This window comes from Rhododendron vialii, chromosome 6a (genome assembly GCF_030253575.1).
Source record: "Rhododendron vialii isolate Sample 1 chromosome 6a, ASM3025357v1".
NCBI classification, from domain to species: domain Eukaryota; kingdom Viridiplantae; phylum Streptophyta; class Magnoliopsida; order Ericales; family Ericaceae; genus Rhododendron; species Rhododendron vialii.
In genome coordinates, this window is record NC_080562.1 from 14,393,211 (window position 1) to 14,465,299 (window position 72,089).

Sequence of the window (72,089 nt, forward strand, 5' to 3'; positions counted from 1 at the left end):
GATGGCCAATGTCCTAAGTCCTAACTATATCTTAGCCAACAAGGTACTATTTCCTTGTTCCAGCAACTAGAATATCCTATTCCAGCAGTTCACCTATATTTGCAGCAAGCGAAACCATTTTTAGCATTTACCATCAAAGTCCTACACTTAATTTATAGTCTCTGCTACTTATTTTACAATTCCAGCAACAAATTTTCAACCATCATGCAATTAACCGTGTTGTCAAGACCAAACAAAGACTATAGACTGAAAAGTGATTTCAATGGATGGACACGTAAAGAGAAACTTGTCATTTACCTTAGTTGATATCCTTCCTTCACTTGGTGTATTAATCTTCTTCTTTTTTTTGCTTCATCGTATCCTTACCTATCCAATATGTATGGAAGAGAAAAATACCTCACAAGTCACAACCATACAAAGTTGATAATTGATAAGGGGCAACCTTTGCAAAAGTTCTGTTTATATTTACCTCTTTCTTGACATCGGCATAACCAAAAAGGGGAAAATAAATATAGCTTCCAATTGATCCTCTTTTTCCTCCAGTAGCCCAACTCTGTAGAATGCTCCTCTTCCACGATAGTCAGGGAGCTTCCGAGTTTGCTTCTCAATGGAGTATGTTACCAACTAGATTATTATAGCAGTAAGCAAATAGTGGGAAGCTAGGAAACTAGTTACAATCATCACAGAGCTAATGATAGCCCTTAAACCAAGATCATTAAGAAAAAAGAGTCCATCCAACTTGAAGATTCCAACTTCAACACAATTATCTTAGCAAAATGAAGGATAACAGTTGGTAAACCATATATGCCAAACCACTCAATGTCAAGAGTCCACGATAAAACTCCGCTCTGGTCAAGGGTATTGGGCATACTACATGATTCAAATGCCAAGCCCTAAAGACATTTCCTTTCTTTCAAAACCAATTACAGTGAAAACAAATAGATCATGAAACAACTGAAATAGTCAAGAAGCGCAAAGATAAATAACATGCTTACTGGGGGAGGAACAAGAGTATAGGTGGTGTTCCTTCATTAGTTGCCCGTTGATTTTGACTCTAGAAAGCTCAACAACAACCAAAAAAAAAAAGGGCTTAATGTCAATATTCAAAATGGTCCAAAATAACTGTCAAGGCATCAATGTAAAAAATTAAAGTGTCTTCTTCCACTAGGTGGCATCCCGTGGCTAAATGTGCAACCAGACCTCTTCCTCAAAGTGTTTGACCAACTAAATTATTATCTTATTGACTGATTTGTTAAATGGGCTTCAGGTTTACAGAGTAAAGAGATGGAGGAATGGCAATTGGGTACGTTGGGCACAGACCACTCTTTTTCAAATGCATCCCAACCCATCCACAACAACAACAATAATAACATAACCCATCTTCCTGCTTTCTAGACTCCACTTAACTAAAAAAAGTTGTTTTGTCCCAAATCCCAATTACCTAAGGACTACTCGAAGATTCAACTCCACGCAAAGAAGAACTAGGCTTCAAATAGCAGAGTACAAGACCATTCTAGAACCAATACCTATGAGGGCCAATCCCAATATAGACAACACCATCATCATTTGGGGTGGGGGCATCAAACAAAAGCTCAAGCATAAAAACCCAATAGCAGAACAAGCCTGTGAACCATTATTTTATCTCACATCCAGAAATTTTAACGAAGAACATTTTCTTCCTAAAGTACAAGAAAATGCTAGAGAAACTCTTTTAGCAGCATGAATGCCAATCACCTAGTGTAGGTACCATCAATACTAGTTCTTTTACGATTAGGCTTTCATCAATTTTCAGCCATTATTTCTCTCCATGTGTGAAAATTTTATAGAGCTTTTTAGTAATGCATAATTAAAATCCAGCAATATTGGCGCCAGCATTAGCAAAAACCAGCACAAAGCAGCTTCCTAGAGATTAGCAGCTTCACTACTGAAATATGATTCCAGATTCTTCAAGAGATTAGCAGCTCAGTAGTAGCCACTGTGGAAAGAGTAGTGCTAATTCCCATAAAATGAAATGAGCAGCTACAGCCTCCTACATAGTAGCAATAAGGGATTTTGAGACAGCAACATGTGCAGACAACATCAACAGCAGTTAGCTGCTACTATTACAGCAGCTTGCAGCAGTAAAACAAAAAACAGCAGTAGCATATAGCAGCAGAAGCAGCAAACAGACCAGCAAAACAGTAGGAAAAGCAGCAAACAGCAGCTGCCTCATAGCAAATCAAAAGCAAACAGCAAACAAACTACTAGGAACAGCCCCCTAGAAAAGCATAAACAGTCCAAGGGACAAGCCCCTAAGGATAGATCAAAACTACCTGAAAATCAGCTAGAACAGCAAAATAAAGAAATGTAAAACTAAAAACAACTGCTTCCAACAGAAAACAGCAGCAGCAATAACAAAACAGCAGAAGCAATTGCCTTCACATCCAAAATTGGATGCTTAGGCAGAGCAGCAGAAACACAGCAGAAGCAGACACAACAGCAGGTTACAAACACTGCAGAAATGCAAATAATAGAAGAGGTGTGCAGAAGAAACCTTCACACCAAGCCACACCCTTTGAACATGCCAAGAAAAAAGCAGCAATCCAAACAAAGAACCAAAAGGCCTAATCCTTTAATTGCTCACCATTCTACTCCCTCGAGGCCTAAATCACCAAAAACTGGGTCCCAACTCCCTCACAATATGACTCCCTCTAGATATTACCCCCTCTCACAAGAAATATAGGTTTCAAGCACACAACTCACAGGTACACACATATGGTGGCACACACAATCCTTTAAGGAGGCACACAGATCACATGACATAGGCCTTGCCATCCAGAACCTCCAACAGCAGGAGCAAAGAAAATTAGCTCTGAGGATAAGATATAAACCTGGTAATAGAAGTACTAGAGGTACTAGCAACCAAGAGATTAGACTCTCTAAATAGAAGCATTCGCACTTTAAGCATCCTGTCAAATCTGAAATCCCAGCAAGTAAACAATTGAAATGCATGATATAATTAAAAGAAAAACAGTCACCAAGCATAATATGTATAATCATCTTAACCAAGCATAGGAAACAGCAAAGCCAGAAAACAATATTGAAAGTCATAGTTTTAGGAAATTTCAGTAACAACTTTTCATTGTCTAGAGAATTCACCACAATTTCTATTTTGGCATTTATATTCTACAACTTAAGAGAATATAACTCATATAATTGGCCGAAACAGAACATGACCAACTACTTCTTTAAACACAAAATTCGGAGAAACAGAACGATATATGGTACAACAATTAGTTGCATTCATTGTTGTTAAGACTTAAGAAGTTAAAAGCCATATGAAGAACCAGACAAAATCTCTAATGGGTCACATAACAACTTCCACTCGATCAAGAAGCATGGGCACGTAGATGAACGTGAATTGACATGTAAGCCGTAGAGAATCAGTGAAAACTTAAACAATTTACATTGTCCAATTCTGCATTATGTTTTAGTTTAACAAAGATGACAGAAAACACAATGGGGAAGCTTTTCCTTCCCTTCCCTTTCCACTTTTAATCTCTAATAATACTTGATTCATAGTTAAGTGAAATCCATAACAAGTTTTGAGTTCATTTTTGAGCAAAAATAGATGTTCTAAAAAAAATTTAAACACAAAAGACAGTTGATGTTATGCAGTCGCTTTCGGGATGGATCATCTTGAATGGAGATCATGTTTGCGGTTAAGGAAAAAGGTCTCCTTGAATCTGACCTCATTTCTTGATTTCAGACACTATTTTTTAATAGTCTTCATTAACAAAACTAACTCATGTTTTTTACATGGTGATTGAAACTTACGTTTGTTATACAATGGTACTACCATTAATCCCACTTTGCAAACAATTTTTAGTGTACTCCGAAAAATAAATGTAATATTACATCTCTAACTGCTACACATACATACATACATAACAACTAAGAACTTGTGGTTTCCTTGTACCTCTTTTGTGCTTTGGCTTCAACTTGGAAATGTAAATAACAGATATATTTGTCAACATTCAAGAAGAACTCTGCTTAAGGCAATGCCAAGAGAGACTAGACTCTTTCGGACATTGAAATAAGTTTTCATCTTTTCTTGAACTCGTGTTCTCCTTAAGATGTTTTAAGTTTCAACTACTTTCCGTTGCTATTTTTTTCTCTTTCTTCTTTTGCTCACCATCCAAGGTTTGTTAGTTTTGTTTAGGTTTATTCGAGAAACGGGAGATTTAATTTAAGGAAAGGCAAAACTGCTAAAACATGTGTCTATTCTCTGCTTCATTGACGCCTAATTTTGACATTAAAATAACAATTGGGAATTCAATTTCTCAGGACTTGTAGAATTATTAATATTTGAGCAGGTGAGCTTTAGTTGGAGGCACTGCTACATGAGAATCCACGATAAGCAAATGAAAATGGAAATTTAACAAGGAAAAACCAATGCCTCCACCAGCTTGTGGGGTGATAGAAGTGGTTTCCGAAGAAGGCCTAAGACAGTGGGGCATGGGGCGGGCTGGCGACGTGCCCGGATTGTGCCGAAAATAGTATTTTTCAGCTAATTGGACAATTCCAATTCTAATCTTTATCCTATAGTGATATCAATCAATGATACGTGATTTTGAACAAGTACTTCAGTTAATGCTTCAATATCAAAGAACCTCAAACAAAACGGAATACGGTTTTTATTTTTGTTAAGTTTGAGAAGTCCCCTCGTTCCCTATTTTCAGAAGCAAAAAAAATCTTTATTCTTGCACAAATTCAGTTTTCGAAGGAAAATTGTTTTGCAAGTGTGTCTTAAATTGTGTAGGTGCAGTCTGTGGCAATCCACCAAAACGATACTCCATTATTTCTGAGGAAATAGTCTATTTTCCTCCAGACCGCAGGCAAAAATTCCAAAAATGAAAAAATAAATCAGACGCAACAGATCGAAGAAAGAAAAAGAGATTCACCTGGAAATTTGTAGAGCTTGACGGAATGGTTGATAGATCTGGAAGCGAGACAAAAACGATGAAATCGAGTCAATATAGCTTTGATTCTTTGCCTCAACTAGTGCAATAGTTCTGAATATAGCTTTGATTCTTCTCCAACTACGGAATGAGGGAGAAGAAAATGATGAAATCGAGTTATTAGTAGAGAAAAATAGATTAATTGAACAGATTTAAAGACAACCAGAGAGCGAGGACCTACCTACTCACGATTGGAACCCTAGAGATCGATCCATTAGCAGGCAACACTAATTCGCCCAACTTGAGAAATCTACCACCATTTCGCACGAAACGATTGGGAGCTATGCCGCCACTGATCGAGTTATCCATTGGAATTTTCAGATAGGGCTGTGCGATTTTGGGCGCCATGATTGAACTTTCAGAAAGGGCTTTGCGATTTTGGGCGCTGAGGATCCGCGCCTATAAAATTTTGGAGGAACGCTGTTAAAGTCATTAATGAAACGCTATTGAAATTTGGGAGCGAGCGTTTGCTTTCTGAACGCTATATCTACTCGTCTATTATAGCATAAGTAAAAAAACGCTATAAAATTATGCTATAAAAAGTCATATTTGTTGTAGTGCCTCTTTCATTTGCACTTATCAACATATCTGCATAAAGGGTTGGTAAAGATTTTCCTACTGGGCTAGTGTAGCTCAACAAAATCCTTCTTTTTAGGTTCTAATGCTGGGCAATAGACTGCATGCAATGGTGTGCTTGGACATGAAGATTTTTGGAAGCTAACCTCTTTTAGTTACTTATTCATCTCTGTAAAAGACTTACTTTTGGTTAAAGATGGCTTTGTAACTAATTTGCTCTTGAATTATCTTTTGACTAAAGTTTGTAATATTCTAAACATGTTGTACTTGTATCTAAGCTAATTTGGGCCGTGGTGCCAAGATTGTATTTCACTAAACTTGGGAACTTATTTGTAAATGAAACAAGTGGGGAAACTCTTTTGGATTACGCGTGTGACACATGAGGTTCTTTTATTAAAAATGTATTATTTACTTATGTTGAAAATCAGGGATGTGACACATACAAAACAGAAGAAGATAGCTTTGACGAAATGGAAGGAGAATATGACAATCTGCATGATGGGATCTCTTTGGCATCGCTATTTGATCAAATGGAAGTAGCTAATGACTACGCAACCAATAGAGAAGTAACCCGGGTAGACATTTCCATCTGGGGACTGCTCATGTCTCAAAGAGGTAACCACCATGCAAACTCCAAAGAAAGATCCAATACAAAGGCTCTGTTTGGCAAAGAAGAGGGTGGAAAAGAGTATAAAGTTGCAAAAGGCAAAGGAAATGGCCCCGAAATGCTACAGTAGCTGAGAAGTCATAACATGGCAAAGAACATTAAACATTGCTTTTTGTTTTCTAAGTCAAACTAGGACATGTTTTGGGCCTCTGTTTGGGCATTTTATTTCTGCCAAGCGAATTCCTATTTCATCTTCTAAACTATGCTTATTCAATAATCTAATTGCAATTGCCATGCGCTACGGCCTCTTTGCCAAATAAGGGAACCTCCAAGGAATCAAGTTCTTTATGTCACCGACATAAGGAAAGAAAGGATGAACTTTAGTTGCTTAAGAAACTAAGTTTTTGTCAAAACTTAGAAAGAATGCGCTATCTCCGTGAGAACACTTAGGGTTAGCTTACCCATCATGAAAAGCTGCCCTAGCCTGTCCCTGCATTGTCAAAACACTCAATCATTTTATTATATATATTGTGCATATTGTATAAATTCAAATGTTGAAAACAGGAATCAAGAGCAGGTCTATCAAGCATATGGTGTATCGAAAAGCAAGCCTATCTAGTATTGAATGCAGGAATGGAACAAGTTACTGTGGTCATACCTGAGGCCTCTTGTAGACAACCCAATTTGGGTCTCCCAATTGATTTTACTTCATTTTTCGGTTTCTTGTTTCTCTGATGATGAATTGGATCAAAAACAGTTTTGAGTATGAAAAAGGGTTTAAGCTTTGGATGTTTTGGAACCCCTTTTGAACCTTAAAACCCTAAACCCTAGCCGAGGTTTGAGTCAAGTGTGTTGGTCTGGAACCAGCGCGCGCTGGTCAACTTGCCAGGTGTTGGTGAAAGGTCAAAGTTTGACCGTTGACCAGTGCAGTGGTAGGTTTGACACGCGCGCGCCGGTCAGATACCCACGCGTGCTGGTCAACACCTGTCCCTTTCACCTTTTTGCCAGCCAGATTTTGTGATGATTAGGGGTCTATTACACCCTTAGTGCCCTGATTTCATCGCCTAAATAGTATTTCAGCAGGCTTGGGGTGCACCACCCACACAACCACTCCCATCACCTTTTGGGAAGCCTCCTCCACCAAGCAACTACAACCAGCCTTGTTGGCTGGTTGTATGACTTTGTTTACCACCTCCTCACCTCCAATAAATACCCTCATTCCTCTTCCATTCAAACGGTTACAAAAATTATAATTTCTCAAGTTCTAAGTAAATAATTTCCAAGCAAAAGTCATCACATACAAGCCCTAGCTCTCTTATTTCCAAATTCACATTCCTCATTACCATTCAAATTCCCATTACATCCATTTTCTAGCCACTAAGCACTTAGTTCAATTTTCAAACACTCAAACAAAGGTATAAATCTTACTGCCTTACTGTTTTGATCCCTGAGGGGGGCTGGCAGGGCCAAGGCTGATAATCTATACTAGTCCTGTCCAAAAGCTGGCAGAGTTACAAGAATCGTATGGCTTTCACGCCTGCGCGTGCTGGTTGCCTATACGCGCGCGCCAATCCTTGGCTGCATGCGTAGACCTGCGTAGGGACAGGGGTGTTGGTTATTTTTGGTTTTATTGTTATTTTAAATCACTTTTGATGCATGATAAAACTTGTTTCATACTTTACATGTTAAAATTGCTTTTTCTTGCTCAATATGCATGTTTGCTACTTTGGAATACCCCTGGGTGGCTTCTAATCATGTCTCAAAGCCCAGGCATGCAACACCAAATACTGGACGTCCAGTCAGAACAGGCACGCGCCTGTCTTGGATCTGCGCGTGCAAGTCTACTTATTTCTAGTGCATGGCTTTGCAAGGGTAACTTGGCCTTTGACCTCTATTTATTTCCCACACTGTTTATGAGATGTACTTCAATTGATTTTTCATTATGTTTGTAATTTTACAGTTCTTCTGTACATATAAACTGCTTGGTTTGTCCTGGGTGAGCACTGGTCCTTCCTGAGCCCAGGAAGAGATAAAAATCAAAGCTGTTAAGACAAGCTAACAGGCGCACGTGGGTCTAGTATTGGCATGCGTAGATCTGCTTGCTTGCATGTAGATCATTGCATGCAAGGTGGTCGTTATGCGAGCCAATTTCCGATTTGTGCACTATTTTGGTTATTTTAACAATCTCTTGACTTTTATCTCATTTATTGTTTACTAATCATCCATCCATGCTATATTATCACATCCTACAAATAGTTATAGCTTTAATCCCTATTAAACTATTCCCTCGCCCTAATTGGCTAAAAGCGCTCCCTCAATTCGGGCCCTGCTTTAGAAAATGGAATTGTAGACACTCTATTTTGGACTGTCTAGATTAGTTTACTAATGGTCTTTGATTCCTCGATGATGAGTAAGATCAAGAACAACCCGAGGATGTTAGTGTGTTTGAGTTTTGAGTGTTTCGGAACTCTTTCAAACCCTTTCAAAAAAATCTTCAAGCCGGAACCAAAAAGCCTCAGCAATACCCTACCTGAGTACGCCGGTCCCACACCATTGTGCACTGGTCTTTTGCCTTGTGTTAGTCATCGGTCAACTTTGACCATTGACCCGACTTGGACCCGGGCATGCAAGTCAGAAATGAGCGTATGCCGGTCAAAGGTAGTCCCATCACCTTTATTCAGCCACGTGCATGAGACTTTTGGGCCACCCCAGGATACTGTGCAGCCGTCTGATGAGTGGCTTCAGACAGGGGGATGTTCCCCTCTGTCACACAACCACCCCATCACCTTCTCCCATGCATTTAATGCATGAGAGACTTCCACTCCATCTCAACCAACCCACCTTCAGCTGGTTATCTCTCCCCCTTTTCTCAATAAATTCCCCCTTGCATTCATGTGCAAGGGGTTACCAACTTCAAGAGCCTTAGTTACTAGATCAACCGTTTAACCTTTTGTTCATCATTTTTCTTTGTTAAAGGAAGTGATAAACAAGTCTCATACACCTGCTACCTGCATACATTCTTCATCCATCCATCAAAACCACAAGTTCAAAGCTCAATCACTCCAACAAACTCAAAACCAAAGGTATACCACCTTTGGCAGTACTTTGTTCAGATCCCTGACGGGGGTTGGTAGGGTCAAGGCTGATAATCAATACCAGTCCTGGCCCTAAAGCTAGCAAAGTTTCAAAACCGTTCATGGCTAGAACTGGCGCATTCCAATCACAAGTATGCGTATGCTAGTCATGGTTGTATGTGCAGTATTGGCGTGGGGATCAGTGTTTAGCTGTTTTATCTTTTTCTTTTCATTTCTATCACCTTTAAGCATGTTAAAACCAGTTTACTGCTTTCCATAATTAGAACTGCTAGTTTTTCTTTTTTATATTTATATCTGCTACTTTGGAATGCCTCTGAGGTCCTTTTGGTCATGTTCTAAAGCCCAGAAAATGCAAAGCCAAGCACTGGATGAGAGACTTCAACTAGCATACGGCTATATCTACTAGTGTGTGCCAATTTCTCCCAGTCTAGTGGCTGGCTCTCGCATGGCAACTAGGCCTTGGCCTCTGCTTTTGTCCCCTCACTATTTAAGGGGTGTTCTGCTCATTTTGTGGCTCTAAAGCCCTTTTAAACTACCTATAACTGTGTAATAACTGCTATATAAACTGCTTGGTTTATCCTGGGTGTGCACTGGTCATTTCCAAAGCCTAGAGGTTAAAAATAAGAGCTGTGGGCTTAGGCTTACTGGCGCATGCAAGTGATGGAATAGCGTGAGCAGGTGTAGTCAGCATGCAGTGACTTAATCAATGCATGGTGGTTTCTTCCTGCGCACGACACTTCAGAACTGCTCTCTCCAGTCTGTATCAAATCCCCATAGGAGTCTCTTTTCAATCTATACTAATTGTTTCAATAAAGTAAGCATGCCATTTTGTCATATTCTGCCAACATGTTACAGTTTTAAATCCCCTTTTAACTGTTCCCCCGCCCTAATTGGCTAAAATCGATTAATGAGAGAATCAAACATTTTACAAAATGCCTGATTAAAGACCGATCTCCGGATTGGGCGAGAAGGGTGCCTTAAAACCCTTCCCCTCTCGTAACTTGGCTCCCGAACCACATATATCAACATAACAATGGACCAGTCTACGCCTTTTCAAAATCAAACAACGTAACAAATGTTTCAAGTTCGGTTCCTTGGGTGGTTTACTACAAAACCTGAGTGGCGACTCTGAATCGAAGCGTTTCGTCGCGCTTTTCCAAAAAGGGCACACTCAAATTTTCAAGGGCGTGTGCCCACAGTGGCGACTCTGCTGGGGACTTATTGCATTGGTCTATATATCGAAATTAATACTCTCGAGAACAATCTTTCAAAAGTCTGTCAAAATAGTACGCTCCGCGCTGCTGAAGAACGGAATGGTGACTTAACAGGATCTCCGCATCCGACCAATCTGAACTGGGACTTTTTCGTTTGTTCACTTAAATAGTTTTCTCCAAGTATCGATTAACAAAAGTGAGCCACATTTTAAAAGGCATTTTTGCAAACATTGCGATTCTCTCTCATTAATCAATCTTTTAGCATTCTTCATGTGCATTAATGATGGCTAGCCCCGTTGAGGTGTTTTGGGTAACTGGCACAGTTTACTGGAGTCCGGGGTCCTAGAACGCCCAACAACCTTGGACGATGATGAGTTATTTTGCCATTCGACCGTTGCACTACAATATTCGGGCAGCGGGGGGTATATCTTGGCTCTAGTCAGAGGAACTCCTTTCAACCAAAACCGGCCTCTTCATGTACAAAGCACTAGAACTTTCAAAACTAGGACAGGTACCTACAGGGTAAGATTTATTTGCATCTAACCCCCATATACTGTCTATGTGTTACTGCTTTCCCTATCGCATGCACTGTACATTCATACTATTTTGTGTATGAGCATGATAGAGTGGCTTTTAGGTTGTCTCGTGTCGAGTTTGTCTTATGCCTATTAGGTCACTGTCATGGCCCGATGATGAGTCGTGCATCTCGATGGTGCACGTTATCAATTTTCAAAAGTCCTTTGATCAACGAGACTTTGGAAAATCAACACTTTCTAAGTCCTTGTCTAAACCTAGTCGAGGTTTCAAACAAAAAATTAGGAACAACGGAGAGAATGCCGTGATATTTATTCCATCCAGGTTAAAAGTACTAATCACTTGCACCACTCAGGCTCCGGCACAGTGTTGCTTACGCCGCCCCGGTTCCAATATCACGTCATCTACACCGAGTTGTTCCGACTCCAAAAGTTGAAACTTCGAGAACGGAATAGTCAATGGCTTAGTCTATTTTGACATCTCTTAGTGTTAGTCGATTCAAACAAGGATAAATCATCGAAAAGAATACCTTAGGATTTTTGGCAATGTTCAAATGTCTTGAGTCAGACTCCCTTTAGTTATAGAGTTTAAGAGGACACTGACGATGTTGACATGCACATTTTCCATTCTTTCAAATAAATTGCTGCAGGAGTACCACTGAGTTCTTATTTGCTTTACTGTCTAGCCATGAACCATTGCACCATCAAAGAGAATTCTGAGAACAAAAGCCAAACCTACTTGGGAACGTCCACCAAGTCCGTACAGAAGAAGACTTGCAAGGCTCGATTCTCAGTCAGTTACAACGGAAGCTCAAGTTGGTTCACCATCAATGGGAGATTCACCGTCGACCACGCCACACGAGACCTCTCCATCTTCTCCTTCTCCAACGTCGTCACCGAAATTCACTAAGGCACTCATCATGGCAGAGGCTCCTCAAGATTAAGCTGTTATTCTGACAGGTCTCATGCATAACATGGCCATCGTGCAACAAAAGGCCGAGGCTTCTATGGCCAATTTGCGCGCAATGATCAATGAGCGACTCCCGGCAAGAAGGGAAAGAGTCAAAGAAGAAAAACCTAATCTCGATCCTGAAGATGAAATTCCTCACCCCGAAGTGGCTGTACCTAACCCAGAAATAGCAGCTATAATTGCTAAGATGGCTAAGCTCGAAGCAGCTATTTCTAAATCTGAAAAGGTTGGCACTGGAGGACTGGACATGGACCGACTTTGCCTTTTCCCAAATGCCAGGCTGCTCGAAAGATTCAAAATGTTGGACTTCACTAAGTTTGACAGAACTGGCAATCCCAAGACTCACCTTTTGGGTTATCATGGTGCCATGAAGCTCCTTGCAGTCGAAGATGACGCAATGGCACAAATGTTTCTGCAAACTCTCTCTGGTCTAGCCTTGCAATGGTTTTTGTCTCTCGACATCGCCAAAAGAAGAACTTGGGAGGACATTGGGGCAACTTTTATCACCCAGTACAGTTACAACTCTCAGCTCAAGATGACCACCAGAGAATTGGAATCCACCAAAATGAATGCAAAGGAGTCCTTTGCAAATTTTATCAAGAGGTGGAGGTGCAAGGCCGCTCTTATGACTGATCGACCGAGTGAAAAGGATCAAATCCTCATCATCCCCCGCACCTTGCAGCCTGACTATGCTAAGAACCTTGTATTGGTTCAGGGGGCCAACTTTGAGACGTTCTTCGAGTCCGGCCTAGCTATCAAAGAAGCACTGCAAATTGGGGTTCCACCAAGAAGCGAGCTTGCCTTTTCTACCTCAGTTCAAAAAGCTAAGCCTCGTGCCTACACAGGAAGCAGTACTGCCTTGTTTGGTAGTAATAACTATGCCAATACGGCCTCCAGTGGAAACAATGCCCCCGCTCAGAATTCCAACCGTGCTGTCAATGTCAATCAGGCCGAAATTGAAACCAACAACCCCGAAACTTTGCTATCTTTGAGGCACCTCTGTCTTCGATGATGGAAAAGTTAGTCAAGTTCGGCCATTTCAGGCCCTTGACTCCAACCCCTCTACCTCAAAATCCACCTCCAAGCCATAATCCTAATGCCTATTGTGCCTTCCACCAAATGCCCAGCCATCTTACTGATTCTTGTTATCGCCTTCGTCAGGCGATTCAAGATTTGATCGATACCGGCACTGTTCAAACCCCACCTCCATTAAAGCCAAATGTCATCTCCAACTTCATGCCTAATCACAACTCTAACCCACAGACCAACTAGATATCTCTCAGCTCCATTCAAATCAACCTAAGCTCCACTCAAAAGAACCCAAGCTCCACTAAATTCAACCCAACCCACTACATTGTCCCAGAAAGCCACCCTAAACCGATCGTGCCCGTTCCCTCCGAACCAAGCATTAATATGATGGCAGCCGGTTGGGCCATGGAAGATAAAGCCGAAGAATGGAAAGAGCTCTCCGAGGATTGGATCGAGCAATACAATATGGGTATCTCTGCATACCCTCATGTCAATCAAATATGGTTAGACTAGTGGGAAGGCGAATGGAATGCAGCGCAAGTTGATCCTTTGGTTGGTCTATCATTGTTCATGCTCTACCATCAACCTGAACTGGACCAACCCAGGGAAGAAGTCGAAGAGTATGTGTCGGACTCATAGCCCGATGAGGGGCAAATAGAGTTGGGTCTTAAAGCTGATTTAGACCAGAGCGATGTCAATGAATAGTAATGGAGTTATTATCAGTCAGGGGAAGTTATTCCTGATATACATCGTCCACTCGGTGCCATGCTACCTCTAGTAAACTCAATCTCAAACACAGTCGATCGTCGTATCCATGAATTCGACCCTACCCTCGACATCATCTTTGTGGAGTAACCTTGCCCTATCGTTTCTACTCCCGGAGGTGATTGCAGTAACATGGTCCTACAAGGAGCCCCGCCCAATGATCTTTGGGAGGTGGATGAAATTGTCAATGTAGGTAAAGTCTCACCACCAGCTAATCTTTGGGATGTCGATACGGTGGTGGATGTAACTGTTGGTGATGAAGTCTGGACTGTCAACTCGGCTTTGGTGGATGGAAGTCTTTGGGACGTGCCATTTGTTACCAACCCAGGAATACCTTTCAAGGATGCTGCTGCTCAAGACCCTACTTTTTGGGAGGGATTGGTTATGGAGGATTTGGCTACAGATTTAGCTTTAGGGCAAGATGCGTCATCAATGGTAGATTCAGTCGACAAGGGAAAGTGCAAGCTGGAAGAAGTTCCTGTTGATCTATGGGATTTCGATAGTATGTCTTCTCTGTGGGACATTGCCAATGTCACAAGGAGCGGCCGAGTTTTCCAACCTCCTAATCTTCAGGCCGGAAGCTTGTCTAACCTATCTGCTCAAAGGTCCAATGTTCTTGCTGCTCAAAGGAACATTCCCCTTGTCGTTCCTGTAGTTCCAAGTGGTGCTCCGGAGGACAATATCATTAAAAAGCAACTCGAGTGAATACCCGCTGTAATCTCTGTCTGGGGATTGATATGTTCTTCTAAAGAGCATCGTGAGAAGTTGTCTTTAGCTCTTGCTCATCTCACAGTGCCTACCGACATTACTCCAGAGGCTATGATCACCCTCATATTGCCACTCATTTCAAAGCACTCTATCACTTTCACTGAGAAGGATCTCCCTGTTGATAAAGCTACTCATAATCGCCAGTTGCACATAACGGTCAAGTGTAGAGGAAATTGGGTGCCAACCGTCCTCATTGATAATGGCTCCGCAATCAATGTTTGCCCTCTGAGGGTCGCTTATAGCCTGGGTCTCACCAAAAAGGATCTTACATCGTCTAACTTGGTAGTCAAAACCTATGATAGCACTCGCCGTGTGGTGGAGGGGACGCTAATGCTCAAACTCGACACTGAGGGTTTTGAGAAGGATGTCGAGTTTCATGTTGTTGACATTCTTGCAACTTTTAACCTGCTACTAGGCAAGCCATGGCTTCATAGGGCAGACATCATGGCCGTACCCTCTACTCTTCACCAGAAAGTGATGTTAGGACTCACTTCTGGGTCTTTGACAATCTGCGGGGACTCTGGAATCCGTCCGCATACTGAAGATGGAGTACCGATTGTGGGGATTCAACATGGGGAGGAGGATGCTGATTTTGGAGGTTTTTCTTTCGACACGTCTGGTTCAGTCCTTGCCATCACCATGGATGATTATTTCATCATAAGTTTAGGTGCCCTCGAGATAATGAGGAGGATGTCTTATATGCCTTGCTTAGGACTTGGGATCAACCAGCAAAGGATCGCTGAATTCCCTATCTTTCTTTTCACTGAAGGCCACTTTGGTTTGGGATATGTTCCCCCTGCCAAAGATGCCAAGAAGAGGAAAGGTACAGGAAAGCCTCAAACCCTTCAAGGTAACTCGGACAGTTACTTTGTACGTGAAGGAAGAGGCACTGCTTACATGGGGCAAGTCAAGCCGTTTTAGGATCTCAAAACTTGTACTTGGCTATCGGGTTTCGAGGTCTTCGCTGTTGACACCTGGTCTGATAGTGAGGATGAGGAGCTGGCTAAAGAGGAGTTCAAGAAGCAGTTGGCTCATGTCAAAATAAAGACCGACTGCCTGAAGACTTTCGATAAAGGAAGCTTGGAGCAGCTGTTCTCCCAAGTAGGTTTGGTTGGCGATGCTGAGGAGGCTGAAGTGCTGATGCTTGGGCTCGACACTTTCGAAGAACCTACCTCTCTCATCGTGGAGGCCAAGGGTAGTATCAAAAATTGCATCTTCACGCCACGTCTAACTTGCATTGATGACATGTCTGAATATGATACGGAGTCGGTCGAGTCTAAGTCTAGCTTAGAGTTGGAGTTTGTGCCTCTTGGCCCTCCACGTTGTAGCTTTTACTTCGAGTTTGAACCGATTGTACTTGGCAACCCTGAAGGGTTTTATGAAATGCATGATCCTACTTCCGATTACTTTGCTAATTTCTATATAAACTGTGTCGACCCCTACGATGAAGGAACAGATTTTGATGGGAACATCCCAACTGAATTGCGTTCCTTCATCGAAAGCGACGATGAAAGGCATGCTCAGCCTCTACAAGAAGAAGTAATTTCTGTAAATTTGAAAGACGAGGATGACCCTCATATGATGCAAATTGGTTCAACCCTATCCTCGGAGGATCGCACCGCATTGATCGAACTGCTCAAAGAATTCTTTGAAGTCTTTGCATGGTCTCACAAGGATATGCCTGGCATTGATCCCGAAATAGTGCAACATCGAATTCCATTGATGCCTGGAGCTTCACCCGTCAAGCAAAAGCTCCGCAGAATGAGGCCAGACTGGGTCCAGAAGATCAAGGAAGAATTCACCAAGTAGATTGATACAGGTTTCTTGAGGGTTGCAAAGTATCCTAAATGGGTTGCCAACATTGTGCCTGTGCCTAAGAAGGATGGAAGAATCCGAGTTTGTGTCGATTTCAGGGACTTGAACAAAGCAAGCCCCAAAGACAGTTTTCCCTTGCCACACATCGATGTGCTGGTGGACAATACGGCGGGGCATGCTTTGCTTTCGTCCGTAGATGGATTCTTTGGATACAACCAGATCTTCTTAGCGCCGAAGGATCAGGAAAAGTCAACGTTCGTCACTGAATGGGGCACCTATTGCTACGTGATGATGTCGTTCGGACTGAAGAATATTGGCTGCACCTTTCAAAGGGCTCAAACAACCTTGTTACATGACTTTATCCACAAGACATGTCACGCACTTGATTTTCAACATAAATAAATAATCCATTTTAATAAAAGATCCTTGCTTAACATAAATATTACCCACAAGAGTTCCCAATAGTTTAACTTTACAAACGAGTCCCCAAGTTTAAGCAATTACAACTTTGGCACTACGGCCCAAATCAACTTAAATACAAATACGAACCTATTTTAGATATTACATACTTTATAATCAAGAGGAATTTAAGTACAGTTAGTTACAAACCCATCTTTGTCAAAAGAAAGCCAATACAAGATGTTTATGTAACTAAAACAGAATTGGCTTCCAAAAGTCTTCATGCCCAAGCGCACGAATGCATATAGTCTATTGTCCAGCATTTTGTCCTGAAAGAAAGATTAGGTTGAGCTACACTAGCCCAGTAGGAAAATCTTTACCAATTCTATATGTAAACATGATGAAATGTGCAGGTGAAATGAAGACAATAAGTACGGCTCAATCGATGGATAACAATTGATTTAAGGGCATTCCAACCTTCAATATGATCATCCTAACGCATACCTATAGCTCAATGTACCACCAAGTTCACACGATATTAAACAACTCAAGTGATCTCGACACGACTCACTATCGCCAATCACCTCCATTAGTATTTCCACCCCTTGCATTACCGTATAACACCACGAGGATTACCGTGTTACCACCCCTTGCGTCATAGTGATCCCTACCAACTCGGGTCACCGTATTACCACCTCTTGCGTTACGAGACTTTCTAAATCAACTTTCGACACAAACAACTATTTCTTTACTCGATATACAAGCTATGATCTTTCCAAGACCACTATCATACATGAAATATGTAACAACATGCCAACTATATCACAAATATGCCACAAACGTTCATAAATAATCAATCAATCACAAATTGCATCTTATTGACATTTTAACCAAGTAAACTATTGTTCAATCCTTACTAACGGAAGGCCAACGGGTCAAGAATAACATCCACTAATCATAGGAAGTCATAATGATAGGACACGATTCTTAGGAGTAGCCGACAGATGTTGGTAGACCGACACACCCCCACTCTAACAGTCATAACTTTTTGTGTACTCAGATTCTTAAAGTGATTTTGGTGGCAATGATACGCTAACTTCAAGACCTTCGAATCAATATAAAGTTTGCATGAATCGGACATCGGACGAGGAAGTTATGGCCGTTTGAAGTTGGGCTGAAACCTAGAAGACAAGCAGAATTTCCAAAGAGGGAAGGGGTATCGATACCGTAGTTGTCAATTCCGTACAGTACCGGCCAGTACGTACCCAATTTGAGGAAAATTGGTACCCTAACCCCCCAATTCCATTCCGGACCCAATACCGGTTCTTACCGCTCAGTACCAGCCATATCGGGAAATATCGGTCGAGACTTATCCCCGAGCGTGCGAGACCTCTCCTTGGGTCCTCATTCACAAGCCCACTAGTGTGCAAAGTCATTTAAGATGGAAAAGAGTTTTGTAACTAGGCAATGTGGGACAAGAGGCAAACACATCGGTATTTTATGATGAATTACATGGTATGGGGGATTTTTTTGAATTTTAATTATATATAATTATTATATATATATTATAGTTGCGGTAAATCCGAAATGGTACCCGATATTTGACCGGTACCTATACATACCGTATCAGTAGAAAAACCGGTACGGTATTCAAAACATTGGTGGGAAAAGCAATTTGCAATACCCTTCTACGAACTTTTAAGTATACAAATATTGCCGGCCACTCATTTCTCTCTCTCCAATCCTCCATTGCCACCCATCGCCACCTCCCCAAATTTCAATCTACCCAGTTAATTTATAGACACACCATTAATCATGTATACACATTATTGAGAGAGAGAGAGAGAGCAAACACACCAATTACTAACCAAAAAAATCACAGTCATGCTTCTTACCCACCACCTTCCAAGTTCCAACTAGATTCCTGAAAATCTTAATATCATTCTATCCATCAAGTTTGCTGGAGTACCATTTTGAAATTTGTAAACTGTTTGGGGTTGGTTAAAAAACGTACTTAAATATTCATCCTTTTTTGTATGGTGCCGTTAGTATTCATCTTAGTCATTTTGGAAGGTTATATTTTTATTCATAAATTTAAATAAATCCAAAAATGCCCTTGATTAACTAAATTCCTTTATTTTTTTGGTACTATATAAGACAAAGAATTATGGAATGTAAAACTAAAGTTTGAGGTCCCAATTGTGATTGTTATCATTAGTGAAACTAATTGCCTTTAATCCAAACTTAAAAAAAGGAGAATTGCACGTTTCCAGCCTTTAAAGAAGGAAAAGGGGTCTCCCAAGTTTGAACTCAACGCCTCCCAAATCATTTCCATTTCCATTTCTCCCCGTTCAATGTCCGGCTCACCAGACTTCATCCCCGTCAACCCCACCGCCCGTCGCCACCTTGTTGAAAATAAGTCCCCCGTAGACATCCTCAACCCCACTGGCCACCGACGTGGTCGCCTTCGCTACAACCGCCGGCGCAAAGGATCACTGCCACTCCATCAGTCACGATGCAGTCGTCCGGAGATTAAGTGACGCGATTCAACTCAAAAAGACCCTTAAAGTCGAATTTGAAGCCGTCACGATACCATGATATTTTGAATAGTGTATTTTTTGTATTCATGTATGCATGGTGTGTTTTAAGATCACGATTCATTTTCTATCTCCGATTTGTATTATTTTATGATCATGGTGAAGTTCGAATAATACGATTCATGTATTTATGGTGAATTTTATATTCATGGTGTATTTCAAATAGTGTGATTCATGTATTTAATGGTGTATTTTAAGATTATGGTGTATGTTCCAACTTAGATTTGTGTTGTCAAATGTAGTGTTACCAAATCAATCATAAATCATGCTTGGGTTACCAAATCAATCATAAATCATGCTTGGGTTAACAAATCAATCATCAATCATGATTGTCTTGGTTTCATTCAATTTGAGAAATAAAAGTAATTAATCATATTCAAATTTATCAAAAATATGTGAAAATACCATAATTGCAGTAAGGTACATCCGGTTTTTTGGAAGTCTGGCTTTTTTTCTTTTTCTTTTGAAGTACACCTCTTTTTTTTCAAAATCATCCATTTTTTTTAATTTCCTAATATTGTGCATTCCTTCCATTTTGAAATCACATACCTAAATAGAAGAAATTAAATAGTCATCATGTTTGGCAAACTTATTTATGTCACCATCAAATCCCACTAAGATAGGAAACAAATACTCCCTCCGTTCCACTTTAAATGTTTCCTAAGAGAAATCGTGCATTTTCAAACCCAAAAAATATATTTCTAAATATTAATTTTATTTATTTTCTTACACTAAATTAAAGTGCTGAATAATATGTAGAAAAAAATTAAATGCTCCAATTTTCAATCCGTTTTAACGGCTGCAAAGATATTGTTCTTTTGATCGTATTATTTTAAATGGTCATAATTAATGTTTGTCTCTAGGGCTCTCATAATTAAGTTTTTGCTCTTTATTTGGGACCCTATGGAGCAGAGACTTAATTATGAGATTCCTAAAGAAAAAAATTAATTATGACCCTTCATAATAAAATGATCAATAAAATAAGACGTTCGCACTGGTTCAAACAGATTAAAAATTGAAACACTTAATTTTTTAATCATATTTTTTAATATATAAATAGTCTAAAAAATTAAGTGCTTCAATTTTAAATCCATTTAAATGGGTGCGAATATCTTATTTTTTCTAATCATTTTATTGTAAAGGGTCGATCATAATTAAATTTTTTCTCTAAGACTCTCATAATTAAGTTTTTGCTCCATATAGTCCCAAATAAAGAGCAAAAACTTAATTATGAAAGCTCTGGAGACAAAATTGAATTATGACAATTTACAATAATATGATCAGCAAAACAATACCTTTGCACAGCAAAACAATACCTTTGCACAAGTTCAAACAGATTAAAAATTATAGCACTTAATTTTTAACCATATTTTTTTTAATGAACAAATCAGTGCACTTCTCATCTTTATGGAAAAAGATGATGGGCATATTGGTAAACCTGCAAGGGGGTCTCAAGATAGGATTGATAAATACCATGTGCAAGCCAGGATTCCCAATCCCTGTAAATGACCGGACTGCTAGTCCCTTGCGCTTCCCAATCCAAACCTCAAATATGCAAACAAACAAGGTATTATGAGACCCATGAGATTCGTATTACCATCCCACGCCTTAAACTGGTTATCAAACGGGGAATACCTCTATATACTACCGTACAATAAACAAGGCTGTGTATACATGTCCAATGGCGGAGCTAGGATTCAGACGCGGGGTAAACGGAATTCATCAAAAAGTGGGTGGTAAGAGTGCACTGGGAATTAGGTTCGGTTAAATGAAATTAATCCGCCATTTTCTTGTGGCAATCCTTCTCCCTGTCTAGGTGTTTTAGCTAATTCTGCAATGGCAGTTTGTAATTCATCAAAAAGTGGGTGGTTAGAGAAAGAAATGAGGGATTAGAGGAAAATAATAACATTGGTAAATTAAAAGATTTTATTAGGATGCTGTTTCTGTCTTCAAAAATCTTCTACTCTCCACATATGTTCATTTTCTGTTACTTTTGATGAAAAACTCAAAGCTGCACATATTTCATGAAGCACAGAGAGGAGTTATGTTCAAATAGTTGAAGGTGAAGAGTGTCTATCCTCACATCGAGCAAACCAAGAGGTGTAAGTAAGGTTTGCCTAAACAAAAATTCCTGGTATATTATCGTGAAACAAATGGGAACGAATGCAATTTGGAATGGATAATGTTGGCAGATGCTAGAATAGTGAGGAGCTTGTTCGTCGCAGCTGGAATCTGGGCTTGGAAGTTGAATGTGAAGACAATAACTTGTTGATTTCCTGCGTACAACAAGATGAAACAAAGAGGAATCAGTGATTTAGTTAGCATTAGTTGTTTCAAACTCCACAATTTTCCTGTGATCTTGTAACATGCCACTCTCTCTCTCTCTCTCTCCCTTTGCTGGTTTATTTTTGTATTTGACTGCTTTAATCTTTACATGTCACTACTGAAACCATGCAAAGGGTTTCTATGAAAGTGGTACCTTCTTCTTTTTGAGCCAATTGTTTGTTCTCCTCAAGAGAGACACCATGTGCTCCAATTGATTGGTGTGAGCCTACACAATCATATAAGAATACAGAGAAGAAAAAACACAGAGAATGCTATTAATGCTTCTATCATCAGATGGAGAGATTGGTATAACTACCAAGCATCATAGACAACACCATTCTTTCTGAATTCTTAAATAGAATTCCTAGCTAACCAGAATGACATGACATTGATATATTGAAAATTTTAGGCCCATCTCGATCGTTTTGTTTTTTCACTTTCTATTCTGTTTCAAGTGATGAATCAAGACTTGTCATATCAATTCGGAAGGAGTTTTATTCCAAATGGGGGAAAAAAAGTCGGATTGTTAACCTGCTTCCTTGCCCTTGATCTAGCAGCCGACTCGCGATTCTTCATCATCCTTTCCTGCCTCCTCTCAATGGTCTTCTCCATCTTCTCATCTTTAAATGAGCATTTGTTTAGAAAACCCACCTGAGAATCCAACGAAAATCGTGGCACAATTGGCATTGGTGATTCCAGAGGTCGATTCTCAATTCCCACCTGGAAATTCAAATCCACTGATTGCATTGGTAACTTAAACCAGTCTTCCTGTTGTGCAGCCACCACAACCGTTGGAGCAACTGCCCTCAACAGCTGAGGATTTAAGACACTTTCGTCGTGAATAATTTCCCCCCAGACCTCATCCCCGGTTTTTCTACTATGTGTCCCATTCAAATTGAAGTTCCCCCGAAAGACTAATGATGATGACGACGATGTCGAAGAATAAGAAAAAGATGATGCTAGGTTTTTGATGGATTGATATTCTTCATCAGGAGAGAGAAAATTTTTGACCAATTCATCTAAGTTCATACAATTCAATGGCTTGTTTGAATTTCCCAGTTGACTGTGAACTTCATCAAATGTAAGGTTAGCCAAAACAGGAATATTGGACCCCTGGCCCATTAACTCGGTAAAATACACACTGGAATGCTTTTTTTAATATAATAATATTTACCCTGATAAAATGAACGAAGTAAATTTAATTGATCTCAAAGAATAAGCTGAGAAGAAAAATAATGGTTGAAGAGAGAACTTGGATTTTGAGAATAGAGAGGTAGAATAGGTGTAAATAAAAAGTTTTGAGAACAGGTTACTGACAACAATGTCACAATGGGATCTGCAGAGGACATGGGTGTATGTGTATATATATAGACGAGAGAGAGAGAAAGAGAGAGTTGAGCGTGTGTTCTCATCTCAACAGCAACCACGGATTTCGCTGCTACATTGGTGGGATTTAGAGATGGACACTCAAAGACTCAACGACTATTGAACGGCCTCTATAGCTATCTCAACTCTTTTGTTTTCCAAAATATTGCAAGGGGTGTTCGTTTTAATTTCTCATGTCGGCTTAAACTTTTCTCTTTTTTGTTTGGAATTTGTGTCTTTGGTATAGATTATTTGTAGGTTACAAAATAGAAATATATATGTCAAAAAATATCCAACTTATAAGCTCCATTTAGATGCTTTTGATTTTAGATTTTAACAAAATTAAGATTTGTCGTGATTTAAGCTATAATAAACGCTCACAATATCTGTATATAAATTCGGTGAAATGCGCCAATTTGAAATTAAAAGAGCCAATGGGAGAGTAACATGAGTTGAGTAAAAGAATACTACATCAATCTTGTGAGGTACGTACTTATTGTGAATGTAGACTCACCACCTCCTCCTTCCGATGTTGCGGTGCTTATTCATGATTGTCTTGATTTAAAGAATCTGTTTGGTTATTGTGTTTTTAGTTTTATTAAATACTAGTGTTTGTCCGTGCCTACGGCACTACGCACTCCGGTTGAAATTGTTCGTGCCTACGGCACTTGCTAGCTAATGGCTTAAACATTAGTGTGTAGTATGTGATCCTCTTCTTAGTGACACGAAAATTTAAGAGTGACAACATATGCAGAAATCAGTTCAATCTCAATCTGAAGAATTTATTCAGCCCTTGCATTGTTGAATACTCCACAATCAATCTCAATAATTTTTGTATCATTCAGCCAAAAATAAATAAACTAAGTCGAACTCATGTGTGCTAAAATCTGATTGCAAAATCACATGTCTTAGGCCATCTAACATAACTACTTTCTTAAGATAGGAAATCTATGTAAATCAATATGGTGTACTTTAAGGAAATGAGAAACTGAAGTTTGTATTCTTTGTAATTTAATCCCAATAATTTACCCATCTTTACCATAAAAATCAAATTAGGTTTCCTTCATTTTGAAAAAAAAAAAAGGTTTTCCTTTATCTCCACCATTCATGCCTCAGTCAAAAGGCTCAGAATAGTTGTTTTCCATTATTGAATAGTTAGCCCCAGGATTTTAAGCCCCAGGATTGCACACTATTTACAAAACATGCCATTAGCTTGTATGTGAAGGATAAAAAAATCTGGACCGTTGGATTTGTTTGTATGAGTAGATAAAATGAGAAATCTGAACCGTTGAAAGAGAATATTCTTTAGGAATATTCCCAAAGACCTTCCTGTTTTATAAGATAGATGATGATTGTAATCGGACTGTACATAATTGTGCTCAGAGAGCCCTTCTAATAGTTTGTTCGGTTTGTGAACGTCTATTTTGTTCCCATGGGGTTCTCTCCTATCTGATGTTTAGGTTGGTGCCTACCAGATGAATAAAACTTCTCTCCATTGACAAAAAAGGAAAAAAAAAATCATGTGAGGTACAAGTCAAATACTAAACAATCCAAGGCATAGCACTAAATGGGAAAGAAATAAACTAACAATTTCGACAAAATTTAATCCCTTGACCTTTGAGTGGAGAGTGTACAAGGATGGCCAATTAGCACTTATTACAGTCCTGACAGAATTTCAAAATTAATACACTATAATGTATGGATTGGTGCTTGTTTGCTATACAACCTTTAAAAGATAAAGAAAAAACTAAATAAGAGAGATGAGTATGTACAAGTTTTGTAACGACCCTGATTTTTGATAAATAAAAATTTCGTTAAATATTTAAATTTTATTTTAATTCCTTGGATTTGCTACTAAAAATTTCTTTTTAATTTTAATAATCCGTCATAATTAGATTTGAGACTTATAAAATTATATCTTTCACGCTGAGCAATCTAGTCATTTTCTAAAGACAAGTATGCTTATAAAAGCACTTGTATATTTTCCTAACGAGTTAGATAAAATCTTTAAATCATATTTCTTGGCTAGAAATCCTACTTGGCAAGTAGAGTTAGTTTCCAACCGATTAGTTGGAGGACCCGAACCACCGATTGACCTAGTTACAATACCCTAACCCTAATTAGACCTTTTAGACCATCTTTGAGCCTTATTAACCCTCCAAACCCTATAGGACCATTAGACCATAGGAGTAATCATTTTTACTCCCATGACAAGTCATTTCAAACCCTAATTATTACCAATATTCCTTTACCCCTTGGTCCATAATTGTTAGGAGAATTTTTGTCCCTTGGTTAATAGACCTTTGACTTGCTAATAAGCATGACAAGACAAGTCATACTTGGAATCTCATCATTTTGCTTCCTTTGGAGGCAAGGCTAGCTTTGCATGCATGCACACCTATGTCCTAGCCTTAAGCCTAATTATCTTAGGTTTTACTTTCCTAGATGAATATATACATGTACTTATATACCTATATATGTCTATACATAGAACAAGAGAGAGAGAGAGAGAGAGAGAGAGAGAGAGAGAGAGAGAGAGAGAGAGGGCTGGATGGAGAGAGAGAGAGAGAGAGAGAGAGAGAGAGAGAGAGAAAGGCCGAATGGGAGAGGGAGGTGGAGTGTGTGATTGTGTTTTGGACACTTACACAAGCAACCTTAATAGCCCTAAGCCTATTTACTACATGCCAACCCATTCTAGTCTTCCAAAGTACAAAGCTAGCCCATGATTATATTCTTTCTTGCAAGCAACCTCCCCATAGACTTGACAAGTCAAAAACCCTTCATGATGGCCTAAGATTTGGCCTAAATTGGAAAAGACAAGTCATGGAAGACATGGCATGATTGAAAGGCATGAAATGACAACTCAATGGAGCAAAATCCATGGGAAAAGGGAGAGGGAGGGGGGCCGGCCATATGGAGGGAGAAGGAGCTCAAGTGTTGGCTATAAATAGCACCCCATGCCTTCCATTCAACTCACACCTTCACTCATTGGCCATTTCCATTTTCCAGACAGCTTACTGCCCTTCACAAATCTTTATTTTTCTCCTACTTAAAGTAGTTTTTAGAACCAACTCCCTTCGGGAAAGTTGTAGAGCACTTCGAAACCTTCAAGTTAGATCCAAGAACCACCCCAATCGGTGAAGAAATGACAAAGATATTGGCATCCAAAGTTCAGTAAAAATCTCGGATTTTCATTTCCAGACAGCATACTGTCTCCTCATTTATCACCATTTTTCTCCTACCTAAAGTAGTTTCTAGGATCAACTTCCTTCACGAAAGTTGTAGAGCACTTCGAGAGCTTCAATTCGACCCAAGAACGATCATATTCGACCAAATATTGACCGAGTTACTGCCATCCAAAGTTTGGTCTAGATTTGTGAGTTTCACCGCGCGTAGAAAACTTCCAACTAGCTTATTCAGCCCCGACTAGTTTCGGATCAAGGTAGATTTTCTCTACTCACTTCCCTAAGTATAAGTAGAGTCCCTCGTCCACTAACTCAACGTATAGCATAGAACCGTATGTGAAAAAGTATATAAGGTTATCTGTTGTCTGCTAAAGTTATCTGTCATAAGTATATAAGGTTATCTGTTGCCTGAAATGTTAGAATTTCATGAAATACTTGAATGGAGTTTTCTTTAGAAAGATGAAAAGGAAGGGGAATATGTTGAATTAATCAATTTGTTACTCGAAATAAACATATGTTGCTTAGAATTTCTCAAAAGAAAGAAAGAATGGTTTTCGAAAGATAGAATTTGACACTTGAATAGGAGTATTCGTATTTTGATCTTTAGGATGGTTATGAGCATGATTATTAATATAGAATTGGATGATCTTGCTAGTTTAGTTTCAAGATTACAATGAATGATTTATGTTTGTAAAAAGTTCTACCGCGGAGTCTTTGCATGTAATGAGACACGAGAATCGAGAAAGTAGAAACATGACACCTAGGGTGTGATTAATGAAAGGAAATGTTTTTCGAGTAAGGAAATATTTTGAAACTACATAATAACCGGTTTTGGGTGGCATTATGTGAGTTGTGTGCGAGTGCAAAAGTAAGATTTGTGAAAAACCCAATGAGAACCCGGAGCGGCGGAATCATTGTGGGGATACTCGGGAACCCGGAGAGGTGGAACCGAGGGTTTAGATTTCGAAAACCCCAAATGGGAACCCGGAGCGGCGGAACCATTGTGGGATACTCGGGAACCCGGAGCGGCGGAACCGAGGGTTTTGAATTGTGTGCGTTCCCATGGGAACCCGGAGCAGCGGAACCATGGTGAGGTGTGGCTTGGTTATCCGCGGTACGGAGCCAATGCAATCGTGTGCCAATGGGAACCCAGTGCAGCGGAACCATTGTGAGGATACTCGGGAACCCGGAACGGCGGAACCGAGGTTGGGTGTGTTAAAAACGGATTTTGAAAATGTTGATTTGGTGATGAAAAGTGAAAATGGAGACACAGTCTACGATGAGTCGCGTAGGAGAAACACAGAAAAATATGGACACCAACGATACTTGAATAGTGAATATGGAGGTGCTATCGTTAATCGTTTTTGTTAAACCTGCTTGTACTCTGTTGATTTTATGACCTATTGTTTGTAAGTTAAGGGTTAGTGGGTTTGGATATTCTATTGAGCTTTTGTAAGCTCACGGTATTACCTTTGGTGACCCTGACATATTATATCGGTGGCGACGCTGGTATAATGTGTCAGACCTTGTAGATTATCAAGATGAACAGTACACCTTGGAGGCTTTTGGAGCTGAGGAGCTGGCTAGGATGGAGGAGCAGGTGGAGTTGTAGATAGAAACCCTAGTCTACCCTCCTTTTGTTGAATAAGATTACTCTTTTGAGAATATTCTGTAATATTGAGCCAGACTCCATTTAGTTTTTCAATGAAATCGCCTTCTTTAACGTACCCAAAATTCGGGGCGTTACAAGTTTATTTGGTATAGCTTTTACTTATAGCTTGCATGATGACATCAGCTCATAATTTAGAAAAAAAAATTGTTGTTAGGAATATAAATGATAGTTGAAAACGCAATATAAATGATTGTAAGAATAAACAGTTCCCTATTTGCAAGACAAATGTCGTTTTATCGCGTGGTGGTCTATGTCCAATCAATTTTATTTTTGTGAGATTGATACACTCATCGAATCATAAAAAAACATAAATGATTCAAATTAGCCTGATGCACCCCGAAGTGAATCCATTGGATCTCATAGTACTAATTAATGTGAAGTCATTCCCAAATTCTGAATGAAAACGGGGTCGGATGGTAAGTGAACTCATGCGCAAACATAGATCCCCGCTAAACTTTTTTCACATCATGATTCATGAGGCGTAGGTGAGCCCAAACTCTCCTTTTACACCAAGGCAACACACCACATCAAAATCTACATCTTTATTTTTTACAAATGAAAAAAGGAGGGGTATTACACCATACATACACCTGTGAAACCCATGTGAGGTGGCTCCGGAAACTGGGGCTCGGACCGTTCCCCGAGCCCCAGTGCACCAAGCGATACCAAGAAGACCCCCGCCCCTCGCTCTGCATAGGGCCCTGGGACCCTCGGTGTTCCCTCGAAAGATCTTTTGGTAAAAGGAGTTCGACTGAACTTTGTCGCTATCTAAGGGTACAGAGTGTTCCCGACCCCGACATCACGAGGCCGCTTGAAGGAAGATGGTTACTATAGGAGGGCCCCAAACGGTTACACCAAGAGGATAATCAATGAGGGCTGACCTGGTCACGTGCTCCGCAACCACCTTATCCCATTTGTCACATATGATGTCACCCGAGGCGGTTACCCGAGCGTACCCTCCACGCTCTAACTTGGAGGCCAAGCAAAGCAAGGCCTATAAATAGAAAGGGACTCTAACCTAGAGAGGTATGTCATTCTACCCTAACCCTAGACCTATACACTTCTCCCTACATCTAACTCGATCGTTGGAGGATCACTGGGCTACCACAGCCCTAGTGACTTGCTGCAGGTCAGGCGACGGGCACGCGAACTGGCGGAGGAAAGAACCAGAACCGACCTACGGCCAAGATCCCGATAAATCGAACCCCTACAATTGGCGGCTCTGCTGGGGATCTAGCCGCCTTCTCAATGTCCCATTCCTTCTTTTTCCCAAACTCCATTCAAAAAGTTCCTAAACCAAGATGGTGGAAGTTGAAGATCCACATCCCAGCGATAAGACTCTCGGACTCGGCCCCCTTGGAGACCTTCACCTGGGCTGCGGTGGAGCCAACGTCCTAAGAAAAACCACATGTCCATTGGCGTCGAAGCCGGCACCTTGACGCCAGACGGAGGGACGTCCTCCGAACTCCATACTTACATCTGTGACCTGGAGCGAAAAATCAACGACCTCACAACGATCGTGGAGCAGGATAGGCACGTTAGGGACGAGCTGGCAGAGATCAAGCACTTCCTCCAGATCTCCCCATCCCACTCCATTGGAAGCTGTTATGGGCGAAGGAGCCAGCGCAGCCCTCCTCGCAGCTGTGGAGGGGCCCCCTGGTGGAGCACCGACCTCGGCTTTCAGCAAAAGATCGCCTCGAATCACCGGAGGAGGCAGGCCATACTGAAAAGGTTGCGCGGCATAGTGAGCGCTCCCGTTCCCCTAACCCCAACCCCAAAGGACATCCTGGGAAGCAATCCGCCTTCGAGAGGCTCGGAGCCAAGAGCGTCTCCACCTCCTCCACCCATTCTGTCAGAATCGGCGAGGGGCACGTTAAGCCCACCCTTAGTTTTACAAAAATCACAAGGGATGATAACAGCCTCGTGGAAATCCAAACCAAGGGGTACCGCGAACGCCTAAAAAATGGACGCGAAAAAGGCCCGATCATCAAGCACCCTAAAAATGGTCATGACAGAAGCCCAGTCACCGAGCGCCTCGAGCACCACCCTCAAGATAGCTCTAGATCCGATAGGTGAAAGGACCAGTACGAACACTCCCCCCAAAAGTCGGGGAGTGTTCTGCCGAAGAGAAAAGATTACGAAAGATTAGACGATCTCATCCCAAAGAAGCGTTCCGCGATCGAGCGTCCAGACGGTCCCGACCGTTCAATCCGACCTCATCGCGACACCCGACTCGAGAGACTCACGACCTTTCCATTTACAAGAGAGATCGATTCAATCAACAACCTCCCCACCCGAGGCGGTTACCCGAGCGTACCCTCCACGCTCTAACTTGGAGGCCAAGCAAAGCAAGGCCTATAAATAGAAAGGGACTCTAACCTAGAGAGGTATGTCATTCTACCCTAACCCTAGACCTATACACTTCTCCCTACATCTAACTCGATCGTTGGAGGATCACTGGGCTACCACAGCCCTAGTGACTTGCTGCAGGTCAGGCGGCGGGCATGCGAACTGGCGGAGGAAAGAGCCAGAACCGACCTACGGCCAAGATCCCGATAAATCGAACCCCTACAATTGGCGACTCTGCTGGGGATCTAGCCGCCTTCTCAATGTCCCATTCCTTCTTTTTCCCAAACTCCATTCAAAAAGTTCCTAAACCAAGATGGTGGAAGTTGAAGATCCACATCCCAGCGATAAGACTCTCGGACTCGGCCCCCTTGGAGACCTTCACCTGGGCTGCGGTGGAGCCAACGTCCTAAGAAAAACCACATGTCCATTGGCGTCGAAGCCGGCACCTTGACGCCAGACGGAGGGACGTCCTCCGAACTCCATACTTACATCTGTGACCTGGAGCGAAAAATCAACGACCTCACAATGATCGTGGAGCAAGATAGGCACGTTAGGGACGAGCTGGCAGAGATCAAGCACTTCCTCCAGATCTCCCCATCCCACTCCATTGGAAGCTGTGATGGGCGAAGGAGCCAGCGCAGCCCTCCTCACAGCTGTGGAGGGGCCCCCTGGTGGAGCACCGACCTCGGCTTTCAGCAAAAGATCGCCTCGAACCACCGGAGGAGGCAGGCCATACTTAAAAGGTTGCGCGGCATAGTGAGCGCTCCCGTTCCCCTAACCCCAACCCCAAAGGACATCCTGGGAAGCAATCTGCCTTCGAGAGGCTCGGAGCCAAGAGCGTCTCCACCTCCTCCACCCATTCTGTCAGAATCGGCGAGGGGCACGTTAAGCCCACCCTTAGTTTTACAAAAATCACAAGGGATGATAACAGCCTCGTGGAAATCCAAACCAAGGGGTACCGCGAACGCCTAAAAAATGGACGCGAAAAAGGCCCGATCATCAAGCACCCTAAAAATGGTCATGACAGAAGCCCAGTCACCGAGCGCCTCGAGCACCACCCTCAAGATAGCTCTAGATCCGATAGGTGAAAGGACCGGTACGAACACTCCCCCCAAAAGTCGGGGAGTGTTCTGCCGAAGAGAAAAGATTACGAAAGATTAGACGATCTCATCCCAAAGAAGCGTTCCGCGATCGAGCGTCCAGACGGTCCCGACCGTTCAATCCGACCTCATCGCGACACCCGACTCGAGAGACTCACGACCTTTCCATTTACAAGAGAGATCGATTCAATCAACAACCTCCCCCCCCCCCCCCAAAAAAAAAAAAAAGGATTCACCCAACCCAAGTTTGCCAAGTACGATGACAAGTCCGAAGCATACACTCACCTGATACAGTACAAGCACGTTATGTCTCTACTCCTCCGAAATGAGCCCTCAGACGACGCATTCATGTGCAAAGTATTTCTCGCAAGCCTCAAGAACCTGGGCCTCACATGGTTTAACCAACTGCCCGCCCGGTCCATTTCCTCGTTCGATTCCCTTTGCAACGCCTTCATGGCTCGGTTCGTCACCAGCAACAAGCATGAAAAGGAAATCAACTCTCGCCTCGCATTGCTCAAATGAAGCGACGAAACGCTCTGCCAATACGCCAGTCATTACTGGGAGCTTTTTAACGAAATCGAGGGAAGCGACAGAGTTATTTCGGCCCAAGAATTTAAGCTCGGTCTCACCTCACAAGACGAGCAGGTATAGGACGATCGACCTGGCTTAGCTCAAACCTGAATCCATGAAAGAGCTCATGACCCGCATTGAAGGATGGTGCCAACTAATCGAGTCTAAGGCCGAGCCAGGAATCAGGAAGCCAGCAAGTCTGAAGGTCTCTGTCGTTTCAGCAGCTGTCTCAGCCGTCGCGCCCGTCCCGACCCCTAAAAAGTAGGTTAATGGCATTAAGCAATCTTCGAAGAAGGGACTGAAGCCGAGCGATTTCAACGCCGAAAAAACCATTTTCACCGTCCCCATCTATCGAATTATTGATCAGGTTAAGGACCAGCCCTACTTCTCCTTCCCGAACCAGAAGCTTGGCACTGAGAATGGGAAGATTAAGAATCCAATCGTCCGATGCAGCTACCATAACGAGCAAGGCCACTTCACCACCGCTTGTAAACCCGTCAAGGCCTACTTGGAGCAGCTTGTCGCAAGTGGCCACCTTGGTAATCTCATCAACCATGAAAAAACCAGGGCTCAGGCATAGTGAGCTGAGACCCAAAATGAAGACGAGGTCCAAACAAGCCACGTTATCCACAGTCAACTGAATACCGAGGCTGCGCACACCATCCGTTTCGAGCTCAATGATGCTTCTTCATCCAAACAAGTCATGTTAGTGGGTCCCAAGCCAAAGTGCGCCCAAACCGACGATGGCTCCAAATGGACTATCTCGTTCACCAAGAAAGATCTAGACCAGGTCCAGCTCCCGCACAATGTCGCCCTCGTGGTCACGCTTCGCATCAGAACCTTTAACGTTCGACACATCCTTGTTGACCAGGGTAGTTTGGCAGAGGTTATGTATTATTCTCTGTTCAAATACCTGAAGCTCCCAGAGTCTGACCTCCGTCCCTCCGAGGTTCCTCTAATTGGTTTCAACGGGGCTCCGATATGGCCCCTTGGCATGATTACCCTTCCTGTTCGAGCCAGGTCGGTGACACATGATATGGAGTTTGTCGTGGTGGATGTACCTAGCCTTTACAATGCCATCGTCAGGCGCACTTGGCTTCACAAGATGAAGGCTATTGCCTCTACTTATCACCAGGTAGTTCGGTTCATTGGCGCTTATGGACATCGAGAAGACCTTTACAGAGACCATACCGTTGCTAAAAGGTGCTATGTCAACGTTGTCCGAAGCAACAACCAAATGTCTCGGGTCAACCTCATCGAGGTCACCGACGCCCCAGTTCTTGAAGACGTCGGTAGAAGGGCTGACGAAAAGGCAATCAAAGACCTAATCACCGTCCCCATCAACAAGGACAACTCCCGTTTCTTCCTTCTTGGGTCCTCCCTCAGCGATGCCGAATGGGACCAAATGGTTGATTTCCTAAAGTGTAACGTCGAGGTATTTGCCTGGACCCCATACGCGATGCCCGGGATCAACCCCTTGTTCATTTGCCATGAGCTCAACATCGACAAAAGCAGACATTCGATTGTGCAGCGGGCAAGGCAGTCCTCCCCGGTCCATTCTGAGGTCGTTATCGAAGAAGTCGGCCAACTCCTCAACGCTCGGGTCATCCGTGAAGTTCAGTACCCCAGGTGGTTAGCCAACACCGTGGTTGTTAAGAAAAAGAACGGCAAGTGGTGCGTGTGCGTCGACTATTCAAATCTCAACGATGCCTACCCAAAGGACGTCTTCCCACTTTTGCGAATCGATCAGTTAAATGACGCCACTGCCGGTCATGACCGACTCAGTTTCATGAATGCCTACCGAGGCGATCATCAGATAGCAATGAGCAAAGGCAATGTTGAAAATACAGCCTTCATCACCCCACACGGTATTTTTGGTTATCTCGTCATGCCCTTCGATCTCAAAAATGCCAAGGCTACATTTCAGCAAATGATAACTAAAATGTTCGAATATTTGTTGGGCGACACTATGATGGCCTACATTGATGACATGATTGTGAAAAGCATGTTGGCCAGTGATCACCCAGCCCATCTCACTAAGGCCTTCAAGATCCTCATGGATCACAAGCTTCGTATAAATGCGGAAAAATCCGCCAAGTCAGCTCAGGAAAATTCCTCGGTCACCTCGTCTCCCGACGCTGCAACAAAGTAGACCCTGTGCAACTCCTTACAATCAAAAAGCTCTCTGCCCCATACAACAAAAGGAATGTTCAGCGTCTCACTGGCATGGCCGCTGCTCTTAACCAGTTCATTAGCCAGTCCTCCGACAAGTGCCAACCTTTTTTCACTCTTTTGAAAGGTAGCCAGCGTAGTTTCAACTGGACCGAGGAGTGTGACCGCGCGTTGCAACAGCTAAAGGCTTATCTTTTCGAGCCTCCGCTCCTCGTCATACCTTGGGAATAGGAAGACTTGTTTTTATACCTCACCGTCTCCCCCAATGCCATCAGCTCGGTGCTCGTCCACCATGAGGGTCGTGACCACCAGCCCATTTACTATTCAAGCAAGACAATGACCCCGGCCAAGACGCGTTTTCCACCTTTGGGGAAGCTCGTCCTCGCCCTTGTTTCGGCCTCTCAGAAGCTCACTCTGTACTTTCAAGCACACCGGATCATAGTTCTCACCGAGTTCCTGCTCAAATTCCTCCTCCGGAAGGTGGACCTTTCCAACCGAATCACTCAGTGGGCTGTGGAACTCGCGAACTTCGAAATTCACTATCAACCCCGAACAGCTATAAAGGCTCAGGCACTTGCTGATTTTCTCACCGAGCTTACACCGAACAATTCCCCCACCCTGGGCCCGACCCTCAATCCCGAAGGAGCACTCCAAGCTAACCCCAGCACCGCCTGGAAGTTGTTCCACGGTGATGTCTGGAAAATCTACGTCGTTGGAGCCTCTAATAGCCGACGTGCCGGGGCTGGGATCGTACTCCTTTCTCCAACCGGCATTCTGCATGAAAGCTCCTTCTCCATCAGCTTCCTAGCCTCAAATAACGAGGCTGAATACGAAGCCCTAATCTTAAGTCTCAAGACCACCGAGGCACTTGGCATTGAAGAACTTGTCGTCTACAGTGACTCCCAACCGGTTGTCAATCAACTCACTAAATAATATGAAGCTTGAAACGAATGCATGCGTACATACCTCAGTTCAGCTATCTGACTCACTAAAAGTTCCAAGGCCATCCGGACCAAACACATTTCTAGAGAGCAAAACGCACACGCTGACGCCCTCACTGGACTTGCCTTGGCATGTTCAGCCTCAGGACCTCGCTCTATTTCCTTCGGCACTATTGACAAACCCAGCTTTGAGCTCGATGTTCTAGATCATGACATCCTCAATATCGAGCTCGGACCAAAATGGATGGATGAGATCCTCAGCTACCTACGGGACGATAACCTCCCCTCCGACAAAAAGGAAGCTCACTGACTCCGCAACAAGGCTACCCTCTTCTAGTTGAATCCCAATGGCAAGCTCTACCGACAGTCCTTTACCGGCCTATACTTATTGGTGGCACACCCACACCAGGTGCTAAACATCATTGAAGAACTTCACGTTGGCGATAGTGGTTGTCACTCGGGAGGTCATTCCCTCACTCACCAAGCCATCACTCAGGGTTATTGGTGGCCCACAATGAAGGATGACTCCGAGGAGTATGTTAAACGGTGCCAGATGTTTTCTCCCATTATCCACCAGCCCGCCCGAGACCTCAGTCCTCTCACCAATCCATGGTCATTCTCACATAGGGGCATGGACGTCGTGGGCAAGCTCCAAGTTGCTCCCCGCAGATTCAAATTTCTACTAACTGTAGGGGGATGAAAACAATTGATGTTTCGAATCACCTTGGATTGCAACGGCTTATTCGTGCCTCTTCACCGGAACCCTAATTCATCATCGGAACCCTAATATGCAAAATAGACAGGGGGTGAGTGCACCTTTGCCTCGCGTGGCAAAGGCCCTCCAATGCCAAAGTTAGTATCACGTACTAGCAATTATACCCTAATTATCAGTAGGAAAGCAATCAGAAAGCAATGTATTGCGTACCTTTTTTCTCTAGGTTTACCTCATATTTATAGATTTGTGTATGCTTGTTGCCCAAGCATCCCTGTTTCCATAGGATTCCCAACTCGTATAGGAAACCCAGGATCTCAAGGATTCTCGTTTCCTTTATCAGTTTATTGGAAAAGAGTCCTTTCAGGATTCTTTTCCATTACTGGCCGAACATCCCATTCTCGTTGGGTATCTTTTGCAGATCCTTAAAACTCGGGATCTCATTCCTTTACTAAATATCACCGTCTCCGAAACCTTCTAGAGCGTTCCTGCCGCCTCATGAATTCAAGGCAACCTCTTTCTCTGTTCGGCTATCTCATTGCCGAACAGTCCACATGGACCAATGACTTACATGTATCTGGTCCTCATTATTTATATTTAGACAAATGACTTCTCATGTCTTTTGTCCTTATCAGCCGAACAAACTGCATGGATTAATGATTTCCATATCATTGGTCCTTATCGACGTTCACCACACTGCCCGGCGATAACTCCTGTCATTCTTACCACGTGCTCCCTAAATATCACGTGTTCGGCAACTAAATGTATGTGCTCGGGAATACCTCCCTACAATTGCTCCCCAGCTTCATCTATTTACCACTGTTCGGGGGCAATATATGAAGCTTTAGAAACAAAATTTTATTTAGACCAGACTCTTCTGATCCCATGCAGTCATAATTTCAATATTTCATTGATGCCTTTTGGCGCCTCCGTCATTATACCATTTCGGGGTAATGACTCCACGTGGCACGTTTCGTATGCCAATCATTAATTTCGAACTGACGTTCTTTGAAACAGCGTCAGTACGGTCTTTGCTTTCCGTTACTTTAACCTGTAACGGCGTAAGAGGAGACGTTTCGTCTCCGTCTCTTGCCCTTAACCCCTGAAAGGGCTCCTTTTGGTTTTTCACGCAAAACTTAAACTCTCTCTAGAAACCAGGTGAAAATATCCCGCCATCCGCCATCGCTGCCATCTGCAAATTCGATTGCATTCCAGGAAATCGTCACAGTATCTTTGTAAGATCCTCGTTCTTACTCCATTTCTTCTGCTTAGGTTTCCATCTGAGATCTTTATTCTTGGATATGCGGGTCATTTCTAGGGTTTCAGTCGCACCCATTTCCAGTTTTTACTTTCTCTTCGAATATATCCATGGCGGATGATAATGATAACCCTCCTAGACCCAGTAAGTTTAGGAAACTCTGTGAAACCCCAACTGCCATGGCGGCGTTTAGGACTGAGTATAACGTCCCTAGGAACGTGGGGCTCGAACTCGCCCCTTTAGGTGCAGACAAAGATGGCGGTTCTTGGGATAGGATGTGTATCCCAATTGTAGCCATTGTCGAAGGCGGAGTTTGTTTTCCCCTACACCCATTACTCCGTCAAATCCTAAACTGGTATCGAATCACGCCAATGCAGGTTTCGACCAATTTCTTTAGTTTAGTGATGGGAGTAATAGCCCTGAATAGGATCTTGGGGACCCAACTGGGAATTTGGGACATCCAATGGTGGTATAGCATTGTGCTAAACCCCGAATACAACAAGTATTATTTCAAAGTTAGGAAAGCAGACCAGCGTCTCGTGCTCAATCTGCCAGACTCTGCTCGTGACCACGAGATTGATTTCCTCTACGTAACGGGAGCGTTCGAGCCAATAGGGGAGGACGGCCAGGTGGTGGGTTTGCATTGCCCCCACATATGGGGTTACCCACGTACGCCCCTAATTTTGCTTTGTAATTCTTGTTTACTTTCTTCTCATAGCTTTTCTATATGTCTAATTGTACCTTTGAATTTTGCTCTTGCAGCTGAAAACGCTAACAGGCGTCCTATACGAGAGTCGAGCTACGTCCGAACAGAGGACATCAATAAAATCTTAAAATACACAGGCGTTACTGGTACCCGAACAGCAGGTCGGGGTCGTGACACTGATATACTGCTGGGGTACGACCCTTCGTATAGAGGGGTCATTGACAGAAGACTTGCCCATCCCAGCACTAGTACTGCTTCTACCTCCACATCAACTGCTCCCCAACCACGTATTTCAAGACTTCAAGCTGGTGTTACCGTTGCTGGTCAACCTGGTGAAGTTCCCATTTCAGAAGGCGTGCCGCTTCCTCGTTTAAGACTTAGAAGATCTACGCGTGGACCAGTTTCTGAACAGCAACAGCCCGAACAGCTGGTTTTAGTTCATGATACCTGCCAGTCTTCCTCTTCTGGTTATTCTCCATCACCTCGTGATCCAGGTAGAATGACCCGTCAACCCCTTAACCTAAGCTCTTTACTTACTGTGTCCGCACGAGGTCGAGGTCGGGGGAGGTCAACCGGCCATGCTCCCCCACCACCTCGCCGAACTAGGGGATCTTTGACACGATCCTCCACCTTTCCTCGGGAACTCGATAGTTCCCAGGAGGCTACAGATGCCAATCGAAACAAACGTCCTAGGACTGAGGACTAGAGTACTTCAGCCGGACATGCTGACATAACTAGCAACCAGCCCCCATCTCGAAACTCCCAAACGCTTCCTCAAATATGGGCCCCTCAACTCATAAGGGGAGATTGACCCGTCCATATTGGGGACAGTGCTAGTTCTTCCGAGACTGCACTAGCACTTGCACAAGGCTTGCTACTACCTGTGGATGTTCAGAAGGAGGCTACATCCTCTCCAGATCGATTGGTGTCCACTGGTCTCGTCAGTGGAATCAAGGTAATAGGTCTTTTCTGTACAAGTTACACTCATAGTTGTGTTTCTGGTAGGCTCTTGATTTCTAATAACTACTAGTTGTTTGCCAGTTTATTCAAAAAATGATGACGCTGGGTCAAAAACTACAAGAGATTGAATCAGAATGCAATAGGCTTTTAAGAGACAACTGCAAACAATTTCCATGCTTGAGAGGGAAAGGGATAAAGCTAAAGCTGAATTTGAAGCGGCAAAAAGCAAACTCGAAACTGCCGAGGGCAACCTCAGCCAGGCTCTATCTGAAATTGATGGTACAAAGAAGATAGCTTTTGAAGAAGGCTATCAAAAAGGTTTTGACACAGCAACGGCAAGTTATGTGGAACAGATGCCGGGAATTCAGGATCAAATTTGGGCATCCGACTGGGAGGCATGTCTTACTAAATTAGGGGTTGCCGAGGACTTTCCCTTCTTGGTTGACAATGATCTGCCGAGCACTCGTGCCCAGAGCATTCAAGATCAAGCGGAGCATCCTGAAGATGACATTGAGCAACAGATTGAAGAATTCGCCAACACTGAAGGAGAGACCCCAACAGATACTCGTGAAGCTACGACGGAATGTTCACCTGTCCAGGACCCAGCTAATGAACCCATAATTTTGGAGGAGAATCCAATCGAAGATGGTGCCGATACTAAGATCAACACTGACGTTCCAGAGGTCCAGAATGTGGACTGAGTTGGTAAGTATTTGAACTGTTTTGAGTTTGGTTGCTGGTCCTGCGTGACCATAAGCATAGTTTGGCCCTGTGTGGCACCAGTACTATCAATACTTTGTTAACACAGGTATTCGGCCCTTCATGGCATAACCTTTATGTTTTGTTCGGCTACTTTTGTCTTTGCATCTATTCGGATGCAAATATGTTAATCCTTTAAGTATTTCGTACTTTGACCACATGCCTGTTTGTGTATAAGAGTGCAATACTTTAGCAAATCTCGTGAAGCATCTGTGCTTGAACTCTTTCACGTAGTTAGAAACAATCGTTATATGTTTCTAAATTCCTCATACGTTGGAAACCATATAAGTATTTCATACTTGTATTGTGGAAAATCATACAAGTGTTTGTAGACACCCCATTCTGGACTGTCCAGATAACGTTATTTGTCGATCTTTTATTTCCCCGATGATGATTTTGGTCGAGAACAGTCTGAGGATAATGGTGTGTTTGAGCTTTGAGCGTCCCAAACCCATTTCAAACCTTTCAAACCAGAGCCAAACAACCCCAGCAAAACCCAACTGGCACACGCCAGTGTATTGGACGCGTACGCCAGTTAGCTGCCACGTGTCAGTCATCGACCGTTGACCCAGTTATAATCGGCGCACGCAGGTTCATATGTGGCGCACGCCAGTCAATTCCAGTCAAATCAACTTTATTCAGCCACTTGGGCGGGACTTTTGTGCCACCCTGACGTCGGTCACAGTAGCCCTTGATGATTATATCGTCCAGGCCCGTTCCCTCTCTCTCCTACAACCCCCATCAAGGCAAGTCCCATGCATTTAATGCATGAGAGGCTCCCTTCCTCCTCCAACCAGCCAAACAAGGCCCTAGACCAAACTGATCTCAGTCACTCCCCCTCTATATAAACTCCCCTCTCACACTCTTGCAAAGGGTTACCAAGTTCACAAAAGGGTTGGCCTCATTAAGAAGAAGAAGCTCTCTCCTTCCTCCTTTCTTGCTCTCCATCTCTTTGTCTTCCATTGAAAGAGAAAGAAAAACAGTCCACTTCCACACACCCTGCTGACATCCAGTCACCATCTAAGCTTCCATCTCCAAGCTTTAAAGTTCAATACCACCTTCAATCCTCAAACAAAAAGGTATACCACCTTTGTGTCCCTTTCTGTTCTTGGCCCCTGAGGGGAACCAGTGAGGCCCAGGCTAGTAAGTAATACTAGTCCTGGCCTCAAACTGGTAAAATTCGACAATCGTATCAGATCGAACATGGCGCACGCCAGTAACACTATGCCGTACGCCAGTTTTGGCAGTACGAGCACAACTGGCGTGGGGATCATGGATCGTCATTCCTTTTGTTCTATCTTTATGTCGATCACCCTTGCATGCTAAATAACCAGTTTATTGCTTTCTGTATGTTTAGAACTGTTGAGATACAAAGGTTATTGCCTATTCTTTTTCTGTTTGGAAGGCCTCTGGGATCCTTCTGGTCATGTTCCAGAGCCCAGATGATGTAAAAGCCAAGCACTGGATTAGGGTCAAACGTGCGTACGGCAGTCAATGACTGGCGTACGGCAGTTAAAGCTAGGATCCAGTGGCTGGCCCTTGCATCTTAGTTTAGTCTTGGCCTCTTTTCTGTCCCCACTCTGTTTAGGGGGTTTCTTGTCTATGTTCATGGCTTCAAGCCATCCCAGCTGTCTGTAAATATATATATCCTGCTTATTTAACTGCATGGTTTGTCCTGGGTGTGCGCTGGTCCTTTTCCAGAGCCCAGAGGGTTGCAAACAAGGACTGTGAAACCAGATGAGTGGAGTACGCCGGTCTCCTTGTGGCGTGCGCAAGTCATATCAACATGCAGTGGCTCGGCCAGTGCATGCTGGTAGAACTTGCTCACGCCCCTGCGGGGCAGCGTACTGCATTTTGTCCAATTTGCTCAGTGCTTGTTCTCAATCTATATTGTAGCATTGCGATCAAGCCATTCATGAGCATTGTTGTCATAAATCACAACTTGTTACAATGCTTTAATCCCCATTAACTGTTCCCCCGCCCTAACTGGCTAAAAAAATGATCAAATGAGAGAGAAATGCAAATGTTTTATAAAATGCCCGAGTAGAGACCGATCTCCGGATTGGGCGAGAGGGGTGCCATAAAACCCTTCCCCTCTCGTAACATGGCTCCCAAACCTCAGATATCGAAGGTGACGACGGACCGGTCTATGCCTTTTCAAAATCAAACAAACGTGGCAAACGTTTTTTCGAGTTCGGTTCCTTGGGTGCTCTCACCGCTAAAACCCGAGTGGCGACTCTGAATCGAAGCGTTTCGCCGCGCTCCTCCAAACAAAAAGGGCCGCACCCCATTTTCACAAGCAAAATTTTCGGGGGCGCGTGCCCACAGTGGCGACTCTGCTGGGGAACATTGCGTTGATTGATATTTGGCGATTAATACATAATTGAACAATTTTCAAAAGCTTGTCAAAACAGTACGCTTCGCGCTACTGAAGAACGGAATGGTAACGTAACAGGATCTCAGCATCCGACCAATCCGAACTGGGGCTTTTACTATTGTTCTCTTGTGTAGTTTTCTACAAGTATCAATTAACAAAAGTGAGCCAAGCTTCAAAAGGCATTTGTTTTCAAAAGCGTTGCATTTCTCTCTCATTTGATCATTCTTCGGCATTCTCCGTTCGTATCGATGGTTGGTCAGCCCCGTTGAGGTGTTTTGGGTAGCCGACACAGTTTACTGGAGCCCGGGGTCCTCGAACGCCCAACAACCTTGGACGATGATGAGTCGTACTACCGTTCGACCATTGCTTTGCTCTACGCGTTGCAATGGGAGGTATATCGCGGCTCTAGTCAGAGGAACCCCTTTAAGCCAAAACCGGCCTCTACAGCGTGTACAAAGCATTAGAACCTTTCAACATAAGACAGGAACCCGCAGGGTAGGATTACTTGTTTCTAACCCCATATCCTGTTTATGTGTTACTGCTTTTCCTATCGCATGCTTGTACATACATTCATGACCGTTTTTGCGTAGGAGCATGCTAGGGCGGCTTTTAGGATGTCTTTTGTCGAGTCTGTCTTGCACCCGTTCGGCATTGCCTTGGACCGATGACGAGTCGTGCATCTTGATGTTGCACGTTATCAAAAATTTTCAAGTCCTTAATCAATGAGACTTCGGGAAATCAATACTTTCTAAGTCTTTATCTTATGCCCGATCGAGGTTTCAAACTGAAAAGCTAGGAACAATGGAGAGGATGTCGTGATGCTTACACCGCTCAAGCTCCAGCACAGTGCTGTTTATGCCACTTTGGTTACAGTATCACGCCATCTACACTGAGTCATTCCGAGCTCAAAACTTTGAAACTTCGAGAAGGGAAAAGTCAAAGGCTCAGGCTGTTTTGGCATCTCTTAGTAACATTCGATTCAATCAAGGATACACCGTCGAAAAGAAAATCCGAGGAAATTAGGCAACTGTCCGAGTATCGTAGGGCAGACTCTCTCTAGCTCTAGAGTCTAGGAGGACACCGACGACGATGACATGCGCGTTGCATTCCTTCAAAATTCTTTCAAAAGCTTGCTGCAGGAACACCACTGAGTTCTCATTTACTTTGCTGTCAGAAGCTCTAGGCCATTTCACCGAAAGAAAGAGCCAAGCCTACTCGGGAGGGTCTGCCAGGGCCATTTCACTATCACTTCCAAAGCCATATCACCCTCCTCAACCATTAATCCAAAATGGCAGCACAAACAGAGCTGGCTGAGCTAAAGAGGGTTGTTCAAGAAATGAACCAGAAAATGGACAAACAAATGGCTATGGTCCAGGGACTGGTTGACCTTTTTGCCTCTGTCATTTCAAAGACAGATCTGGGGCTAGTCAAAGAACCTCTTCAGGCCCGCCACACTCCTGCGGTTGGAACCAAGCTGTGCTCGAAAGACGTGTTCAAAGACCTGGTTGAGTTTCATAAAGCCAGGACTCACCCGGAGGAGAATGTTGAATCCTTGTTCAAAGCCAACGCCGAAAGGGAGGATATGTGCGACAAAGAAATCAATCCCAAAGGCAAAAGAGTGCACCCTGTTGATGGTGCAATGTTGTGCAACTACAAAGCAAGCAAAGGCTCCACCTTGAACCCCCAATCCAATCGCCGAAACCCACCAAGGACCTTCTCCCGTTTCTCCACGCCTTTGTCCTCGGTTTATGAGAAGCTCCTCGAAGCTGGCTTCCTCAAGCCACTCCTTCCAACTCCTTCGCCTCGAACATTCCCGGCATCCTACAACCCAAACGCCTATTGTGCTTTCCATCAAATGCCAGGCCATCTCACCGATGCTTGCTTCCGCCTTCGACATGAAATTCAAAATCTCATTGATAGTGGCACCATTCAAGCTCCACTCCCATCAAAGCCCAGCGTCATATCCAACTTCATGCTCCAACACGGTTCAAACCCATGTGTTAACCAGATATCCATCAACTCTACTCAAATCAACTCAAGCTCCACTCAAATCAAACCTAGCTCCACCATATTCAACCGAACCCTTTTAATTAGCCCAGAAAATCAAACCAAGCCAATTTTGTCTCTCCCATCCGAACCCGAGGTTAACCTGATGGCCATAGGTGCAATCGAGGTCCTTACCGCCGATACCTGGGTTGATAGTGATGAGCAGTCTACAAAGGAGGAACTCAAGAGGAAGCTTAATCAATCAAAGGAGAAAACGGACTGGCTTGGATCCTTCAATCATGAGAATTTGGGGCTGTTGTTCAAGGAGTTCTCTCAAGTGGGTTTGGACGAAGAAGCTGAAGAAGCCGAAGTGCTATTGTTTGAGCCTGTTGTCCTCTAGCTCCCACCTCTCTGCGAGGAAGTCAAGGGTAACTATAAAAGTTGCATTTTCAAATCGCGTCTCTTTTGCATTGACATTTTCGAGTCTGAGTCTGACGCAGTGTCTGTTAAGTCGTCTAAGTCTAGCTCTGAGTCGGAGCTCGTGCCTCTTGGCCCTCCATGTCGTCGCTTCTATTCTCAATTTGAGTCTTTTTGCTGTACTTGGCAACCCCGAGGGTTCTTATGATATGCATTATCCTGCTTTTAAGTAGTTTGCTGGCTTTTGAATAAACCGTGTCGACCCCGACAACGAAGGGATAGATTTCGATGGGATCATCCCCAAGGAAATGTGTTCCCTCGCCGAAAGGGAAGACGAAAGGCATGCTTAGCCTCTAAAAAGAAGAAGTAATTTCAAATAAACTTGAAAGATGGGGCAGACCCCCGGATGGTTCAAATTGGTTCAACGCTATCCCCATAAGAGTATTGCGCCCGTTCAGACTTGTTCAAAGAATTCAACAATACCTTGGCATGGTCTCACAAAGACATGCCTGGCGTTGATCATGGGATAAAGAAATATCAAATTCCCGGCTACCGGATGCCAAGCCAGAAAGCAGCAGCTCAGAAGGCTCCAGGCCTCGTACCATACGCAAAACAGTAACAGCAGCGTTCCATCAAGCGCACATTATAAGGGTGCAAAAATGGCCTGGAGCGAGGCATTTCCAATTATAGCAGTCAGGACCCTTTCACTATCAAAGCCGTTCTATCTGGGGCTACAATCAAAGATCATCGACCTCGACGGTAGCACATCAATACCTCGGTCAACATGGATCAACACAAGTGTTGCTTTTTCCTGAGAGAAGCTCGTTGGACTGAAAACCCCAAGGGTGGGCAGTTCCAAGCAAAAGTTAGAGCAGCCTGCTAGACCGAAAACCTATGAAGGCGGTCTAGGCAAAAGTTGGCAAAAAGTCGAAAGCTCGCTAGACCGAAAACCTGAAAAGGCGGTACTAGGCAAAAGTTAGAGCATAAAAGGAGAGGTAGAACACACGAGTGAACCTTTGCCTGAACTACGTTTTGACCTGATTCCCAGAAAGGGATACGTAGGCAGTCTCTCTTCGACGCTCGGTCATACTTTATCAATTGGATCCAAGGTTGACGTTTTGGTGCACATCAAGGGTCAAGAAAGGTTGAGAACAAGACAAGCCGAAGTACTGACTGGTAGGCTGAAGTCTATTGATTCATTGGAGAATCAGAAGGGGGAAGCCATTCGTCTTTCAAGTTTAATGCAAACTGCTATTTCAATTTTAAAGCTGAGCAAAAGCCTTAAAATATTTTGAAGCATCAAAAACAGAACGAAATGCTTATGAGGCCTAACGGCTCACGGTTTATTCTAGGTTCAGCAACGTTTATTTTAAGCGGCTGCAGCAGCTTTGCAATTTCGCGCGCTAGTTTGAGGTTCACACGCACTCGTACAAAAGTGATGCGCGTTGGTCTTAAGCCTGCGCGCGCTTCTTCAATCCCTGTATCAGACAGCGGTAGGCAACCACCACGCCTAAAAGAGATTTTTAGACCCATGGGGGTACATTTCAAATTCAAAGCACCTCAAATCTCGTTCAAGGGGCTTTTGCCAAGTTTTGTCATGCTGTGCAGGTCATATGGTCCTAACGTGGCTGCACAGGGGTGCCGGTTTCAGTCTGGGCCTATATGAGTCATCATTTGCGTCTTTTGTCCATCTTTGCGACACGTTTCTAGTTCTTCAATCCATTGTCATGTCGGGATGCTTTTCCTAGTTTTACCAATTTGTACAGGTCAATGTACATTTATTGGACCTTATGCAAGTGTCAGTTTCACCTGTCTAAGGGATACTGTGAATTTTGGCACATTAATGCCCAAAATTTCATTGTTTTCCATATGTTTAGGAGTCCGTGACATATCCGGGGCTCTTCTTCCTTTCTCATTTGAGCTAGGCGAGTCTGTACATATGTGTATGTTTGTCGATTCAGTTCACTTGTCAATGCAAATTAGATATTAGCGGTTGGTTTCTGCATTCTTTTAGACATTCTCAAAAGAGAGTCAAATAAACTGAAAAATGCAATTTACATTTCTACTCTACCATTTGTAATCCGCAAGTAGTGGAATCTTGTGAGCAGCGGGGGCATGTCGGCTCAGGGCCAATCAAAGCTTATCTATGGGGCTCATTCGCCCAAGCATCAAAGGAAAAGGGCACGTCGACCCAATGCCACTCCTAAAAGTCAACTGGGGCAGGCCAGTCCGCCCAACGTCTATCTATCTAAGGACACATCTCAGAAGCAAAGGACAGTAAAGTAAAGAGGCTCAATGGTAGTCCTCAGTGGTAGAGCTCAGCCTCGTTGTCGTCACTCTTGATCTCCTTGAGTACCTGGGGCTCCTATCCCATCCGCCTCTTCTGAGGAGGCTTTCGCTGATGGACTCTTTCTCTCTCACTCTCTCTTAATCTCTTAGACTACTCTCTCTGAACCTCTGAAAACTCTTTGGCGCGAGCCACCCTTTCTATGGGCCTTTCTTTCAACTGCACACCTCTAGCCGCTGGTTATCTATTGCTCGCGTATCTCTGAGCTGTGGCTAAGGTGAAAATATCGCTTTGTGAAACTCTTGTTTATGTGGCCATCCTAGGCTATCATCCTCTAGAAGCCGCCCTAGTCTGCCCTTGCATTTTCAATTTATGCATTCAATTTAGTACATATCATTGCATACTGTATATCAACTATTGAAAACAGGAAAAGCCAATCAAGTGCCAAAACATGCCCGTCCAATATCGAAAGCAGCAAGTAATCAGGATTTCGGGGGTTTATACCTGGGATCTAGTCACTACTGGAACTGGAGCCGGAGCAGCTGCTCTGGGAAAGTGCAATTGTAAGGGGGGTGCCACATGTTGTTCTCCTTATCCATTTCTCCATGACAAATGTCAAGCATACAGCCCACTCTGCTAGCACTTGGAGCACATTTTGGGAATCAGAATACAATTCAAAGCAGCAATGGCATGTGCAACTCAAATCCAAGTTCATCGACGGCACGTTCATCCTGAAGAATGATCCTCTGGTTCTGTCCAAATCAACGACGATCAGCCATGTCGTCCTTCTCAAATCAAATCAACGACGATCAGCCATGTCGTCCTTCAAATCAAATCAAATCAACGACGATCAGCCATGTCGTCCTTCAAATCAAATCAAATCAACGACGATTAGCCATGTCGTCCTTCTCAAATCAAATCAACGACGATCAGCCATGTCGTCCTCCTCAAATCAAATCAACGACGATCAGCCATGTCGTCCCTTCTCAAATCAAATCAAAGACGATCAGCCATGTCGTCCTTCTCAAATCAAATCAACGACGATCAGCCATGTCGTCCTTCAAATCAAATCAAATCAACGACGATCAGCCATGTCGTCCTTCAAATCAAATCAAATCAACGACGATTAGCCATGTCGTCCTTCTCAAATCAAATCAACGACGATCAGCCATGTCGTCCTCCTCAAATCAAATCAACGACGATCAGCCATGTCGTCCCTTCTCAAATCAAATCAACGACGATCAGCCATGTCGTCCTTCTCAAATCAAATCAACGACGATCAGCCATGTCGTCCTTCAAATCAAATCAAATCAACGACGATCAGCCATGTCGTCCTTCAAATCAAATCAAATCAACGACGATCAGCCATGTCGTCCTTCTCAAATCAAATCAACGACGATCAGCCATGTCGTCCTCCTCAAATCAAATCAACGATGATCAGCCATGTCGTCCCTTCTCATATCAAATCAACGACGATCAGCCATGTCGTCCTACTCAAATCAAATCAACGACGATCAGCCATGTCGTCCTTCTCAATCAGATCAATGACGATCATAATGTTGTCCCACGGTCTATCCGTCTGCAACTAATTGTTCCCCACGAGAGTCCACCTCGGCTTGCCCCGAATGAATACCTCTCCTTCAATCTAGCTTCAAACACTTCTTCCAGCAGCCTTATTGCTCTGTCTCGGATGGTCTTTGATAAGGAGATTGGCTCTGATTCCCAACAGATGGAATTTAACCTACCTGGCACGACCTACCCGTGTTTGTTGGAAATTATGTGTGCCAAGGATAGCTTGATCCCCTCAACGACGGTTCGCCCGTCCAATTTCAAATCAACGACGATCTATCCGTCCAATTTCAAATCAACGACGATCTATCCGTCCAATCTCAAATCAACGACGATCCACTCGTACAAATTCAAATCAACGACGATCCACTCGTCCAAATTCAGATCAACGACGGTCCACCCGTCCAATTTCAAATCAACGACGATCTATCCGTCTAATTTCAAATCAACGATGGTTCAACGAGTCGTCCTTCAGTGATGACCCACCGTCTCAAATCAACGATGGTTCCCGAGTCATCCTCAACGATGACCCACTATCTCGAATCAACGATGGTTCAACGAGTCGTCCTTCAGTGATGACCCACCGTCTCAAATCAATGATGGTTCAACGAGTCGTCCTTCAACGACGACCCACCGTCTCAAATCAACGATGGTTCAACGAGTCATCCTTCAGTGATGACCCACTGTCTCAAATCAACGATGGTTCAACGAGTCGTCCTTCAGCGATGACCCACTGTCTCAAATCAACGATGGTTCAACGAGTCGTCCTTCAGGGATGACCCACCGTCTCAAATCAACGATGGTTCAACGAGTCGTCCTTCAGCGATGACCCACCGTCTCCAATCAACGATGGTTCAACGAGTCATCCTTCAGGGACGACCTACCGTCTCAAATCAACGATGGTTCAACGAGTCGTCCTTCAGCGATGACCCACCGTCTCAAATCAACGATGGTTCAACGAGTCGTCCTTCAGCGATGACCCACCGTCTCAAATCAACGATGGTTCAACGAGTCGTCCTTCAGCGATGACCCACCGTCTCAAATCAACGATGGTTCAACGAGTCGTCCTTCAGGGATGACCCACCGTCTCAAATCAACGATGGTTCAACGAGTCGTCCTTCAACGATGACCCACCGTCTCAAATCAACGATGGTTCAACGAGTCGTCCTTCAGTGATGACCCACCGTCTCAAATCAACGATGGTTCCCGAGTCATATTCAACGATGATCCATCATCCATGTTCAACGATGGTCCGTCCATTCTGAATGACTACCTCTACTTCAGTCCCGCTTAGAGCACATTTTCCAGCAGTCCTATTGCTCTGTCTCGGATGGTCCTTGATAAGGAGATTGGCTTTGATTCCCAACAGATGGAATTTAACCTCCCTGACGCGACCTACCCGTGATTGTTGGAGTTCTTTGTGTGCCGGATAAGGTTTGGTCCCCAACAACGTTCATCGTTCCGCGATTAAACCATTTCCCCAAGCAGAGTCAAATCAACGATGGTCTGCCCGTCCAACTCTCAACTCAACGACGGTTCGCCCGTCCACTTTCAAATCAAACGAGCGACGGTTTGCCCGTCCAACTTCAAATCAACGACGGTCCACCCGTCCAAATTCAAATCAACGACGATCCACTCGTCCAAATCCAAATCAACGACGGTCCATCCGTCCAAATTCAAATCAACGACGATCCACCCGTCCAAATTCAAATCAACGACGATCCACTCGTCCAAATTCAGATCAACGACGGTCCACCCGTCCAATTTCAAATCAACGACGATCTATCCGTCCCACAGTCTTTTTCCCCAACAGAGTCGATGCTGTTGCAAAAAAAGATTGTTCCCCAAGAGAGTCCACATTGTGTGATCTATCCGTCAAAGACAACAAAGCAGCGGTCTGTCCGCCCCAACTTCAAATCAAACAGGTCCTTTAAAGTTCACGTATTCTGAATAGCCTCGAAGAGGGTGTCTAGAAAACCTTTGACGTTACTTGTCTCCAGTCAATGGTGCTTCAAGTGCCGTCAAAGGGGGGCTTTTGTAGACACCCCATTCTGGACTGTCCAGATAACGTTATTTGTCGATCTTTTATTTCCCCGATGATGATTTTGGTCGAGAACAGTCTGAGGATAATGGTGTGTTTGAGCTTTGAGCGTCCCAAACCCATTTCAAACCTTTCAAACCAGAGCCAAACAGCCCCAGCAAAACCCAACTGGCACACGCCAGTGTATTGGACGCGTACGCCAGTTAGCTGCCACGTGTCAGTCATCGACCGTTGACCCAGTTATAATCGGCGCACGCAGGTTCATATGTGGCGCACGCCAGTCAATTCCAGTCAAATCAACTTTATTCAGCCACTTGGGCGGGACTTTTGTGCCACCCTGACGTCGGCCACAGTAGCCCTTGATGATTATATCGTCCAGGCCCGTTCCCTCTCTCTCCTACAACCCCCATCAAGGCAAGTCCCATGCATTTAATGCATGAGAGGCTCCCTTCCTCCTCCAACCAGCCAAACAAGGCCCTAGACCAAACTGATCTCAGTCACTCCCCCTCTATATATACTCCCCTCTCACACTCTTGCAAAGGGTTACCAAGTTCACAAAAGGGTTGGCCTCATTAAGAAGAAGAAGCTCTCTCCTTCCTCCTTTCTTGCTCTCCATCTCTTTGTCTTCCATTGAAAGAGAAAGAAAAACAGTCCACTTCCACACACCCTGCTGACATCCAGTCACCATCTCTGTTCTTGGCCCCTGAGGGGAACCAGTGAGGCCCAGGCTAGTAAGTAATACTAGTCCTGGCCTCAAACTGGTAAAATTCGACGATCGTATCAGATCGAACATGGTGCACGCCAGTAACACTATGCCGTACGCCAGTTTTGGCAGTACGAGCACAACTGGCGTGGAGATCATGGATCGTCATTCCTTTTGTTCTATCTTTATGTCGATCACCCTTGCATGCTAAATAACCAGTTTATTGCTTTCTGTATGTTTAGAACTGTTGAGATACAAAGGTTATTGCCTATTCTTTTTCTGTTTGGAAGGCCTCTGGGATCCTTCTGGTCATGTTCCAGAGCCCAGATGATGTAAAAGCCAAGCACTGGATTAGGGTCAAACGTGCGTACGGCAGTCAATGACTGGCGTACGGCAGTTAAAGCTAGGATCCAGTGGCTGGCCCTTGCATCTTAGTTTAGTCTTGGCCTCTTTTCTGTCCCCACTCTGTTTAGGGGGTTTCTTGTCTATGTTCATGGCTTCAAGCCATCCCAGCTGTCTGTAAATATATATATCCTGCTTATTTAACTGCATGGTTTGTCCTGGGTGTGCGCTGGTCCTTTTCCAGAGCCCAGAGGGTTGCAAACAAGGACTGTGAAACCAGATGAGTGGAGTACGCCGGTCTCCTTGTGGCGTGCGCAAGTCATATCAACATGCAGTGGCTCGGCCAGTGCATGCTGGTAGAACTTGCTCACGCCCCTGCGGGGCAGCGTACTGCATTTTGTCCAGTTTGCTCAGTGCTTGTTCTCAATCTATATTGTAGCATTGCGATCAAGCCATTCATGAGCATTATTGTCATAAATCACAACTTGTTACAATGCTTTAATCCCCATTAACTGTTCCCCCGCCCTAACTGGCTAAAAAAATGATCAAATGAGAGAGAAATGCAAATGTTTTATAAAATGCCCGAGTAGAGACCGATCTCCGTATTGGGCGAGAGGGGTGCCATAAAACCCTTCCCCTCTCGTAACATGGCTCCCCAACCTCAGATATCGAAGGTGACGACGGACCGGTCTATGCCTTTTCAAAATCAAACAAACGTGGCAAACGTTTTTTCGAGTTCGGTTCCTTGGGTGCTCTCACCGCTAAAACCCGAGTGGCGACTCTGAATCGAAGCGTTTCGCCGCGCTCCTCCAAACAAAAAGGGCCGCACCCCATTTTCACAAGCAAAATTTCCGGGGGCGCGTGCCCACAGTGTTTCATACTTGTATTTCAAAAAATCATACAAGTGTTTCATACTTGTAGTTGAAAAATCATACAAGTGTTTCATACTTGTATTTGAAAAATCATACAAGTGTTTCATACTTGTATTTGCTAAGTTTCACGTACCCAACTGTTTTAAGTTTCTCGTACTTTGAATAATTGTGGCTAACAAGGCCTCGAAATTGGATTACCATCCAAATCTTCCAATTTATAGGCCCCTATGCCTAAAATCTCGGTTACTCGATACGGGCCTTACCAATTGGCCCCCAGCTTGCCCTCCTTGGCCACCTTGGTGTTGCCGAGCACTTTTCGTAGTACGAGGTCCTCAACACCAAATTCTCGAGGATGAACATGTTTGTTATAACTTTTCATCAGCTGTTCCTGGTAAGAAGTCAGATGCACCAGGGCCCTTTCCCTTCGTTCTTCGGCGAGATCAAGCTCAATCTCAAGGGCTCTGTCATTGCCTCCACTTTCAACCAAAACGGTCCTGTTGGTTGGCAGACCTAGTTCCAGAGGTATGACAGCCTCTGTTCCATATGCCAATGAATAGGGGGTCTCTCCCGTAGACCTCCTAGGTGTTGTTCGGTGAGCCCACAGCACTAATGGTAGTTCATCAGGCCACTTCCCCTTAGCTTTGTCCAACCTTTTCTTGATCCCATCAAGGATAGTTTTATTAGACGCCTCTGCTTGCCCATTACTCTGAGGGTAGGCTGGGCTGGAATAATAATTTCGTATTCCATACTGGGCACAAAAAGCCTTGAATTTCTTTTGAAATTGGGATCCATTGTCTGTGATCAATGAGTAAGGGACCCCAAAGCGAGTGATAATGCTTTTCCACACGAACCTTTCTATCATGGGTTCAGTGATTTTAGCCAGTGGTTCTGCCTCAATCCACTTAGTAAAATAGTCAGTTGCTACCAGAAGGAATTTTGGATTCCCAGTTGCTTTGTGTAGTGGACCTACGATGTCCATCCCCCATTGAGCAAACGGCCAGGGACTTGTCAAAGGCACCAGATCCTCGGTAGGTGTTCGAATCATTGGTGAGAATTTTTGACACTTCTCACAAATCTTCACATACACCTTTGCATCTTCCTGCATGTGTGGCCACCAGTAGCCTTGGGTAATTGCTCGGTGGGCAATGGACCTACCTCCAGCATGGCTCCCACATGTTCCCTCGTGGATTTCATGAAGAAACTTCTGCACCATCTCAGGCTGCACGCATAGTAAATATGGGCCTGTAAAGGATTTCCTGTATAACTTACCTTCTGGGGACAGCCAAAACCTAGCAGATTTGATCCTTATCTTGTGAGCCTCCTTTTTGTCAGAAGGGAGTATCTCGTCTCGTAAGAACTCCATGATTGGGTCCATCCAACTTGGTCCTTGGTTCACGTCCAAGACCAAGTCTACACTCCTCCTAATGCTCGGCTCATTTAGATATTCTACTGCCACCTTCCTCTTGAACTCAGTTGGTACTGCTGCAGCCAACCAGGCTAATGAATCCGCATGAGCATTCTGTCCAGAACTTATCTGTTCAATATATACCCTTTCGAAGGTATCAAGCAAGTCTTTGGCTGCCTATACATAGGCCACCATCTTTTCACTTCGGGTTTCATATTCGCCGGACGGTTGATTGACCACAAGCTGTGAATCACAATACACCCTAACCCTTTCTGCTTTTAGGGTTTTTGCACTCCTCAATCCAGCCAAGAGTGCCTCATACTCAGCTACATTATTCGATGCATTGAATCCGAGCCGAACAGACAGTTCAATCAGCACTCCTTCAGGAGGAAAAAGGACAATCCCAATTCCTGCACCAGTATTGCATGCTGATCCATCGACGAATAGCTTCCATTCCATAGGATCCTGTTCAGCTGGGGGTTGATTCTTCATGGGTGATGTCTCTGTTGCCTGCTCCTTTCTCGTAGGAGGCAAGGGAGCCACAGTGGGAGAAAACTCTGCCACAAAATCAGCCAACACTTGGCCTTTGATTTCCGTACGTGGCTGATAATCGATATCATACTGGCTCAATTCGACAGACCATGTCGAGATCCTTCCCAAGAAGTCTGCTTTTCATAGCAGTGATTTCAATGGAAACTCAGTGTAAATCACAACCTTGTGACTTTGGAAGTAGTGTGGCTGTCCTAAGTGCCAGGACAAGTTTTTCTAAAGGCAGATATCTCGTCTCTGCATCTAGCAATGTCTTGCTAACATAATAAATAGGGATTTGTTCGATTCCCAAATCCCTCAACAGGACTGCACTTACTGCATGCTCGGAAACAGCTAAGTACAAAATTAAAGACTCACCTGGCTGTGGAGTTGACAAAAGTGGGGGTTCGGTCAGATACTTCTTTAGGTCTTGGAAAGCCTGCTCACACTCTGCTCCCCATTCAAATCCCTCCCTCTTTTTCAGCAATTGAAAAAAGGGTCTGCACTTATCACTTGACCTGCTGATGAATCTATTAAGTGCTGCAGCCATTCCAGTCAACCTTTGGACCTCCTTAGTGGTTTTTGGGCTCTGAAGCCTTTGTAGGCCAGCAATTTGATCAGGGTTAGCCTCAATCCCTCTCATAGTCACCAAATGGCCCAGGAATTTTCCTGATCCAACTCCAAACGCACATTTCGAAGCGTTGAGTTTCAGTTTGTACTTCCTCAAGATTTCGAAAACTTCTTTCAAATCAGCTATATGCCCCCGTTTCTCTTGACTCTTTACCACCATATCATCTATGTAGACTTCCATAGTCTTTCCAATGAGCTTCTTGAACATGATAGTTGCAAGTCTTTGGTATGTTGCCCCAGCATTCTTTAGCCCAAAAGGCATAACACTATAGCAATACAACCCTCGTGGTGTGATAAACGAAGTCTTCTCTTGATCAGGCCCAAACATAGCAATCTGATGATATCCTCGATATGCATCGAGAAAACTCATTCGCTCGTAACCAGCGGTTGCATCAACCAATTGGTCAATCCTGGGCAGAGGAAAACTATCCTTAGGGCACGCTTTGTTTAGGTCTGTGAAGTCTACGCAGACACGCCACTTCCCGTTCTTTTTCTTCACCACAACGGTGTTGGATAACCATTCTGGGTAGTAGACTTCACGTATTGCTTTAGCCTCCAGTAAACGATCGACCTCCTCAATTACTGCATCCACATGCTGCACGGTTGCCCTCCGTTTTTTCTGAATGACCGGCTTGTGCTGAGGATCAATGTTTAAATGGTGACAGATCACACCTACATCCACCCCGGGCATTTCCTCTGGCACCCATGCAAATACATCAATATATTCCTTCAGAAATCTTATTGATTCAGCCTTTTCGTCCGCTGGTAATGATTCTCCAATTAAGAAATATCTATCAGGATCAATCTCGTTGATCTGAATCTTCTCCAAGCCTTCAACCACTTTTTCAGCCGGAGTTCTTCCAACATCCTCGATAGTTGGTTGATCTGGTACTTCTAACGTATAAACATGGTGGACCTTTGGGGCTGTTTTGATGATGGAAATCAAACACTGTTGTGCCACTTTCTGGTTGCCTCTAAGTACCTCAATCCCATTTGATCCTGGGAACTTCACCATCTGATGGTAAGTCGAGGAGACTGCTCTCATCTTATGTAGCCATGTCCTCCCTATAATCGTGTTATAGGAAGAAGAGACATCGACTACTAGGAAATCTGTCCTTAATACCGCTGATCCAGCCCGAACAGGTAATGTTACCTTTCCAAGAGGCCAGACTGCTCCTGCACCGAACCCAATCAGAGGTGTTGTAGATTGTTCTAAGTCTGTCTGGGCCAGCCCCAGCTTCTTGAACACATCATAGTACAACACCTCCGTACAACTCCCTGAGTCTACTAGAATCCTTTCAATGTCATATTCCCCAACTCGTAGGGTTACAACCAAAGCATCATTGTGGGGTATTTGGACCTCTCCCAGGTCATCATCAGTGAATGATATGCTTTCTTTGCACACATCATTCTCTCGCCCTCTCTTGTTTCCCAATCGCATCACATGCTGATCGTGCTTAACTTGCCTTTGTAACAACCTAACCTCATTTCTCGTATAAGGTGTGGCCAACCCATGTATCATATGGATTACTCCTTTAGGATTTTGCTCGTAACCCAGCTCCATAGCTTTCCCTTTCTCCTTTGGATCCTCCTGGATGAATTCCTTGAGATAGCCCCGTGAGACCAGATCATCAAGGTGTCTCTTGTACATCTCACAATCCTCAGTCATATGGCCCCAATCTTTATGGTAACTGCAGTGCTGATTCGTAGCACGTTTCACATCCTTGTCTCCGCCTAGACTTGGGGGCCATTTAAAATATGGCTGATTCTTTATTCGATAAAGAATCCTGTAAATTGGTTCCTTCCAAACCGTAGTGATAGAAAAGAAAGATTTGGGGTTAGGAGATGGCTTATCCTTGTACGGCTCTTTCTTAGCCTACCCATATTCCCTTCTCTCTCTATAAGTCTTGGGCTCTGGCTTATCCACTTTTTTGGCAGGTACCTTCGGCTGTTCAGCAACCGTCCTGCCATCCTCACGGAGTATGTCATCCTCCATTCTGGCGTGTTGCTCTATCCGTTCCATTAATTTAGCCAGTGTGGCTACCGGATGTTTATTCAATGAACGACGCAGCTCTCCCCGAACAGGCAAACCAGTCTTGAAGGTAGCAATTGCGTACTCTTCACTGCAGCTTTCAATCTCGTTGAAAGTTTCCCAGTACTTCTTTGCATAATCCCTGATCTGCTCGTTCCCCTCCTGTTTCATGGTGGAAAGACTCTAAAAGGTCTTTGGGGCTTTTCTGCTTGTCAAGAACCGAGCAGTGAATTCCTCGACCAATTGCCTCCATCCTCGTATGGATCGTGGGGCCAATTTATGAAACCAGGATAAAGCCACCTTGCCAAGACTGGAGGGGAACATCTTGCATAAGATGGAATCATCCCCTTCATGCATAAACATAGCCTGTTGATAATGCTGTATGTGAGCCATGGGATCCGTATTTGTCTCGTAAAGTACGAACGTACCGTGCTTCACTCTGCTCGGCAACCTACCCTCTTGTAGCTGTTTGGTAAAGGGGGAGGCTGCAATATTACTTAGTGCCTTGCGTGCTGCTTCTCGTGCAATCACTGTCCCATCCTCGAACTCCTTTGACTTGTGAGCCGTGGCCTTGGCCCAATCAGCATCAGGTCTCTCGTACCTATCTCGATGGTGTTTCCTTGTTCCCTCCTCCTCGGGGGTGGAACTTTTGTCTCTGCTCCTTCTTTTTCGTGAAGAAGCCTTTCTCTCCGGTGTTCGGCTTTTACTTCTGCTTCTCCTTTTTCTTGGAGAAGCTTCGTATCGCCCTTTGGTAGGACTCCTGCTCGCTCTTCTCCGTGAATGAGTCTACTTATGGATTACCAGAGTCCGTCCGTCCGTCCCTCTGGGAATGCCTACAAGAGAGTCCAGAATCTTCTGGGTACTCTCGTACCCGCTGCAACTCCTGTATCTCGTACTCTCGTTTCTTAATTAAACGAGCATACTCCTCGATTTCCCTTCTCTTTTTATCAAGGACATCGTTATCATTGTGTATACTCCTTGAACGGGTGACTGACTCATCTCTTCGATGAGACCTACTCATTCTCGTGGAGCCAGTAGCAGTTTTGTCTCCTTTTTCTTTGGAGTTATCTCTGTCATGTCTACCAGTGGGCTTTCTCGGAGCGCCTGGTGGGGATTTATCTCTTCCCCCACCCAACTGGTCCTTTGGACTAAACGGAGTAACTGGATCTTCTTCCATCATGATTATTTTTTCAAAGAAATTTGTTCGTTTCCCACAGACGGTGCCAATTGTAGGGGGATGAAAACAATTGATGTTTCGAATCACCTTGGATTGCAACGACTTATTCGTGCCTCTTCACCGGAACCCTAATTCATCGTCGGAACCCTAATCTGCAAAATAGACAGAGGGTGAGTGCACCTTTGCCTCTCGTGGCAAAGGCCCTCCGATGCCAAAGTTAGTATCACGTACTACCAATTATACCTTAATTATCAGTAGGAAAGCAATTAGAAAGCAATGTATTGCGTACCTTTTTCCTCTAGGTTTACCTCATATTTATAGATTTGTGTATGTTTGTTGCCTAAGCATCCCTGTTTCCATAGGATTCCCAACTCGTATAGGAAACCCAAGATCTCAAGGATTCTCGTTTCCTTTATCAGTTTATTGGAAAAGAGTCCTTTCAGGATTCTTTTCCATTACTGGCCGAACATTCCATTCTTGTTGGGTATCTTTTGCAGATCCTCAAAACTCGGGATCTCATTCCTTTACTAAATATCACCGTCTCCGGAACCTTCTAGAGCGTTCCTGCCGCCTCATGAATTCAAGGCAACCTCTTTCTCTGTTCGGCTATCTCATTGCCGAACAGTCCACATGGACCAATGACTTACATGTATCTGGTCCTCATTATTTATATTTAGACAAAGGACTTCTCATGTCTTTTGTCCTTATCAGCCAAACAGACTGCATGGATTAATGATTTCCCATATCATTGGTCCTTATCGACGTTCACCACACTGCCCGGCGATAACTCCTGTCATTCTCACCACGTGCTCCCTAAATATCACGTGTTCGACAACTAAATGTATGTGCTCGGGAATACCTCCCTACACTAACTACCACCAACTACTTCTCCAAATGGGTCGAGGCCGAACCCATGGTGACCATAGAGAAAATTGATGTCATTTGTTTCGTTTGGAGAAACATCATCTCCCGCTTCGATGTACCCTTCGCTATCATCACGGACAACGGGAAGCAGTTCATCGGGGCAAAAATACCGGGCCCTCCTCGACAAGTATGGCATCAAATGGGACACATCCACTCCGGCATACCCCCAGGGCAATGGACAGGCCGAAGCTGCCAACAAGGCTATCTCCTCTGGACTCAAGTGCTGACTCGAATCTCGACAGGGCAAATGGGCCGAAGAATTACCGAGGGTACTCTGGGGCTACCGAACTACCCACCCAATGATCTACCGGACGCACCCCTTTCTCCTTGGCATTTGGGATAGAGGCCATCATTCCCCTCCAGGTCAGGCTTCCCACGATCCGTGCTGAAAACTTTGACGAATCGGTCAAAAACAACACAATCGCCTCGGATGTCGACTTGGCAGAAGAGGAGTGCAAAAATGCGGGGATCAAGCCCGCTTCATATCAACAAGAGGTCGCCAAAGGCTACAACCGAAACGTCTGCCTTCGCTCGTTCAAGCCCGACGACCTCGTCTGGAAAAAGTTCCATACCGTGTCCTCAAACACCTAGGCTCAGGAAATTACAAGTTAGAAAAACTGGATGGTGCTCCTATTGCAAAATCTTGGAATGCTAATAACCTCAAGAAGTTCTATGGTTAGCGGTTGCCTTGGAGCAGAACCCCATCAGCAACCCCCCCCCATGTTTCTTTGATTTCTTAGTTTCTTTGTTTTCGAAGCAAATTATCAATATAATAGTAGTATTCAGACAAGTATCAATGAAAAGCTATCTTTTCTTTCCTAGCACTTGTTCTCACTTTTACTATTGTTTACTCTCCATCACTCAATTTATTCTTGCAAAAACCATTTTATCACGACTTCCAGAACTTGGCCCTCCAAAAGGCACAACCCTTTCGACGCATTTCCCACTAAGTTGTCCCGACCAACATGGTTGTTCGGGCTTTCAATAGATCGTTCTAAAGATACTCGATCTTTTTTTTTGAGTCCCTTACCACAATCAATCATAAAGCCACTCACTGCTTGGATACGCTATGTTCCGAACCCCTGGCCGACGCCAGCCCTATGCGGGACCCCAGCACCTATCCCTTAGTAGAACTGTCCTAGCATATGATGATAACTCGTCAATCATCGTACTTCGGGCAGCCCCCCCCATCGAATAACAAAGGCAACCTAACCCGAAGCAAGGGCTCTAGAAATTTAAATTTTCACCTCAATGCTTCAGCTTAGTTCGCTCAGTTCCAAACAGGCCCGCCCGAAGTTGGGGCACCGAAAAATCATTTTTTCAAAAAGCCTCCTCTTCTGCTTCGGTCCTGACCTTGCCAAGTGTATGTGGCAAGCCCGCCCGAAGCAGAGGGCACTGAGAATTCAATTTTTCAAAAAATTCAATCTTCCTATTATGCTTCGATTAATGCTTCAGCTAGCACTTGCTCCCGTACCTCTCAAGATCACCCGAAGCAGGGGGCATAGGTATACTCTAGCAACAACCAAAAGCATGTACAAGCATTCAGAACAACATACAGCAACTAGGAATAAAAGCATTTGTGCAATAAGGCAAAACAAGGCATAAAGTACCAGTTAAAACCTACCGAGGACATGGTTTGGGCCAACTGTTTGGCAGCAGTCCTACTTAACTATTTCAGTGATCTAGCTTAGGCCAATTGTTCGGCGCCAAACACACCCAATGTGCGTTCGAAATGTAAAGTGTTTCTCTAAAAAATAAGGGAAGCAACCATTCTTGGGCGTCGGGAGTAGCATCGGACATGGGCTTGGCCGGGTCCGCGGGGTTAGCATGGGAATCAAGGCTTTGCACCACTTCATCCTTTTCTTCGGGGGCAGCTCAAGCTCTTTGGGAGGCAGCTCGGGGAGGACGTGGAGCTCTGAATCTTCGGGAAGGTCGAGCTTGCTCAATAACAGCTCATAGCCTGTAGAGACCCGTATTTATTATATCAATGTTAATGTTTTATAAGTGCATGATTATTAAGAAAGAAATGTGAAATAATAGTGTTTATGTGATTTGGGGCTAAAGTGATGAAATTGATTGTGGAAGGGTGCAAGTGTAGTTTGCATCTATGTGAGTATATATAGGAGGGTGAGAGAGTAAAGAATCATTTTCTCCTCTCATCTCCCTCACGCCCCTTTCTCTCCTCTCGGCTTTCTTGCTCTCTCTCCAAAATTCCACCCAAAACAACTCAAAACCCTCACAAACTAACCTCCATTCCTCATTCTACGCGTGATTTTGGGCTTGCTCTTCGTCGATTAGAGCTCGGCGTGATGTGTTCTGGTCGAATCAAGGTTTTCAGAAGCTAGGGCTCGTATCCTTGTGGGTTTCATTCTCAAGACTCGAGGTAGGGATTCTACCTCTCAATATATGTAAAATAAGTGTTTTCTTGCCTTGAATTCGTGCCTATAGCTGTTGTTTTAGTTGTTTTGTTGTTGTTGAACCCATGAAAATATGATAAATCGCTGCTCATAAAGTCACCGTATCGATACGGGCTTTTTGCCGTATCGATACCATTTCAATACCGTAACTTCAGAACTTCTAATTTAATTGTTGTATCGATACAACCATTTTGGTTGTATCGATACCAAGCCCTTATGGACAATTTTGCTGCATCTATTCTGTACTTCATTGTTTTGACCCCCGATCACTTCCAACTTGTTCTAAGCATCTCCAAATCACCCCATAACAAGATTAATCGTATTTGTTGAGTTAATGGAGTATCTTTGCATTTCTTGCCCTTGTTCGGTAGAATTTGACGTTGACTACCATATGAACCACGGTTGAATTGAAATGACACATTACGAGAGTACAAGATTCTTGGACACTTAATGACACAACGAGAACATTCAAGACCCATTGACGGGTGGGTTCCTAGAAGGGGGTATCGGGATCCCTTAATTGGTCAAGTAGGAGCAAAAGCTCATATTTGTTACATTCAGGACCTACCAATGGGTATGGTGTCTGGCAGGGGGTATCGGGATCCCTTAATTAGCCCTATAGGAGCTTCAGCTCATGACACTTACGACGAAAAGGCGTTGGACACATGAAAGATGGAAATGGTTCTAGTTTGAGTTGCACGATGATCGTTAAGTGGTTGTTTGAGTTATTGAACTAAGATTGCTGATTATTCTGTGGTCTTTGTTCAAGTTCCTATCTTGAGATCATCCTAGCATTTCATTTGCATATAATGTTAGTGTAGAATTTCCTGCTGGGCTAGTGTAGCTCAAACCCTCCATCATTTTCAGGTACTAACTCAGGGCAATAGCTGGCATGATTGAATGCTTGGACGTGGACACACTTTGAAAGCTAACAATGAGAAGTTAGTTGTCCATCTTTGTAAATCTCTTTTGGAAGATGTATTTGTAACTTAAATTTGTAAGTCTTTGATTATGACAAGTTGTAATCCTTAACTCTTTCTATACATTGTACTTATGTAAATTTTGGCCGTTGAGCCGTTGATGTAATCTCTTGGGAACTATTTGATGTTGAAGTGAGATTATGAAAATGGGAATGCTATATTATTTTTGGCATCATACGGATTGTTGTGAGGTTTCATTTATGAAAATCCTTTATAATTATGTTGAAAATCGAGGGCGTGACAACTTGGTATCAAAACATAGGTTTAGAACACCTAGAAACCGTGTAGAGACGTTTTGTCTCATGGGTTCAAAATGTCACATCTTTTAACATAACTTGTGCATGCTTGTGAGACTAACATTCATGTGACTACTTGGCATCGCGTTTTCATTGTTGTAGACTGGTGTAGAGTTGTTAACCCCGTTTGGGAAGTTGGAGGCTTAGACCTCATAGTAATAATGTTGTGGTTAATAGTTTTCTTTTCTTATATCATGTAGTAAGATGCCTCCGAGAACTTGTGCTAGACAAGGTGGGGCTAGAGATCGAAGTGGTTGTGGTCATGGCCGTGGGGTGCCTCCTGAGGATGAGGTTAGTCAGCGTGGGGAGAATCCGAGTGGGGAACTGGGGTCAAGGGCCGGTCAGGGTGCAGAAGCACCTCCCGTTCATAATCAATTTGCTAGGGAACTCGTCACAGCACTTGTAGCTGCAAATCTTTTAAACCAAGCTCCTAGAGAAAATGCAGACAACCGAGCCTTATCAGTAATGCGAGAGTTTAGCAGTAGAAATCCATCGACATTTGATGAGACAAGTAGTGACCCTCTTGTGGCCGATCACTGGTTAGCACAAATCTGTAAACTCTTTAATGCTCTCAAAATTACCAAAGATGACTTGCGAGTGAACATTGTGGCTGTCCAACTAACCGGTGAAGCAAATGAATGGTGGGAATCTGTTCTAGAATCTAGGAAGGATGCAAGGAGAGCGGCAAGGACCACGGCTCAAGCAAATGAACCAGATGTGGAGAATTTGACGTGGGCCGAGTTTGAGACACTCTTTGAGGAGCAATACTTTTTGAAGACTACACTACAACAAAAAAGGTCAAAGACGAGGAAAAAAATTTTTCGGCAATTACATGATTTTCGTCGCAAAACTGATTGCCGACGAAAAATTTCGTCATCCCCGTTCGTCGTTTTATGTTGGTCGAGAAAGACCCCTGACGACGATTTTTTTTTTCGTCGGCCTTTTTTGGTTTTGGCGATAAATTTTTTCGTCGTCTTTTTTTATTTTGGGCGACGAAAAAGTTTTGTCGGCGTTGATTTTTTTTGGCGAGGAAACTTTTCATCAGCGATTGTTTTTGCAGCGAAAATAAATTCCACCCTTGTGCTCGTTGTTTTTGCTCCCAACGGGTTTCGAACTCGTGACCTCGCACCTACAATACCCAAGCCCTTACCACTACACCAGCACAACATCTATTACTAGAAGACTAATATTTATTATATATACTATTTCTAATTCGTTTTTTTTTTTTCCAAAACCACCACCACAATCACCATTCCACCACCATCACCACATCAACAATCACCGCAACCACCACATCACCACTACACCACCACCACCATTCCAACAACTCCACCCAGGCCACCCACCACGCCACCGCCATCGCCAATGGATAACTATCGAAATTTTTTAAACTAAATTATGTATAATATATATTAGCTTTTTATGATTAAATTTTAAACTAAACTATATATGTATATTTTATTTTATATGTATATTTCTATTTATTTTTTATGCTAAATAATATTAAAAAATTAAAAAATAATCAGCCAAAAAATTCGGTCAACGCCGACGAATTCTAAAATTTCGTAGCTAGAAGCCAACCTTTGTTGACGAATTTTATTTCCTCGCTAAATAGCTCCCCTATGACGACGAATTTTGAATTCCTCGCTAAAAAGCTGCCCTATGACGACGAATTTGGGATTTTGTCGCCAAAAATTTGCATTTGACGACGAAATTATTTTCGTCGCCAAAAACTAAGCCTTCGACGACAAATTTTTTTTCCTAGCCAATAGCCCTCCTTCGGCGACGAAAATAAATTTCGTCGCTAATTTTTGTCACCGTAGACCAACTTTGTTGTAATGCTAGTCGTGATCAATTGAGAGACCAGTTTGAGAAGTTGGAACATGGGAGTATGACTGTGTCGGAGTAAGCTCAGAAGTTTCAGTCTTTATCTCGTTTTGCGCCAGAGTTGCTGGCGACGGAGGAGAGGAAATGTAGGCGTTTTGAAAAGGGGCTTCATAATACCATGAGGAGGATGGTAATAGTGCAATGTAAGACAAAATACACCGAGGTTATTAAGTGTGTGAGGAGTATTGAGATACCTAAGGAAGCGCAGAGGAATAGGGGAGTTTGGGAACTGAGGCAACCAATTGTGATTGTGAGTTCGTCGTCGGGAAGCTTTTGGAGTCAGGGGAGGAAAACGCCGAGGGAACCATCTCAGACACCGCAGGGTAGTTCGTCGAATTTTAGACTACCGCCTTCTTCTTTAGGGACTCATGGTGCTTTGTCTAGACCTCCGCCTATGTGCTTCAAATGTAATCAATCTGGACACATTCATGCTCAGTGTCCACATCTCCAAAAGGCTTGTTATGTTTGTGGAAAGAAGGACCATCTCGCTAGGAATTGTCTTTAGGGGTCGAGAGTGCATAGTGAGTCGGGTTTCGTACAGCAACCGGGAATGGGGCATAATGTGGGCCAGCAGTTTAAGGGCACTCAGAGGCAGCAGTAGCTTCACTTCCGCCAGACTATGTTGGTTTAGATTTTCGGGGTTACTAAGGGAGTGAGTTCTTCCGCGCCTACTCAGAGTTCTGGTTAGAGGGGAGGTTTTGTGCAAGGTCAGGCTACCCAGGGGCGAGTTACAACATCACTTCTGCTATTCCATCTACCACATCTCAGGCTCCGAAAACTCCTATTGTGAGGGGTACATTTCTTTTATTCAACTCCTTCACTAAAGTCCTCTTTGATTCTGGGCCATCGCATTCATTCACTGTTGCGTCATTTGTGTGTGCTTTAGAATTGGAAATGGAGAGTATTAACCCTCCTTTATTCGTTGAGACACCTTTAAGGGGTAGAACGCCTCTTGATCGTATTTGTCGAGATTGTGAGTTGATTATTCGTGATCGTCGTTTCATGTTTGACTTCATCATTTTGGGAATGTCAAGGTTTGATCTTATCTTGGGAATGGATTGGTTATCCACATTTCATGCTACCATCGATTGTTTCAAGCGTCGAGTTCATATTTGTCCACCTGAGGGTCCTTATTTTGAATTTTTTAGGGAGCGTCGGGAACCATTCGAACCGTATCTATGTGGGTCTCGAGAGCGCGAGTCAATTTATTCCTTGTTGGCGAGTCTAACGTTAGATGAGGATGCCTCTGTGCGTGGGGAGTTCCCCTTAGTGGTTTGCAATTTTCCGGATGTGTTCCCGAAAGAGTTACCTAGCTTGCCTCCCGCGAGAGAGATTGAATTCACTATTGATTTACTTCCCGGTACCGCTCCTATCTCTATACCTCTATATCATTTTGCGCCGACGAATTGAGAGAGTTAAAGACTCAATTGGAGGAATTGGAGAACTTAGGATTCATTCGTCCGAGTATGTCATCGTGGGGAGCACCGACTCTTTTTGCACAAAAGAAGGATGGTTCACTCCGTTTGTGTATCAATTGTCATAAGCTAAACCGAGTCACCATTAAGAACAAGTATCCCATGCCTAGAATCGATGATTTGATTGATCAACTTTGGGGTGCGACTTGCTTTTCTAAAATTGACTTAAGATCCGACTATCACCAGTTGAGAGTTCAGAGGGAAGACATTCCTAAAACCACTTTTCGTACTCGTTATGGTCATTACGAATTCATTGTTATGCCTTTTGAATTGACGAACGTCCCAACTACTTTCATGGACCTAATGAATTGTACCTTCCATGCGTATCTTGATCGTTTTGTGGTTGTATTTGTCGATGATATTCTTATTTATTCACCTACGGAAGAGGAACACCAATCTCATCTTACCATTGTTCTTGAACTCTAGAAAGAGCACCAATTGTACGCTAAGCTTAGTAAGTGCAAGTTTTGGTTGACCGCAGTCAAATTTTTGGGTCACGTGGTTTCGAAAGGTGGAGTGTCTGTTGATCCGGGGAAGATAAAGTCGGTTATGAATTGGCAGCGACTGAAGGATGTGTTTGAAATTCGTAGTTTCTTGGGTTTGGCCGGGTACTACCGCCGTTTCGTTCTCGACTTCTCTCGTTTAGCAGCATCGATGACCAAATTAACGCGTAAGGGGACTCGTTTCGTTTGGAGTGACTCGTGTGAGGCGGCTTTTGAGGAATTAAGGAAGAGGTTGACTACCGCACCGGTTTTGATTGTGCACGAATGCTGAGTTGGCTACTCTATATATTGTGATGCGTATTAATGCAAACAGGGCAAGTAGTAGTGTATGGGTCGTGGTAGTTGAAAACTCACGAGCGGAATTACCCTACACATGATTTAGAACTTGCGGCCATCATTTTTGCTTTGAAAAGTTGGCGCCATTATTTGTACGGTGAAAATTTTGAAGTCTTTTCCGACCATAAAAGTTTGAAATAATTTTTTTCTCAAAAAGAACTTTACCTTCCACAACGCTGTTGGATGGAACACTTGGAGGATTACGATTTCGAATTGCAACAACACCCAAGGAAAGAGAACGTCATGGCGGATGCGTTGAGTAGAAAATCAACATACCTAGCGAGTCTAGCTATCCACAAAGGTAAAATGATGAATGATTTGGGTTTTTGTGCTTCGTACTTTGAGGAAGTTCGGGAAGGGGTCACGATATGCAACTTGACAGTGCAATCGACATAATCAACTTGGGTAATTGAGGCTCAACAACATGATGAAGAAGCATAGGAACTTCCTGTTAAATTCCTTAGTGGAAACGCTCAAGAGGGGTGGATTATACACGCCAATCAAAGCTTGCGCTATCAAGGATAGTTATTCGTACCCGTTTCGTGTCGAGAAGAAATCTTGCGAGAGTTTCAAGAGTTTCACCATTCTCAGTTAGCTGTTCATCCGAGGGGAACGAAAATGTATCCTGATTTACGTAGGCAATTTTGGTGGTCCAGAATGAATAGGGACATTGTGATTTTCATATCCAAGTGTCTTACGTGTCAACAAGTGAAAGTCGAGCATCAACGACCCGCGGGGGAGTTATAATCATTGCCTATGGCTGAGTGGAAGTGGGAAAATGTGACCATGGATTTCGTTACGAGTTTACCAAGGTTGCCGAAGGGGCATGACGCTATTTGGGTAATCATGGATCGTTTGACCAAAATCGCTAATTTCTTGCCTATTCAGGTTACCGATTCTGTGGATACGCTTAGTCGTTTGTACATCCGAGAGATTATTCAACTTCATAGGATTCTAGTATTTATCGTGTCCGATCGAGATTCGAGGTTTACCACCCGTTTTTGGCAGAGTTTGCAAGCCACTTTGGGCACAAATTTTTTGTTTAGTACAGCTTATCATATCCTCAAACCGATGGGCAATCCGATAGAACGATTCAAATTTTGGAAGACATGCTTCAGGCTTATGTGATGGATTTCCGAGGTAGTTAGGAGGACCATTTGCCGTTAGTAGAATTCGTGTACAACAATAGCTATCAATCTAGTATCGAAATGGCACCGTATGAGGCTTTGTATGGGAGACCGTGTTGATCGCCTGTGTGTTGGACCGAATTGGGAGAGGCTACATTAGTGGGGCCAGATATGATCAAGGAGACCTCCGAGAGTATGAAAGTAATCTGCCAACGCCTTTTGGAAGCTGGAGAGAGAACGACCAAACAAATCAAAGTAATTCGCCAGAGATTGTTGACCGCTCAAAATAGACAAAAGAATTATGCCGATCATCATTGTCATCCATTGTCATTTGAAGAAAGGGATCACGTATTCCTTAAAGTATCACCTCATAGGGGTTTATCGCTTTTTAGGCAAAAGGGAAAGCTTTCGCCACGTTATATTAGGCGATTTGATATCATCAAGAAGATTGGAGAGGTTGTGTATCGTTTGGCTTTGCCACCGAGGCTATCAGATGTCCATGACATGTTCCATGTGTCTATGTTGAGGAAATACGAACCAGATCTGTCGCACATGCTAGAGTGGTCCGAACTTGAGTTAAAGGCCGATGCATCTTATGGGGAGGAACTGACACGTATCCTAGATTCGCACAATCAAGTGTTGAAGGGTAAGACAATACCGTTGGTACAAGTTTTGTGGAGAAACCAGGGTAGTGAAGAGCTGACGTGGGAAAGGGAGGACAAAGTTGGAGAGAAGTACCCGCATTTATTTTCGAAATGAACCAATGTAAGTGTTTAAGATTGAAGTGTCATGATGTTTCACTTACTGCATAATATTGATGGTTATAACCATTGCATATATATGTGATGCATGACTTAGTTGATCATGGTAATGGAAAATTTTGAGGACGAAATTTCTTTAAGGAGGGTAGAATATAGAGACCCGTATTTATTATATAAATGTTAATGTTTTATAAGTGCATGATTATTGAGAAAGAAATGTGAAATAATAGTGTTTATGTGATTTGGGGGCTAAAGTGATGAAATTGATTGTGGAAGGGTGCAAGTGTAGTTTGCATATATGTGAGTATATATAGGAGGGTGAGAGAGTAGAGAATCATTTTCTCCTCTCATCTCCTTCACGCCCCTCTCTCTCCTCTCGGCTCTCTCCTTCTCTCTTGCTCTCTCTCCAAAATTCCACCCAAAACAACTCAAAACCCTCACAAACTAACCTCCATTCCTCATTCTACACGTGATTTTGGGCTTGCTCTTCGTCGATTAGAGCTCGGTGTGGTGTGTTCCGGTCGAATCAAGATTTTCGGAAGCTAGTGCTCGTATCCTTGTGGGTTTCATTCTCAAGACTCAAGGTAGGGATTCTACCTCTCAATATATGTAAAATAAGTGTTTTCTTGCCTTGAATTCGTGCCTATAGTTGTTGTTGTTGTTGTCATCGTTGAACTCATGAAATTCTAATAAATCGATGCTCGTAACGTCACCGTATCGATATGGGCTTTTTGCCTTATCGATACCATTTCAATACCGTAACTTCAGAAATTCTGATTTGATTGTTGTATGGATACAACCATTTTGGTTGTATAGATACCAGGACCTTATGGACAGTTTTACTGCATCTGTTCCGTACTTCATCATTTTGACCCTCGATCACTTCCAACTTATTCTAAGCACCTCTAAATCACCCCATAACATGATTAATCCTATTCATTGAGTTCATGGAGTATCTTTGCATTTCTTGCCCTTGTTCGGTAGAATTTGACGTTGACTACCATATGAACCACGGTTGAATTGAAATGACACATTACGAGAGTAAGAGATTCTTGGACACTTAATGACACAACGAGAACATTCAGGACCCACTGACAGGTGGGTGCCTGGCAATGGGTAGCGGGATCCCTTAATTGGCCCGGCAAGAGCAAAAGCTCATATTGGTTACATTCAGGACCTACCGATGGGTATGGTGTTTGGCAGGGAGTATCGGGATCCCTTAATTGGCCCGGTAGGAGCTTCGGCTCATGACACTTGGACAAAAAGACGTTGGACACATGAAAGATGGAAATGGTTCTAGTTTGAGTTGCACGATGATCGTTAAATGGTTGTTTGAGTTATTAACCTAAGGTTGTTGATTAGTCTATGGTCTTTGTTCATGTTCCTACCTTAAGATCATCCTAGCATTTTATTTTCATATAATGTTAGTGTAGAATTTCCTATTGGGCTAGTATAGCTCAAACCCTTCATCATTTTTAGGTACTAACTCAGGGCAGTAGCTAGCATGATTGAATGCTTGGACATGGACACACTTTTGAAAGCTAACAATGAGAAGTTACTTGTCCATCTTTGTAAATCTCTTTTTGAAGATGTATTTGTAACTTAAATTTGTAAATCTTTGACTATGACTAGCTGTAATCCTTAACTCTTTCTATACATTGTACTTATGTAGATTTGGGTCGTTGAGCCGTTGATGTAATCTTTTGGGCATCATACGGATTGTTGTGAGGTTTCATTTATGAAAATCCTTTATAATTATGTTGAAAATCGAGGGCGTGACATAGCCATATCAGTGTCCGTCCCGAAAGCGGTCTCTGTGCAGTTCGGCTTCAATCTCCCGGACCTGCTTCTTATATTCCACTCCAACCGCGTCAAACCAGTCATCGAAGCCTTTCTCCTTTGCAGCCTCAACTTCCTAGGCTCGGGTGGCTCTCAAAACGTCCGCGGCATCCTCGGCGTTCCTAGCTCGGTTCTCCGCAGCCACCCGCTCTCCATCAACCCCTTGGAAGTTCGCTTGATAAAGGTCGCAAGCCCCCGAGCCACCCTCAAATCCTCCTCTTTCAACTCCAAGGCCTTCTTCAGCTCTACAATCTCCAAGTCCTGCCCTTTGTACCTCTCGTGGATAGCCAAAGCCCGAGCGCCAGCCTGCCAACAAGAATGGTAAAAACATTACATAAAGCCATGCATTCAGCAGAAGGAAAAAAGAGGGGATAATCAAGCGTACAGTGAGAAGTGATTGTGCCAACTCCCCCACTAGATCCTTTGTGCTCCCGGTGACAAGCTTGGCATCCCTCGGAAGTACACAGCCACGGAGTAGTCCGTACGCTGTCCCGATGTTCCAAGACGTGCTGTCGGCATGATGGATCAAGCAACCACTGTAATGACGAAACTCGGGGGCCCATGGGCCATCCCTTGCCCAAGCCATACTCTCCACCTCGGACTCTTTCCTTATGGACCCCCCCGTCCTTTTTCTCCTCCTCTTCGTCCCGGATCTCGATTGTCTCATTCTCCTTTCCCCGACAGGTGTTGCCCACCTCAATCCTCGTTCTCTTTTTCGTTGGCTCCTCCAGCGGAATGGCAGCGGTATTCGAGGTCCCCGCCCCTGCTATTAAGGGTCAGGAACCGACCTCCTGACCCCTCGGCCTCCTCCTCAAGCTTTACACCACTTGCGCAGGTTGTGTCGTCATCTCTCCGCTTAAACCGGTCCGCTCAGGAGTCTCACAGTCCACAGCCTCGCGAATCCTTCCGAGAGGGAAAGAGTTGCTTGCCCAGGCTTTCATTTCACCGCGCCCCCTTCCTCTCCCTCGTCCTCTCCCTCTTCCTACCCTCGGAACTCCCTACTATCTCAGTTTATTCTTCAAATAGCCCATGTAAGTCAGGGCATAGTCGAGCAAGTTCGGGGCGAATCAGTTTGCGAGGGGGATAGCGTAAGCAGTGTTGATTAGGCCTCGGTTCGCCCTCTCCTGATAGCCTTGCATGACTCTTTCACCTGCAAGATGTCACCAAAGAAAGAAATCAACATATGCAAGAGGGAGAGAAAGTAACATGCAATACTTGGAGGTGGGAAATCTACTGACCAGGTGTACTGGTCCCAAACTGAACCGTCGTGCATGTATCAAGATTCTCACCGGGCCCAAACATAAAGTTCTCGGTTACTGAAATGTATATACTCGCCCATTCCTCAGTGTCGGGCAGGTGATCAATCAGAAACTCTTCATACCCCGACTGACAAGACAGATACCAGCGGTCATAGTCTCGGTGGACCCCAACTTGGTAGAACCCAAAGAGCTCCTCCTAACTTAATGTCAGGTTGTACTGCCTCCTCAACTCTATGATACTGGTTATGACCCAGTAGGAATTAACCGTGAGCTGAGAAGAGGTGAGTGACAGGGTCTAGAGCACTCGACGTATGAATTGGTGGAGGAGGAACCTAATTCTGCCCTCGGTGATAGCCATGAGGGGGAAGATCAGCTCTCCCAGGCGGTGCGACAGTTGATGGGGATCGGTGGTTAGTAGTAGCCGAACCTGGACGTCCGATGGGATGTTATAACCCTCCTAAACTCTTCATAAGCGCC

At 43.8% G+C, this 72,089-nt stretch overlaps 4 protein-coding genes across 4 annotated transcripts; 2 read left to right on the forward strand and 2 right to left on the reverse strand.

Annotated features, from left to right (window-relative positions):
- Positions 1–4,495: 4,495 nt before the first annotated feature.
- Positions 4,496–5,558, reverse strand: LOC131330279 (uncharacterized). The gene is made up of 2 exons (XM_058363811.1): positions 5,182–5,558; positions 4,496–5,081 (listed from the first exon to the last, which is right to left on the reverse strand). The coding sequence occupies exons 1-2, from the start codon at positions 5,346–5,348 to the stop codon at positions 4,940–4,942; spliced, it is 309 nt and encodes a 102-aa protein (XP_058219794.1). The 5' UTR covers positions 5,349–5,558; the 3' UTR covers positions 4,496–4,939.
- Positions 5,559–21,563: 16,005 nt separating this feature from the next.
- On the reverse strand, positions 21,564–22,815 carry LOC131330283 (ABSCISIC ACID-INSENSITIVE 5-like protein 4). The gene is made up of 3 exons (XM_058363818.1): positions 22,225–22,815; positions 21,848–21,919; positions 21,564–21,644 (listed from the first exon to the last, which is right to left on the reverse strand). Exons 1-3 carry the CDS (start codon positions 22,813–22,815, stop codon positions 21,564–21,566), a joined length of 744 nt encoding a protein of 247 aa, XP_058219801.1.
- Positions 22,816–32,637: 9,822 nt separating this feature from the next.
- On the forward strand, positions 32,638–34,086 carry LOC131328425 (uncharacterized). The gene has a single exon (XM_058361371.1). It carries the CDS (start codon positions 32,638–32,640, stop codon positions 34,084–34,086), a length of 1,449 nt encoding a protein of 482 aa, XP_058217354.1.
- A 33,838-nt stretch (positions 34,087–67,924) lies between these two features.
- Positions 67,925–68,512, forward strand: LOC131328426 (uncharacterized). Its single transcript, XM_058361372.1, has one exon. It carries the CDS (start codon positions 67,925–67,927, stop codon positions 68,510–68,512), a length of 588 nt encoding a protein of 195 aa, XP_058217355.1.
- Positions 68,513–72,089: the final 3,577 nt, after the last annotated feature.

Excerpts from the sequence above, each read along its gene's own strand:
- LOC131330283 (XM_058363818.1), bottom strand. The coding sequence starts at position 22,815 with ATGGGCCAGGGGTCCAATATTCCTGTTTTGGCTAACCTTACATTTGAT. Across the intron at positions 21,920-22,224 it reads GATCAAGGGCAAGGAAGCAG|GCTCACACCAATCAATTGGA; the intron begins GTTAACAATCCG and ends ATGATTGTGTAG. Across the intron at positions 21,645-21,847 it reads ATTGGCTCAAAAAGAAGAAG|GAAATCAACAAGTTATTGTC; the intron begins GTACCACTTTCA and ends TGTTGTACGCAG.
- LOC131328425 (XM_058361371.1), top strand. The coding sequence starts at position 32,638 with ATGTTAGTGGGTCCCAAGCCAAAGTGCGCCCAAACCGACGATGGCTCC.
- LOC131328426 (XM_058361372.1), top strand. The coding sequence starts at position 67,925 with ATGATCAAGGAGACCTCCGAGAGTATGAAAGTAATCTGCCAACGCCTT.
- LOC131330279 (XM_058363811.1), bottom strand. The coding sequence starts at position 5,348 with ATGGCGCCCAAAATCGCACAGCCCTATCTGAAAATTCCAATGGATAAC. Across the intron at positions 5,082-5,181 it reads AGGGTTCCAATCGTGAGTAG|TTGGAGAAGAATCAAAGCTA; the intron begins GTAGGTCCTCGC and ends CTCATTCCGTAG.